Source organism: Candoia aspera, chromosome 4 (assembly GCF_035149785.1).
Source record: "Candoia aspera isolate rCanAsp1 chromosome 4, rCanAsp1.hap2, whole genome shotgun sequence".
NCBI lineage: Eukaryota > Metazoa > Chordata > Lepidosauria > Squamata > Boidae > Candoia > Candoia aspera.
In genome coordinates, this window is record NC_086156.1 from 33735955 (window position 1) to 33808043 (window position 72089).

Genomic DNA, 72089 nt, shown 5'->3' on the forward strand with positions numbered 1-72089 from the left:
ATGCATCTTCTTGAATCCCGAAATGCAGTTGTGAGCAGCTGGGACAGACCAGTCTGTCCACTTGACGTTCTCCCCACCCACGTTTTTAAAATTCGGAGGGACAAATCTGCTGGAACACCCAAGGAGGGAAATTTGGGGGGGGGGATTGGTAAACCAATACCAGCTAATCCCTCCCCCCACTGAAATCCAGGGGAAAACCCACAAATATGTCATAATGAGGTCTGTGTGTCTATACTGGAAATTAAAAAGGATGAAGTTGTTGTTTATTCATTTAGTCGCTTCTGACTCTCCGTGACTTCATGGACCAGCCCACGCCAGAACTTCCTGTCGGTTGTCAACACCCCCAGCTCCCCCAGGGACGAGTCCCTCACCTCTAGAATATCATCCATCCACCTTGCCCTTGGTTGGCCCCTCTTCCTTTTGCCCTCCACTCTTCCTAGCATCAGCATCTTCTCCAAGGTGTCCTGTCTTCTCATTATGTGGCCAAAGTATTTCAGTTTTGCCTTGAATATCATTCCCTCAAGTGAGCAGTCTGGCTTAATTTCCTGGAGGATGGACTGGTTTGATCTTCTTGCAGTCCAAGGCACTCTTGGAATTTTCCTCCAACACCACAGTTCAAAAGCATCGATCTTCCTTCTCTCAGCCTTCCTTACGGTCCAGCTCTCGCAGCCATATGTTACTACGGGGAACACCATTGCTTTAACAATGCGGACCTTTGTTGTCAGTGTGATGTCTCTGCTCTTAACTATTTTATCGAGATTTGTCATTGCTCTTCTCCCAAGGATTAAGCGTCTTCTGATTTCCTGACTGCAGTCAGCATCTGCAGTAATCTTCGCACCTAGAAATACAAAGTCTTTCACTGCTTCTACATTTTCTCCCTCTATTTGCCAGTTATCAATCAAGCTGGTTGCCATAATCTTGGTTTTTTTGAGGTTTAGCTGCAAGCCAGCTTTTGCACTTTCTTCTTTCACCTTCATCATAAGGCTCCTCAGTTCCTCTTTGCTTTCAGACATCAAAGTGGTATCATCTGCATATCTGAGATTGTTAATGTATCCTCCAGCGATTTTAACTCCAGCCTTGGATTCCTCAAGCCCAGCATGTCGCATGATGTGTTCTGCGTACAAGTTGAATAGGTAGGGTGAGAGTATACAGCCCTGCCGTACTCCTTTCCCAATCTTAAACTAGTCCATTGTTCCATGGTCTGTTCTTACTGTTGCTACTTGGTTGTTATACAGATTCTTCAGGAGGCAGACAAGATGACTTGGTATTCCCATACCGCTAAGAACTTGCCACAATTTGTTATGGTCCACACAGTCAAAGGCTTTAGAATAGTCAATAAAACAGAAATAGATGTTTTTCTGAAACTCCCTGGCTTTTTCCATTATCCAGCAGATACTGGCAATTTGGTCCTAGTTCCTCTGCCTTTTCTAAACCCAGCTTGTACATCTGGCAATTCTCGCTCCATGAATTGCTGAAGTCTACCTTGCAGGATCTTGAGCATTACCTTACTGGTATGTGAAATGAGTGCCACTGTTCGATAGTTTGAACATTCTTTAGTGTTTCCCTTTTTTGGTATGGGGATATAAGTTGATTTTTTCCAGTCTGATGGCCATTCTTGTGTTTTCCAAATTTGCTGGCATATAGCATGCATTACCTTGACAGCATCATCTTGCAAGATTTTGAACAGTTCAGCTGGGATGCCGTCATCTCCTGCTGCCTTGTTATTAGCACTGCTTCTTAAGGCCCATTCAACCTCACTCTTCAGGATGTCTGGCTCTAGCTCACTGACCACACTGTCAAAGCTATCCCCGATATTGTTATCCTTCCTATACAGGTCTTCTATATATTCGTGCCACCTTTTCTTGATCTCTTCTTCTTCTGTTAGGTCCTTGCCATCTTTGTTTTTGATCATACCCATTTTGGCCTGGAATTTACCTCCAATGTTTCTAATTTTCTGGAAGAGGTCTCTTGTCCTTCCTATTCTATTGTCTTCTTCCACTTCTGCGCATTGCTTGTTTAAAAATAATTCCTTATCTCTTCTGGCTAGCCTCTGGAATTTTGCATTTAATTGGGCATATCTCCCCTATCACTGTTGCCTTTTGCTTTCCTTCTTTCTTGGTCTACTTCTAGCGTCTCAGCAGACAGCCATTTTGCCTTCTTGGTTTTCTCTTTCTTTGGATGTATTTTGTTGCCGCCTCCTGAACAATGTTGCAAACTTCTGTCCATAGTTCTTCCGGGACCCTATCTACTAAGTCCAGTCCCTTAAATCGATTCTTTACCTCCACTGCATATTCCTGAGGGATATTAGTGAGCTCGTATCTAGCTGATCTGTGGGTCTTCCCTAATCTCTTTAGTCTGATCCTAAATTGTGCAATAAGAAGTTCATGATCTGAACTACAGTCAGCTCCAGGTCTTGTTTTTACCGACTGTATAGATGTCCACCACCTTTGGCTGCAAAGGATGTAGTCAATCTGATTTCAGTGTTGTCCATCTGGTGAAGTCCATGTATAAAGCTATCTCTTAGGTTGTTGGAAGAGAGTGTTTGTTATGCAGAGTGAGTTGTCTTGGCAAAATTCTATCAGCCTATGTCCTGCTTCATTTTGTTCTCCCAGGCCATACTTACCTGCAATTCCAGGTGTCATTTGACTGCCCACCTTAGCATTCCAGTCTCCCGTGATGAAAATAACATCTCTTTTAGGCGTGTTGTCCAGTAGGTGCTGCAGATCCTCATAGAACTGCTCTACTTCAGCTTCTTCAGCATCTGTGGTTGGGGCGTATATTTGGATCACTGTGATGTTAGATGGCTTGCCCTGAATTCGAATTGACATCATTCTATCATTTTTTGGATTGTATCCAAGCACCGGTTTCGCCACTTTACTATTAATTATGAAGGCTACTCCATTTCTTCTGTGGTCCTCTTGTCCACAGTAGTAGATCTGGTGGTCATTTGATGTGAAGTGGCCCATTCCAGTCCATTTCAGTTCACTGACACCCAAAATGTCTATGTTTAATCTTGACATCTCACCAATAACCACGTCCAATTAGATCTTACATTCCAGGTTCCAATGGTGTGTTGATCCTTAGAACATCAGATTCGCCGTTCACCACCAGCACCGTCGGCCGCTAGCCATCCTTTCAGCTTTGAGCTAGCTGCGTCATCACATCTGGGGCTAGTTGAACTCATCCTCTGTTCCTCCCCAGTAGCATTTAGACCATCTTCCGACCTGGGGGTCTCATCTTCCGATGGTATACCGACATATCTCTGGTTGTACTGATCCATTTAGTTTTCACGGCAAGAATACTGGGGTGGGTTGCCATTACCTTCCCCAGGGATCGCATTTAGTCTGACCTCTCTGTCATGACCTTCCCGTCCTGGGTGGCCCTTCACGGTTTAGCTCATGGCATCATTGAGGTGCTCAAGCTCCAGTACCACGACAAGGTAACGATCCTTTGCTGAAGAAAAAGGATGAAGAGACCATGGTAAATCCCTTCTGTTTTTCTTTTTCCTTTTAGGTATGGCTTTTGATCTGGCCAAGTTCTGATCCACTTTTTAATTAAAAAGCTGACTGGAAATTCTGTGGCTTAGACCCAAGGGCAGGGGAAGGAGCTTTTACATTAGAAATTAAACAAGTAATCAAGAGGCTTTTTCTTTTCTTTCTTTTACTTTGAAAAACTCTGAAAAAAATATGGCATGTCTGAAGTTGCACAAAGGTCTCTAAAGAGTTCTTTACTGTTAAATGTTTTTAGGTCCCTCACACAGGGTTTTTTTGGTCGCAGAGTAATGGGGGGAAAAGATAAGTCATTCTGGCTCATTTTATTCATCCCAATAAGAATCCAGTGGTGGTATAACAGTGTATGTTTTAGGAAGATTTCTTCTGGAGTAAAAGCCTCAAATTCAGTCCTGCAGAAAATGCTTCTTTTCTGGACTACCTCACAAGGCTGATGTCAATATTGCAAGTCTGAAAGTAGATTAGGCTGCAGAATCCCCATCCCTGTTGTCTTTTTTTGTGTTATGCACCCAAAGTGGAATAAAATGCCATTCTCACGAGCATAGGAATCGGTCCACAGAGTCTACTGAGTAGACATGACATTAGGCTGAAACCCACTTACTCCTGCTGAATACACTGCCACAAAACCTCTGGAAAACTGTAATGCTCAATTGTCATCGTGGAGTCCCTGGTGGTCTCTGAGCTTGGCTCTTTGCTTGAAGATGTTTCATTACCTGACTAGGTAACATCATCAGTGCTGGTGAGTGAGGGGTTTGCTCCCTATTTATATACAGTGGCTTGCCCTGCCTGTGTTGGTGGGGGTGTGGTTTTCTCCTTGGGAGTTCCTTGATTAGGTATTGTGTTCTGCTTGATTGTTTGCCTGGTGTTAATCCCTGCTTATCTGGGTGTTTTCTCCTAGAAAGGATGCGTTTTGGTCTTTTTGTTTCCTTCTTAGCTTTTTTATTGTCTCTTTTGAATGGTGTGTAACTGTGGTTTATCTCTATGTGTCTGTTGATGGCTGATTTATCTTAATGCTACAGTAATGCCATGTGGTTGTAATAGTTTGTTGGTTGTTTCTGAGATGTTTTTGATATATGGTAGTGTTAACCTTTACACTGTAATTCCATTGTCATCCTAATCCAATCCAAGCTATGTTGTGTCATCTAGTGACTAGCTAAGAATTGCTCTAACATTTTAAACATCTTTCTTTTGCTTTAATGGTTCCGGACACCTCAGTTCCAAGACCTTTTGTGAATCTCTGTAATAAAAGTCTGTTTCCAGATTCTCTTAAGGGACTGAACAGGAGTAGACGTGAACATTTGGTGTGTGTTCCTACTATCTAGTGGAGTCTGCCTCATTGTCATGTTTCATCTCTTGCCTGGCTGCACCTTAGAAGAAAAAGAAGGATGCTACTGTGTTCTGATGGCCCTCTTAAGGCCACCATCCTCCAGCCCTTCAGAGGGCATCAGTTTCAAAAGGCTGATTTGATACGTGTTAATTATTCTGCTCTTCATTTTATGTGTATAACCCTCTGAGAGGTTCAGTTGATTGTTTTCCTGGGCATGAAGAAGTTGATAGGACATGGATATACTTCTCTGTGCTATATTAATTAAAACAAAATCAGAGGAAGGAAAGAAAAAAATGTTGCTCATGTTAAATGCATATTTCCCCCTATTTTCCATGACAGACTTTTCACTTCTAAACTAATCTTGCTAAAAAGAAGTGAAATTGCTAGATGTTGCCAAGATAATCATCTGGTTATATCTATTTTTTATTTTGACTGTGTTCCAGAGCTTATCTTTTCCTACAGACAACTGCTACCTGATAGAGACCTGAAAAAAATGTTTCTTGTGGGTCCAGGTTTTTCAGCTGCTGATGTCTGCTTGTGATACAGAAGGTTTCCTGGTCTTCAATCACTCTTGCTGCTAATCCATTTGTCCCTCTTACAGGACCTGGACATGATTGTGAGCACCAAGGAGCTGAAGCTTAAAGGCAAGAGAACTTTGCACTTCATTCTTCTTTGCCATCAGAGCAGCCCTACTGGAAAAGCTGCTGTATTACGGGGTACTGATAAATGGTGGCTTGGGATGACACAGTGGCTGTACTGAAGCCATAACAGTTCAGTGGTAGATGATGCAGTTGTTTCAGAATGCAATTACAATAATTCTTGCTTTAAATCGTGGTGGTGACAATTCTTGGAACTTTGTTTTGTTGGACTGCTGTGTTTCTTCTCAGTAATATTCAGGACTGGATTTAGGGTGTACTGAAAGTGTGTGTGTGTGAGAGAGAGAGAGAGAGAGAGAGAGCTGCTTCTGTCTTAGATGTGCCCTCCAAATCTCCTAAAGCTGCTGCCAGTTGTAATTCTTATTGTGATGGAAATGAGATATAATTAAATAAATGGACAATAACCAAATTGACCATATTGTATGGTCAATTGTATGCCCGTATTGTTCCTGGCCACCTTGGGAAGTTAAGTCTGTGATGTGCTGTTCCAACATCAAGTCCATATCTTGGCCCAGAAATGATTGCACACTCCTTCTGTAGAATGTTCAAGGCCATCAGTCAATATAGTATGTAAATTTCTTTTGTAAGAAATGGGCAGAAGCACCCAGGGTTCTCTATCCAGATGATTTATCCATGCAAGCCATACAGTAGCATTGAAATGATGGGAAAAGTCCTAGAGAAAAAAGTTCTTAATGAAATCCACAAATCCCATTTCCTATTTCCACTCCAATTTTAATATCACCATTAACCTTGTAGATTTCTAAAAACCATAGCTAGGGTGGAACACCACATAGAGTAAGGAGACTATCTTTCCATTGGACCCACTATAATTCAAACACTTGTCAACAGGTATATGATAACGTTGATGTACAAATTAACATCTGTCAGCTGAGGGAAATAGTAAGACACATTAAGACAAAGAGAAATCAGAAGCAACCTCTTGGTGCTTTAGAACATCTTGTCCAGTTTTCTCAGCCATTGTCTATGAGCATTTCTTGGCTATGGAGATGTAGCAGGTCCTTGTTGGGAAAAGACTGTGGTTTAGTAGTAATATAAATAGTCTCAGTTTCAGTAATAGATATCTTCAGATACAGCTGAATAGAACCCTCTTCAGAATATGTCACCAGTCACTGTAGACAATACTATAGACAAATGTTCCAATTTGATATACAGTAAAAAGCCATATAGAAGAACATCTTCTAGAGGTAGAAGGCCATGTCCAACAAGTTTATATTCAGACAAAAAGTAAAGACTGAAAGTTAAAAGGAGAAGGTCAAAAAGCAGAACTTCAGTTCTGAGTCATTTAAAAAAGAAGATTAATGATTAATCAGATATCAGATGACATGAAACTTTATAGATAAATGAAAAACAAAAAATGGGAACAAAACAAGCTGGAAGAAAACAATTGATGGCTTTGCTGTTCCACCAAGCTTTCAATAATTAATGCAGTGTTTTCAGTTTTAGATGCATCCCCTGGCTTACTTTAATGCATGTATTTTAGCAGTTTTGTTTTTAGCTTTTAAAAATTGTTTTATGTGTAGTTCTATTTTAAAAGTGGAAGGGTGCTTTAAAATATGGTTCAAAGAATGAGCGGACTGTGCTGAAAAAATAGCAATTGTTGTTGTTCATTCGTTTAGTCGCTTCCGACTCTTCGTGACTTCATGGACCAGCCCACGCCAGAGCTTCCTGTCGGTCGTCAACACCCCCAGCTCCCCCAGGGACGAGTCCGTCACCTCTAGAATATCATCCATCCATCTTGCCCTTGGTTGGCCCCTCTTCCTTTTGCCCTCCACTCTCCCCAGCATCAGCATCTTCTCCAGGGTGTCCTGTCTTCTCATTATGTGGCCAAAGCATTTCAGTTTTGCCTTTAATATCATTCCCTCAAGTGAGCAGTCTGGCTTTATTTCCTGGAGGATGGACTGGTTTGATCTTCTTCTCTCCAGTAGCATTTTGACCATCTTCCGACCTGGGGGTCTCATCTTCCGATGGTGCTGAAAAAATAGCAATTAGTAAAACAGAAAAATGGAAACTTAATAGAAAGAAAAAACGCTGAAGGTACATAGACTTGATTATTAATACCAACAAGAATGAGAAAACGTAAGCATAAGCAGAAGGAATATATGATTCAGAGATTATTACATCATAATTACAGTTAGCCCTCATAATTTTCCATGCTGGTTGGTTGGTCATAATAGAGTCTTATTATCTAAACAGCCATCGTTTATCTACCTTGGTCCGAAACAATAAAAAAATCAGGTGCCTCAAACTGAACCTTATTCAGTTAGGTTATTATTAGGTCCATTCTAATAAAAAGTGATGTCCAACAGTAATTTTTTTATTCTTTTCATTTTTCATGAAGCAGCAAACTACCTTTGTTTCTAACTTTATTCCCATGTCCCTGGGGTTCCCAGCTTCATGCCATTCAAAGCCCTTTGACATTTTGCTCCAGCATCTTGATTATCCCCTTTGGTTTGCTCCTCTTTGCCCTGTTGTCCAATTGCAGAGTCCAAGAATGCAAAACTGGAAGTCATGGTGCCATATGTGACCTCCACAAGCCATAGTGCCCCTCCAGAAGTGGTCACCAAACTGAGATGTTTAAATGAGACAAAGGGAAAATGATGGAAATATATGGGTATAAATAAATAGTATTTATAAGTAAGTAAGCAAGTAAATAAATAAATAATCATGTTAGCTCTATTGCATTAATTAACTGCAAGTTTAATTCAACCCAATGTAGTTCTTTTTGGAATGAAATGTCATTGCCACTCAAGGACCAAATCATAGTATCTGCAGGGTGTGGTAAAAAAAAAATAAGATGGTGGCCATGACAGTACGATTGAAGCTCTGCTTGTTTTTTATGTTTGGTAGCCTCAAAAGATGAGCAGAGCTTTGTTCACACCAGGATGCCATCTTGGTTTTTGTGACCATACCCTGTGGACAACCCTGGACCAAGTGGATGCCATCAGCCTGAAGTTTTTGATCCTGCTGTATGATTCTGGAACCTGGCTTGCAAACTGATTCCGAATGAGCAGCTGACTCCCTTTCACTGCTTTGGCTGTGAAGTTGTGTGTCTCTTAAACTCCAGCTTCCTGCTGTTTTGTTTTATTTTTGCTGAGGAGCAATTGACCATGGACAATATTATTTTGGATGTACACCGAATTGGTATTTTCTTTGCAAATGGGAGCTAGAGTATTCATTATTTATAAAATGGTAGCTAAATTTCACAGCTGTTTCTCAGTCTGCTTCTGATCTATATCAATTCTGCATGTGTTTATTCATACATTCTTTCCCATCTGTCATTTATGTGGGAAGTGAGTTGGAAGAAAGAATAGGAAAATTCACATTATTTTTACATGTATATCCAAGATATAAATTTCAGCCCAAGAGGGATTTTTTTTTTAAAAAAGGAGGATTAAGGCCAAAATGAGTGCTTTAAGCCTTGGAAAGGGTTTAGAAACCAATTTCACCATTACAAATCTTACTCTCTTCAAAAATTACAGACTGAATTTCCTGTTTTTGAAGGGGCAGTGGCAAAATGGGTACATTAAGTCTCTGTAAGATTAAAAAAAAAAAATCAGAGGGAAAAGGTTGACCCCATCCACTCTGGTGATGTTTGGACATCACTTTGCAGTGCATCCTTTACAGTGGCCAGGCAAGGCACGATCCGGTGAAAAAGTTATTGTCTTATGTTAGTGGTCTGAATTAGCAAGTGCTTGTTTAGTATTTTTTATCCACACCAGAGAGAATAAGTAAAAGGTCTTCTGTATTAAATAATGCAAAGTAGACATTGTTATATTTGGATTGTCTTAGTTATTTGGTTACATTATTTCAGACTTGTACATTAGTCCACTTCAGAGGTGAACGGGGTGAGAGGTGGTAGAGATATTTCAAAGCCATTTTTATTATAATATATGCAAATCTAGTATTTTTTTCTCTCTTTAAGTGAAGAATCAGGTTTTCCAGGATACTAACTTCTGTGTCACACAGCATTGGAATGTGAATTTCTGCAACAAAAAACTGAACATCTAGTTGATAATTACTCGCAGTTAATGGGTGGAAAAGGGGGAAAAATGTGCAGATGGTACAAAAATGAAGAGGAAAATTATGTATCCAATCCTGGCTTTTGTTAAAAATGAGCAGTTTAAGTCGAGTTTTATTTTTGTTTTTCACACTGTTTTGTTTGTCATTTGGCTTTACCACAAAATCAAGCCTGGAATGAAATACTCTCTAAAGCCAAGTTTCTGTTCTGTTCTGATTTTAAAAAGGAACAGTTTCTGGCTATTGATCAGACACCTGTGGAAATCTGATTTTCTTTCCAAGAAGGAGAAATAAATTGCACAGATGCCGACAATGAAATGTTTGCCTCAGTAAAGAAAATGGAAGCTTCCCGTAACTCCTTTATTTTTTAATTCTTTCCACAGATATGACTGGTGGGAGCGGGGGTGGGTGGGAGTATTTGCTTTCACCCTCTCTGTGTCATTGCTTCATTCTGGTTTATAGGCAGACTAATTCTATGGAGATACAGATTAAGACACATGCTTTCTGGACATCAGCACCAGTCTGGCATGGTTTGTTTTTCATGGATAGACCTGGCTGAGATAAGAGAGAACAGGACAGTCCCAGTGTGGTTCTGAAGGGCAGGTTGAAGCATTCATAAAGAGAAATGTATTACAGTGTGTTGTTTTTTAATCTGGAAATGAAATATGTGGGGAATAGAATGAAGTGACAGGTTTACATGGAATTTACATACTTCAGAGGTGTCATGTTTAGTTTGTAGTTAAATGGAAATCTGCCTAATGTTTGAAGCGATATACAAATACAGCCACCAGAGTTTGTCTAAGCCTGGCTTGGAAATGAATTCCAGGGGCTCTTAAAAGACCATCTCAAAGAAAAAATAGTTTTTATGGCAACCCCTTGAAACTCTGACTTTCTTTAATACTGAGGTTAAATCTCAGTTATAAATTTAATGGACTTCCTTCCATCAGTTTAGAATGCCTTCTCCTATATTTAGTAAGACCATAAACATGGGCAGGAGACTCTGTGTGGGATGAAAAAAGTCAAGAGAGTGGTCATGACCATACATTTGAAACCTCACCTCTTTTTATGTGTGTCATATCACACAACTAAAGAGGAGCACAGCCTCAATTGTACATTCACAACTACCATCTTGACTTTTTTGTTCCTTTCTGCAAATGCCCCTGTATATGGGTTAAAATTAGGACACTCAACTCACTCTGAAAATGTCAGATAGGATGCTTGCCAAGAATAGCTAGGCCAAGTAATGTGAGAAGGAGTATTATTCAGTTCAGACCACCACATCAGTGTTGGTCTCTGTATATTCTATCAGTGTAAAAATAGAATGAAACAGACGTGGTAGAATTCTTCCCCAGCTCCCCCTGCCCCCCCCCCGACACCGCCCATAGTCCTCTTTCTTATACATGACCCATGATTAGCAAAAATATTTGGGGCAACTTGTGTTTCTTTCCCTGAGGAAGCTTTTTCCAAGACTATCTGATATCAGATGATCCTGTTTGTCTGGGTAATAGACAGAAAAGAATTTTGGTAGATCCAGATTTGTCAATGTATTAAACTATAGATCTGCCTGAAAGAATTCTAAAAGCAGTTGGAGAACATAACCATTATATCTCACAGTTTCTGTTTTATTATTTACTTATTTACTTGCTTACTCCCAGAGACTCTGGGCATTTCACAAAGTAAAAGTACAAATAAAATGTCAATACAACAATAACACAGGAACAAAGGATGGCAAAAAAAGAGCAACAACAAGAAGCAAACCCACACTACACAAAAGGGGGCTCCAATCGCCCTCATCAAAGGCTTGGGCCAGTTCTTCAAGGCTCTCTGAAGTACCTGCAGGGTCTGGGGTGTAAGAAAGGAACCGTATCTCAGGAGGAACCTTATTCCAAAGGGCAACTCTATGGCAGAGAAGACACACTTCTGGATTCCTGATAAATTGAAGGAACCAGGAGTGTGCCAACCCTGCTGGATCAAGTCACCCTTGTTTAGATACTGTTGACACTAATGTTTAGCAATTATAAGAAATGTATAAAGCTTCTTATAAAGGTAGTAGTTATTTTTAAAGTCTGTTAAGACTTCAGGCAATATCCTCAAGAGCAATCAGTGATCCCTAGATGACAGGCTGGGAAGCATGGCACTCTTATAGCATTTAGCATAATTTTGAGGCCATCTTAGACTCTGGCCCTTCAACCCAATCTATTATATAAAACTTAGATAACATGAGGCATTTTTGATTATGGCACCTTAATCTAAACTCTTGGTATTATTTCTTTGTTTATTTATTATCTCAGATATTTGAGATGTAATTGCTAACAGAAGTACATTTTGCCCTTAATAACTAAGGAGACTTTCTAATAAGTAGAACGTTCTAAGACAGCAGAGATCATATTCTTGTTCTTCAGTATATGCATATACGTGTGTGTGTGTTTGTGTGTGTGTATATTCTTTTTTTTTTCTTCTGTTCCAGAACGAGTTGTTAAGTTGTCCTCTCAGCAGTTTCCAAACGTGAACTTGCATTACAAGTTTACCAAATAATAAACAGCCTTGGGCTATAAAATCTTTCAGATTGTCGACCACAGACTGGATTTGTATGCTGACTCATACCCTCGATATTTATAAGCTATTGCCAAATGAAGGCAACTGCAGGATTTCTAATAATGCTATGGAAATTGCTCAATTGCAATGGGAGTAGAATAAATTTACATTTCTAGGATTTTGCTGTCTCAAAATTTATGGTAGATTACCTTGTTTGTGCATGTCTTGGTTTTAATGGTTATTTTTATAGCAAAAATAGTAGTTTATGGTACTATTCCCTGTAGAGATTGATGTGAATCCGCCATATGGAATTTTATAATAACCCCTTTCCTGCAACACACAATTTGCATCAGTGATTCTTTCACAGTGAGATAACGTTTACTGTACATAATTTCCACAAAGAGATTTCAGGTATATTTTAAAATCCTTTCTAATATTAATACACTTATGGTTTTTGTTTAACAAGAAGCCCAACTTACATTATCATAGGGAGAAAAAAGGTGTGCATTCACTTGTTATCATGGACAAGAACAAACTGTCAGTTCCTAACAGGGGTGGTTTGAGCCAGTCTGTCAGCCAGCCTTGCCTTCTTTGAGGAATGTACATATAAGCTGCAAAGACATAAAATGGGTTGTTAATTAATTATGTCCAAGCTATCATTCAAACTGGCATTCACAGAACTCCCATCCTTCTATTTTTTACCATTCCCACAATCCTGTGAAGTCACTTGGGTTATGGCAGCCCCATCATGTAGAAGGTGAAATCAATTCCACAGGATGGCTAAAGCTACTTTTATTGAGGTTGGCTATAATAACAGAATCTTGGAAGTCTGATTGGGTTATACCTCATCCTCCTTCTTATAGTTTGGTGGGTTAAGGAGGCATCTGTCTGAGCCACTTCTCAACATTTTCTGGATCTTCTGTTCTTAAAAAATGGTTTAGTCCCTGCATATCTCCATCAAGGCCATCTTCCTTATCCTCCGTAGGTTGAGAGACAGTAAGTGACCTAAAATTACCCTGTGAGTTTCCATGTCAGACCTAATCCAACCTAATCCAATATATAGCACTGACTCTCTTAATTTCTCCTTAGAGTTTTCCATTTTTTAAAAGAAATATTTTAAATGGACAAACTTTGATGACAGCCTGCCATTTGGTATTTTGATTTTCTTTACCCCATTATTTAAATTGGGTTAGAGCAGGCAATCTTAGATTTCTTTGAGCTTTCAAATACCCCCCATTTGTTTAGTTTGCTTTACTCTTGTCATCATGAGTGTCCTAATTTAGCTATTAGTGGTAGAGTCTAGACTTTGATATGATCTAGTAAAGCTTGAGCTTGGTAGAAATTGTGCTGAAGGTCACTTGGACCATCCTGAATTTTAAATATTTAAAACTACACTTGGCTATGTTGCCCAGATATTTTGAGAACAGTCTTCCAATATACATGGAAGATACCAGGTTTAAGACATCATCCTTATGTACATTTCAGAAAAGGTAGTTCTGTAGTAGGGATGAGTACTTTTCAGATTCCATTGCCAGTCATTCAGAATCTTGAAGACTAATGCATCTTGGAGGACTCTGGCAATCGGAACCTGAGAATCTTCTGTGAGAATATCAAAATCTAATGCAAGATTTCAGAATTCTAGCATGAGCTCATGAAATTTCACAAGTTTGGTGAAATCTTGTGAGAATTCAGAGAACTTGTGTGATTTTGACATTTTTAAATAAAAAAAAAAGTAGGGAGATTGTGGGTAACGTTTCTGAGGATGCCCTGACATCATGTTGTAGTTCCTTGCCCTACAGAATTAGAGGAATTGCATTATGGCATTTTTGTACGTTTTAGACGCCTGATCCCATTAGAATTCTGGGTCAAATTACCTATTACTTTTTAAAATGTATAAAGCAGCCATGGTCTTTTTGTCTTTCCTTTCTCAAAAGTATAAAGGCCATGATCTGGACTGGGACTTTATTGGGATGTAGAGGCATTAACTTTTTGCTCCCACGTTATGGTCTCAATTCACATTTACCCTCCTCCCTTTGGCTGTCCCCCAACCCACCTATTTGTTTTAATGGATCATATTTTTGCAACATGTCTGTGTGTGTGTGTGTGTGTGTGTGTGAAGTTTCATCTAATATTCCCACAGGAACACAAATAGGAGCTGGTCACCTGTACTTCCATTTAAGTGACCCAAAAGTAGGCGGTAGACATGTTGGAAGTGTGACCATCTCACCATCCATGTGAAAGAATGTATATCTGGCCTTGGGAAAGATGATGAGAACAATCAAATAAGGGAGGAGAAACAGCAACTCAGTGCTGAGCAAGTGGAAAGGATGAGAAAGAAACTCAGAATAACCCTGCTTTGATATTGTTTAGTATAAGATAGGACAGAAAGAAACTTCGATGGGCTTTCAAGGTTCTGTTATCCTACTTTGCAAAAATAATGAACATACCTGGAATCTGTGCTTCTTCTGGTTCTTGACCTTGCTCACCTTGAAGAGCTGACATCTACCGACCATAAGGGGCAGTGGGGTGCAGACCATTAGACATTTCCTTTGTGGTCCTTCTTTCTCTCCTCTCCCCTCTGCCTGCTTTTTGTATGTGAAATTGTTAATCTCAAGGGGCTTCCTTTGTCTTCCCAGTACACTTGCTCTCTGACTCTGCCAGTCTGATAGGGTGCAGCTTGCTGAACCCTAGGCTTTGACTATCTATGTCACTCACCCCACATGGGAGTGATAAATCTTTCTGCTAAAGTTGCATAGGCCTGCTTCCTCTCCCAAGACACAGAGGTAGCTATGTCCTTGAAGTAACATATAGTTTGACCTTGAGGTGAATAGGAAATTTGCAGGCCAGCATAAGTTGAGTTAGCAAGCTTGCAATTCAACTGTACAATCCACCCCATATAGTCCTGTTAGCACTATTTATTTATTTATTCAGGCTAGTGTCATTGCACTATATATACTATTTAATAAAATTTTATATTATTTTGATTAAAATGTCAAGGAATGAAGATTTAGGATTAATCAAAGCAGTTTGCTTGCCTTGTGCCAATGCTTTAATCAACCAGTTTCAACCCTTGTTATGCTAGAGATTAAAGATACATACCAATCAGACATAACACTCAGACATGGAAAAAGTTTAATTTTATGGAGGTAAAAAGTGACAACATGCAAAGGCTTTGCCCGATATTCTCACTCACTTTGGTGTAAATATGGTCCAACTTTAACAATGAATGTAGTGGAAGGGAAAATCAGGAACACACCTTATTTTATTTTTTTTATGGGGAGGCACCATTGCTCAATTAAGTCATTCATGTTTTAGTTGGAGAAGGTCCCAGATTCAAATCCTCTAAAGGCATTTTTATAATTAGTTTTGATTTTAAAAGCTCATGTTATATTGAGACAGTGGCTTTTTAATATTTTTAATCTCATCCTTTTCTTCTGTGTTAACATATTCTGTTGTTTTCATATGAGAATATATACAGTGTGTGTGTATGTATATATATATATATATACACATACATACATACATACATACACACACACACGTGCGCACACACACACACACACACTGTATATATATATATACTGTATACACACACACACACACATTTATATATTCTCTCTCAAATCTAAAAAAGATCAAAAAGTCAAGTGGAGCAAGGGGCCTGATGAGTATCCAAAGGTGTATTAATGACCTTGATGGGCACCATTCTTGGGACTCCAGCCTGAGATTTATGCTCTTTTTCCATGGAATACTTACAGAACATTAATCCTCAGAAAGTATACAGATGCAGTGTGATCCATTAATAATACAGTACCTTAGGCTGTGGTGCTGCTAAGCCATTATCAACCTTGGTCTTCATGGGCTTATGAGTTGTGGGGACCTTTAAAAAGTAATATGTGGTATATATAATTATGTACAATCACTCCTAACAATAAAATGTTCTTTACAATAAGATGAAAAGAAAGGAAGTAGTGGTGAATAATGACAACCCTGTTGTGGTTGGCTTATGCATTAACACCAAGCTGGAGCTGCCTTCATTTCCTGGTGATCCCTGGATAGATTTTGGAGTGGGGGGAATTGATTGTGGGACTCTGTATTGCTGCCTGAAATCTAGCCCCACCTGCAACATTGGCTACAGGTTGAGCAGTCGGTGTTAAACTCACCAGTTTGGTTTTGCATAACTCACTAATAAAAAATATAATTTAGCTTTGGCTTAGCATGATGCATTTAATTGGTTTTGGTTAATGTGAATGTGAACCCATGATAGTCATTTGTTAACTATGGGTTATGGTTTAGCATGAGGTGTGAACCCAACCAATTGTGGCTTAGTGATAAACCAGGGTTAAAATATAGTAGTGCAATGTGAGTACTCAGTCACAATAAATAGTCACTGTTTCACCAGGATAATTTTTTTTCTTACCATGTCAATTTATTGCAGCAATAGTGTGATGGGTCTGATCTGAAGCTAATACAATCACACACATATCTGGTCCAGAAATGGCAGATTCTAGCTAAAAGTAAGGTAAGACTCACCGTTCTGTCTTCATCCTCTCATTCAGATCTCATCAGCTCTGTGTGATCTTGTTATTTATATCATAAATATGTAATCATAAAACCAAACATGTAATAAATTGTGATTTATGCTAAGGAAATGGATTTAAAGCATCTGTTACAGCTCCTGCTTATTTTTTCTGTTATTTTAAGAGTTTGTGCTGGACTGGGAAATAAAGTAGGGATTATATAATTTATTATATTAATTTGAACATATTTGATCAATCTGAAAACAAGCTATAAATTCTAAAATTCTAATATTATTTAAATATTAGAGTGGTGAATAGTTTGAAATTTGTGCCTAAACAAATCATTCCTCAGTTATTCATTAAAATAGTTAGTGGTTTTTATACTTCTGTATGAGCCTAGAAAAAAAAGTTAGAGTTGCTTTATGAGTCATATTAACCTTTATGAAACAACTCCTTAAAGCATTGCCACCTATTTTTCAGCCTTGCATGAAGCTCTAAAAAAGATAGGTGATTTTAAAGAATAACGGAAAGATGCTGTACTTGTGCATGACCCAGAGCAATTTTTAAAATAATTTCTGAACCATATATAACCCTCCTAAATATATGTCAGTTGTCTGAAAACATTGGAAATCAGGCATGCTACGTAATAATTTTAGGAATTTAATAAATGAGTAGGATTATTATTAGCTATAATTATTAGCTATAATTCAGAATGCAGGCAAATTCCCTCCTCATAAAAATCCCCAGGGCCCTTGTAAACAGTATGAAATCAGGCAGTAAAATTGACAAATTCTATCAAACCAATCCTTTGCCTTTTTATTCCACCAAATATTCTGATGGTGAGCCATTCCAGCTGAAGCGCTGCACACCCAAGTTACATTTATTCCACAAATCGTAACCTTCATGCCCCTTGGTTCTGAGTGCAGCATTTCCCTGAAAAGGCCCCAGTTTCAGATAATTTCCATATCAATTCATATGAAAACCACTTTGACTATTTTCTCTGCATTCCCTCCCATGCTGAGTTTTCCATTTCTCAGTCTTGTATGAGAATAAAGAACTAGTCACACAGCTCTTCATGGATTACTCTCAGCATCCAGATCAGGTGGGATCTCCAAAGACTATCAATCAGTTTCTAGCAGAATTAAGCGAACTCAGTGGGCACTAACCATCGTCCTGATCATTGTTCACATCACTCGACCAGAACTATACTTGCAGTAATAACTAAAAGAAGAACGTTCGATGTACTATTAGGAAGGTATTTCTAAAAATGTATGTAAGAAATAGAAAACAACAAAATCTGTAAGACTTAGAAAGAAAAACAAATTATGGACTAAAAGAAAAAAAACGGGTGTGTGTATGCACACAAGTGTGCTAAAGAAGAAATACAAACATTTAAAACATCTACTGTATATTCAATTATTGTATCCAGAATTATATTTATACAGATGAGGATAATCTAATTGGAAAACTATTTCCAAAATAGCTGATAAGTGGTAGTCAGGTTTGAACACATGTATTTCTCATTTTAGGGATTTTGAAAGCTGTTTGTTATTGTGTTAATTTTCAGCCAGACCAATCTTCCACACTTTTAAATACCACTGATCCAACTAACTGTGTATTTTAGTTTTCCAGTAATTTATGAAAACAAATTTGGCAGCTATCCAGAAGAATTGAGTCCCTGTTGCTTCAGTTAATATGCCTTAGAAAAGGTGGACAATGAATCACCAACAAAATTCACCAAGAAAGACTGTTGGGTAATTTCGCCAATATCTTCAGAAACTTTCCATCTCCTCCATCATATTTTTTAGATAATAATTATAGGAATATGATGCTGTAGTACTATGAAGTTACTTTTCATCGTAGGCAGATCATTTCTCCTGCATTTTCTTCCTAGCAATTTTCCTCTGATTAGAATTTTGTTTCAGATATTTTTTTTTCCAAAGGAAGAGGAAAACATCAATGAAATTCTTATGGGTGGAATGTAGTATTCTCTCACTTACTTAATTCAGTGTAGTCAAGGAGTGTGTGTGATTGCCCTGACTTTTATTTTATCCCTTCGTCGGCCTGCATTTTCCAAGATTTCTGCATTTTGTGGGAACTCATTCCATATGGAGGTGCTACTGCCACTGCTAGGAGAGAACCCTCTCCTTGAGGAATAGTAGGAAAATCTCTTTCTCATGGAGAAACAAGGCAAAACCTATGTTCTCTACTCACTGTTTTGATTGAGAATATTGAAAACGCATCATGCCCAGTTGCTTTTTTAAAAAGTACATGTGTTGCAATGTAGCAGAGGGTTAGCGTGTTGGATCATAGGGGTTCTCTGAGCTTGTTTTTTTGGCAGACATTTAATCAACTTAGGTACCATCTCCAGTGTTAAGGTCTTTGAGGTGTGTTGGTTAGTTGTAGAATATATGGTTGCCGTTATACCACGCTTATATGTGATTGGATGGGCAGCACTATTGAGTTGTGTATTTTGATGGACACATTGTTATCTGGTTCTTGTTATGCTGATGCAGTGCCCTCTCTCACTTATCTGGGGGTAGGTTAATAGTTGTGGGATAATGTGATTTAATTTTCTGTTCTGTACTGTAGTACCCTTTGTTTAGGTATTTCTTTTGAATGTTGGGGCTAAGCCTATGTTGATTGCTAATCTGTTAGAAAGCTATGCTTCTGGGAATTTGTATGTATTCTTTGACTTGGAGGTTGTCTGTGAAATTAAGGAGGTTTAATCTGCCAACTGGTGCTTATGGATGCATTCTGCTAACCTTCTACCTGTTTGTCATTTGTAGTGGTGTTCCCTCTCCATGCATTTTATTTTGTAAATGACTCCAGCTTTATCTTCTTTGGATACGTGGACCTTGGATTTTATTTAATATGCTTTGGAAGGATTTTATTTGCATATATGCTACAGTTATTCCACATATTGGTAATAGCCTCTGATGGGTTCTGAGATGTGCTTGATGTAAGGGAGAGCTATTCTTCTTGTGGGCTGAGGTGGTTGTGCTGCTTTTACAGGTGTTTCAGCACCTCTTAAAAGCTCAATTTAAAAAATGAACTGGTGACAAACATGGCACCCACTTCTAGAGGCATCATGAATTTGTGCTGAACTGTGATAGATTCAGCTACCTAATAGGTTTGCTACCAATATCAAAATTATGTCCCTTAAAAGAATAGCAATAAGGTCACTGATGTGGAAGAACATGATGGGCTATATAGAATGTCCTCTGATAGTGTAGATAATCAATTGTAATTCCACCTGCACTTTTCAGGGGAAGAGCAATGATTTATTAGTCCTAGGAGCCATCTGTCTGAAAGCAGTCTGAATTTATTTTATTTCTGCACTCTCAATTGATACCTACATTGAATGTGTAGGCTAGACATCACATCAAGCTATAATTATTTTTAATCCACACTGGATAGGAATTGTGACTGCAGTGAATTCTAAATGTCAGGTGATGCGACTTTTAGTGTTTGGCCAAATGAGATAGCCTCCGAGAATGTAGTTACACCAGCCAAGGAGCTATTTCATAGTGATAGGCCAAAGTAGACCATGTAGTACTGCTTACCCCTCAGAAACATCCAGACTAGGCTTCCTTATGGAATAAGATGCTTTCACTCCTGTTTTTAAATCCACCACTCATTATTTTGTCTGGATCATGTCCTACACCTCAACACCTTAGAGTGATATTCTATATACCATGGATCCACAATCTTTTTTGTACTAAAGGCTCAATTGGCTTTTGAGGCTTGGGGGGAAATACAGTCCCCCAAAGAAGAGAGCATTAGGAAAAAAAAGTTGGTAGAACCAGAACAAAAAGTGAATTGATTTGAACTTAAATTCATGCCATTCAGCTCATAGGATTGCTCTCATGTTTTCATTCAGTTATTCCTTCTGTTGCGGGACTTGATGCAAAACTTTTGGGACATATATTGTGAGTCTGAGGTTTTCGACTGTGCACCCTTGATATATACAGTAATTACAGCATTCTGAGCTCTTTGAGAGTGGACACTTTCATAGTCAGATCAATGTGATTCAAGCACAAGACAGACAGACACATTACTAGATTCTGGGAATTCTAAGATCTGCAGAGCAGTAACATCATATGTTTGGAGATGAACCCTCTCAAAAGGAGAGTTAAACTGTTCAGTGAAAAGCTGACTCTACCGACTGGCCACACAATGATAGCTAGTTGTTAAGGGTAGAAGGGGAAATGACAGAAAGCAAGAGGCAATATGAAGATAATGACATATCTAATTATTAGCCAATAGCTGGCTGGTTTTACCCTTAACTAGAGAGTTAAGCACTTCCAAGGAATATTTTGTTGCAGGTCCTGCTTATTGTTGCAGTAAGCTCTGAAGGAGAAGAGCTCCAAAGAAACTCCATAAAAATATATTAGGATGTGCTATTATGAATGAATAACATTTAGACAAATAAAAGGCCATAGCATTTGTTTGAATTTGCTTAAAATATTTTTTAAGCCCTGAAGTTGTTCATATAATGCAAAAGATAGATGTTTGTTTTTAGAACAGCAGCTAAAGAAGGTGAAATCTTCTCTGCCCAGGACAGCATTATATGTACCTAAAACAAAACAAAACACATTAAAAAGTATTTCTCATCACTGGTGCTTTTTAAATTGTATTTCAAAGAGAAGCAACCACTGTGTTGACCTATATATTAGCAACCACAGTTCTGCTTAGATGTGACATTGATTGTAATGGTGGCTGTTAAGGGGTTTTTACTGACAAAACTGTAAAATGTTCATTTAATATTGATTTAGTGTTATTACTGAGTGAAGAGAGAGCCTGGCAACTTTTTAATGTTTTTTTTAAATGTTTCATTTTAAAGTAATAAGTGGTGAATGATATGGGCAAACTCATCAAAAAGAGATCCTGGAAAACTAAAACAAGCACAAAGACAAAATACAAAGTAACAAGATATTGCTGAAAATGATCTCAAGAATTTAATGTTGAACTTTGCAAAATGACATGGGCATTTTGCAAAGACAAATACAATTCTGTATTCAGCTGAAGGCCATTATAGGTTATTTGATAAACAGGTCTGGGTTAGGGCAGTAGCCCAAACCAGTCTTTGTATTATTAGGCCAGGTTAGGTCTCAGCCCTCAAGTTGTCTAGGTAAATAACTACCTTTAATGCTAGTTATAAAAAAACATTGGTTTTATGCACACACACACACACACACACACACACACATGGAACTGGGTAAGTAAAGATACCAACACATTGCTAATCATTCTGTACAGTAGGCTGTTGACATCTCTTGATTTATATATAATAATATAGTTCTCTGGGCAGGTGAAAATGAAGGTTTAATGACTGAATTTCTATAGCCTCTTTCTCTGATTGAAAATAATATAAGACAACTGGCTTGGCGTCCAGACAGATTACATAAGGACAAGTTAAGTGGTCAAATAAAAATGAATGATATCCCTTCTTGACTTAAATACAGCACTAAGTAGTGTGTCCTTCAATTCAACATAAAGCAATTTTCTCTTGCTCAGGAACAGCTAGGGGGCATTCCACATGCAAATAGAACCAGCTTTGCATTTTTAATATTTCATGTATACATAATTCACTGCCTTGGTTTAGAAACGTTATTGCTGCTTCTTTGGAACATTTAAATTATTCCCCACCTCTGAACTTTCATATTAACTTTAATGCCAGCTCCTAAAATGTATTTTTTCCCCTTAACAAGCAAACCTCTGCCTATAGGTTTTTTGAAAATTCATGAACTGGGTAAATGCATATTCACGCTCAGATTGAGTGTACTGTTTAACCTGCATCATCCCACTGAGACAAAAAAAAAAGTTGTCTTCCATGGAAGGAGTATTTATTAACACTGACCATAGTTATGCCAAAGTCATTCAAATCAATAGGCAACACAATAGATTCCATCAGTGTTAGAACACCCCATTTAGGAACAGTGAATAGTTTATGTCATACCACTGGGGGTGTTGTGAAAGTTCAGACTGATCAATACGAGACATTTCTGTTTCACAAACTGCTCTGGTGGCAGCCTGAATTTGGGGAGGGACGAGAAAAGTCATTGTGAGAAAATAAAACCTGACTTTTGTTAAAGCAAGACTCATCTCTGACAGGAGAGTGATAATATGTGTAGGTTTACAAGGTGGGCAACAGGCAGGAAAGACTGCTTTTAAGTACCTTTCTTGTCAGAAGTGAGCTATGAAGCCCTCCTTCTTCTCTTTGCTAGTCATTAACAACCCAAACTGTTCTGTGGAAGAACAAGAGTTTTGCCACTTCCTTAGATGACTTTGGCCAGCTCATATATGTAATTATCAAATGTTGCTTTAGGGCTGGGGAAAAACAGTGTTTCAATTAAAAAATTGTGAACTTGGCTCAGTAATTCAAGGAGGAATGGTTTCATGTTATGGCGTCTCTGTCAGTTAAATTTCTCTGGACCATCTGTAGATTCATCAGCAACTTTCCTTGTGAATAAATCCAAATGAATGCAGTGAGGTTTACTTCTGATTCAGCAGGTAGAGTATTGCATTGTGGATCACTGACTCCCTTCCCCTCCCTCCCCCTCAAAATTGCTCATGGGATGTCTTTAAAACCAAAGATGACGCTCCAAATAGGTGGGCTTCAATTACCAGAGTGCTCAGTGTTAGCAATGCTGGCTGGGGAATTCCGAGGTAGCACCAGGCAGTGCATCTGCAGGTGGAGTCAAGGCAAATGATGCAACACATCATACCATTGCAACGCAAGCTCCATTCCTTTTCCATGTGTGTTGTGATGCTGCATGCATGTAGAAAAGGGGCAGAGCTTACAACAAAAGCATCAGAATATGCAGATGCCTCTGATGCCAAGGGGGGGAAAAGTGTTTTAAATGTATGAACCTGGTTTTTTAATGTAAAAACATTTCAAGAATTTGCAGTTTAATATTCTTTAAAAACAAAAACACAAAACAAATGTCCTCTTCCATGCCATCAAAGTTTTCACTCTGCAATCCCTCCAAAACACTTTGAAACTACTCCTAGCTTCAAAATATATCAGCCAGTCTGGGTTCCCTCCAGCTGACCTACAGAGAGTGCAGATATGTCATCCAATCAGTGCGCTGCCCTGAGCTACATCCAGTCCTGGAACAACAAAAATCCTACCTCTCTCACTGCATCCTCCAAAAGGAAATAAAGAAAGTTGCTCTTTCTCTTACATGTGTGCAATTTTGTAGCTTCCTTCCTTCCTGCCTCCACACCAGGGCATAGAGTCCCAGGAATCCCACTTTAAAACATGAAAAGGGTGCTTTGGACTGTTTTGACTGCACATCCTTCCAAATCTTCCTCTCCTGATAAAGAAAGCAGAGGTGAAATTGACAGGTGTTCTGTTTCTCCTTTCTGCAGAGTTAAGCTGCCATTTTTTAAGACAAGTGGCTGCTTTGAAATGGAATAGCATGTTTGAATCCTGGAGAGAAGAAGCTCGGGGAGGCAAGAGTTTCTGCAAATGGAAGAATGGCCCACTCACAAGTTCTACAGTTGCAGAACATCTTGTCTAGAAGAATCATAGCCTCTTGGCCTGCACAAGAATTGTGGTGCTTCTGTAGCGCGTCTCATTCTTGTAAAGACAAGCCGCCACATGCCCATGTCAGGGGCACATATCCTGAGGCTCCAGGGTTGAATGGCAGTTCCCAAAGTCTTCTCTGTGTCCTCAAGCAACCTCTTAACTTGTTGTTATTAAATGCTAGACCTCTATGCAGGACCGCTAAATTGCCTCATAGAGGCACTTCATGATACAGAGGCACAGCTATTCCTCTGACTGAGGCATAGAGGCAATATTAATTGCTTCATCAAGGCACCTCGTCTCTGACTGCATCCTCCAGCTCATCCAGTAGTCAAAAGAAGCATCCATGCAGCACATATCAGAAGCTACTTCTGGAGCAACTCAAAGGGAAGTAATCTGGTAGTTTTCCTTTGCTTTTGGAAAGCAGGAGGCCTCACAAAGAAGTGTTGAAAAGGTGTTTCTCTCAGGACATAATTGAAACTAAGTACATGTTCAAAGCTTTGCTGCACTATCAAATACTAAGACTGTGGAAGGCTTTTGAAAGGGCAAAGCATCCTTCCTTGAAGTGCTGAGGCAGCCATCTCCTCTAGAAGGCTTGATGAAGCTGCTCTGAGGGCTTCTCCAGATTATCTCAGTGAGTGCATGCTTGCTCTATGCTTCTCTGTGCTGGCACTCCCAGGGGAAGGGTTGCCTCTTCATGTATACTCATGCCAGACCATCTGGGAAAACCCTCAAAACAGCTATACTGAGCCTTCCAGAGGAGGTGGATGCCTCAATACTTTGATTGAGGGTCATGCCAGCATGTTTTATGAAATGCCCCTTCAAATGCTTTCATAGCCCTATTTATGTATGTATGTATGTATGTATGTATGTATGTATGTATGTATGTATCTATCCCGCCTTTATTATTTTTATAAATAACTCAAGGCAGGGAACATACCTAATACTCCTTCATCCTCCTCCTTTCCCCACCACAGCAACCCTGTGAGGTGGGTTGGGCTGAGAGGGAGTGACTGGCCCAAGGTCACTCAGCTGGCTTTCATGCCTAAGGCGGGACTAGAACTCACAGTCTCCTGGTTTCCAGCACTTTAACCACTAGAGCAAACTGGCTCATATTAATTTTCATGAAATTCACATCTAAGATAAATTTAAAATGAGTTTTCTGACTTGATCCCTCCTCCTCCTTTTTTAAATGCACCCCATCCCCAGCCTGATCCTCCAATGTTGAGTTGGAAAAAATTGTTCAGCGCTGAGCTACTTGTCTCACTGTCTATGCATATCCTTACATTCAATTTGTAATACTGTGGAGTGATTTTGGTTTGGTTTGGACAATAGTTTTAAGATCAGCAGAGTTGGTCATAATAGCTATGAGTTATTGCAAATGCAATTCTATGCCCTTTGGGATTGTTTTCCAGTGGCTACAGGATAGGCAGAAGTTATTCTCTGAGATTAGAGGAAAACTTCTTCCCCAGAAGGAGATCTGATCTCAGACCTCCCCCTTCTTCCCCTGTGATACATTCTACATGCAGCTCTAGTTCTCCTGTGTTGGATCTTGGGGACATACACTGAGAAGGTAATAAGAGGGTTCCATGGGAGGTTCTGGTTCTGTGGGATTTAATGCCCTTCAAAACAGCCAACCATAAGTCTATGAAGTGTAGAGCTGGAGTTGGTGTCACGTGAGCAATGGGAAGGAATCTTTTTTTTTTTTCCCTTAATGGTAGGAATGTCAGTGAACAACATTCTTTTATCCCTTCTCTCCTGCCAGTTTGTGGTCAACAGGATTTCAGACAGTTCTGAATTGGCAAAAAAATGCCCTATAATTATTGCTTGCAGTTATTTGAAACATCCTTCTAATTAGAGTAACATTTTCCTGAACAGATCTCCATGGATTAAAAACTGTTCTGGTATTTTTACTTCGTTACATAATGGCACCATCCTGTTAATTGCATCCATTCACAAGTAAAGGGTGTGCGCGTGGGAGAGAGAAACATACATTTAGACAATGTACAGGATAGTGTTACTGACTAGGCTGGTGCCACACAAGTTTCATTCGCCTCAACCAGGTGACATGATTTGCATCAACAAAGGACTTTGTGTTGCATAGATGTCTCTACTGGCACTGATACAAGCTGGATGAGGCTACTCTGCAGGCTCTTGCCTTGCTTTCTATAGCTGTGTGAGAACTGTTTTCTGGGTAGACACAATGAATATAAAAATGCCTCTTCCAGCTCTTGCCAGTGCCGTTTCAGGAAACAGAGGCTTTGGAACACTATGCAGAGATGCAATAGAGCTGCTCTGCTCCTTGCTATTAAATTAAAGGGGCCCCAAGTTGTTGTGCAAAGTTGCTTTGCAGAAGTCCTCTGCTCATGACCAGACTTCAGCAGAACACCATCTGAAAGATTGCACAGCCTTATTGACACTGATTTCCACCTGAACCTTGAGCAAACCAAAAATAGATGATAATGTGGTATGTTATTTGCCACTTGAGTTGCATATTGCAATTTTAAAAGGTTGTAAGTTGTGAGACAATGGATGGTTTTATGAAAATGGAAGCCCTAGAAGTAAATCATCCTTCAGTAATGAAATGAAGGAGAATGCTATAATTTCGATTTGTCAAGGTATAATGATGTCACCATCCATTTATCCTGTGCACTTAAAGGTTGAAACTATTCAACAAATCTCTCCTAAGCAGCTTACATCGGTGACTTTAATCGTGGGCTGCAGCCAAATATTCTGATTAGTTCACACATCATTCATCAATTAAACCAGAAGGTGAAAGTTATTCCTTTTTCCTGCAACGCTTCATTAAAATAAAATATTTCTCCTTTTTTGGAAGAGTAGAGCTGATGAAGTACTGTTGAATCTTTGTCCAATTTATCCAGTTCTTGTACAAAACTGTATGGAAACAAGATATCGGAAGGATTGCTTCTCTTACATGAACTACAATCTGCCTTAGAAGAAAGTTTGAATATCCAAAGAAGTTATGTTTTTAGACACCTATGGCATCTGTGGAACTCTCTCTGTCTTTCTTGCTTTGCTTGGTCCTTCTCTTCTTTCTTCACTGTTATATAGGCTTTTGAAACCTGGCTTTGAATAATTTGAAATCATTCCACTCTCTGGTTTACCCTTTTTTCCCATTCTTTTTGCTGGCTGTGTATAATCAAGGTCAGCTGGTGCAACTTTGAAACATTTTAGAAATATAATATGAAAACATGTGGAAAGCCATCATGAAGGTATCTGTGAATCCTTGTCAGATGGCTCACTGAACAGAACTCAGTGAATGAGGGAGAGAAAAGGATATTGTGGCAGAAGACCTTCCCCCCAAATTTTGTCTGTTGATTAGAATATGATTAGATCCTCCACATGAGTGGCTGTTTGTGCATATAATTTGAGAAAGTAGCCTGTGTCATGATCCCTCACTTCATTAATATACTTAGAGTAAGCAATGTGGTTCTGTGAGAATCCATGTACTGTGGACATCTCCCTGGCTCCTGCCCCACCTGGCCACAGAAGATACCCTCTGGGGATTCTCAATAATTCTCAAAAATGATGGGTGGGAAGCTGGAGCTCAATCCTCTTATGAGATTTGTCTCACCTGCCTCTCTAAAGATAAGCTATGTCCCCAAAGGCAAATTATGCCAATTTCACTTTCTTTCCAACAGTATAGAAGTAGTTTGACTGCAGTTCTGGGATTTCCTGCTGGTTTCCTATCCAAGCACAACCCACAAACCTACTTAGCTTAGACCAGTCAAGGTCAATGACAAAGTTGAAAAGAAAAGTAGTTTTAGGACACTTTTCCCCAACATGGTACCATCCACTATATTGGGAAAAGAACCCTGCTGTCTGAGAATTATTAAATTTATACTCCCAATATCCCTGGGGGTGGAGTACCAGACTGAGGAAGGGGGTCCTGAGACTAATTCCTCAAATCTTAGGCTTCTTGTGGATAGCTTGTATTAAGATTGCTGGTTTGATTACAGTAGAAATACGTGCTTTCAAATAGCAAACCAAACTTATTGATTGGATACCCAGTTCCTGCTGTGGAAATAAACTTTGCTTGGACTTTGTTTGGGAATAAAGACATTTGTTTAATCCCTGCTGGTCTATCAGAATGCACCCCATGGGGGAATCAGCACATATGGCTGAGATGTGGTATTTGCTGATGTTGGGTGGGGGGAGAGGAGCAGGCATTTCATAAGCCCCTCCTCACCTACTCAATCCCAATCATTGCATCAATTTTTTTTTCCTTTAAGAGGTGGGGTTTTTACTCAAAGCTGTTTCTCACCCATTCTACATTCTTTTCTAGGTGTGCTTTAAGAGCTGGGAGGAAATGGAATACTCTGATTTTTTTTCTTTTTTACTGCTTCCTGTAACTCCACCTGATCTGCGTATGTTTGAATCTTGCTTTTTCCCGTTTTATTATGCTTTTACCAAATGAAATGCCTTTGAAAAGCTATCGTCTGGATATTTTATTAACCATTACACAATAGAACCCACTTTGCAACAGTTAAACCCTCTTGGCAAATGTCATCTGACCAGTAGATGGAGGATGATGGTACTTAATAATAAGAATGCAATAGGATCAGTGAATCTGGGCCAGCTCTGGCCTTGCATTATTTGAATCAGGCAAGAGGGTGAATATCTGAGTATAGTTCATATGGACCGTTGTAAATGAAATATGTTGACCAAATTTTGAGTCTAATCAACACTTGACAATAAAGATTAGGAAATGCAGTCAGTATGGTAAGTAGGAATGGTTCCTGGAGTTTAAAAACTGATGGTGAAATCTCATCTCTGCTCTGACCTAACTATATGAAATTTAGCAAAATGCTGACATCTAGCCTCATTATTGCTAACCTACAATGCATATCTATAATGGTTCTTGGATTTCTGCCTTCAAATTTTTGCCTGTGGTTGCAAATCTATGAATACTTATATGAGAGGTGGCCATACTCACCTTAGCAACAGTTATTATAGAATTCCTTTATTAAAGCTTTCCTCGGTTTCAACCTCATTCTGCAAGACTATCTGACTCAGTAGGCCTTCAGAATGTCAACTGTATACAGATGTGTCTCCGAATCTCAGTGTTAAAGCACATTGTCAACTTGCTTTGTCTGTTGGTGCCCTTATTGGACTTCTATCAATTAGTGAAGTACCAGGCACATGACTGATGTACTTCATGTATTAAGTATACATGGTCAACTCTTTTATTATAGATGTGTGAATCTAATGAGAAGTCATAAACTTCTATCCAAACTTCCCATAATCAGACTGTTTATATACTGTATGATGTCTCTCACTTCTTTGAAAATTGTAAAAAACTGTATTGACTTAACACAAAAAATGACATATAGAACTATGCATCAGGCTGAATGATACATAATGTAATTTGATTATGAATTGCATATTTGATGCAGAACATTGATCATTTGCCAGTCTGTTTCTATGTGATCTGCAGTTTTATTAAAGACTATTTATTATTATGTGTCTTTGTGATTAAAAGGTACAAAGTCAAAGAAGAATGGTATACTTTAGAAGTTGGGAAACTCTGTCCTTGGACTCCATCCATTGCACTGTTGATGACAGATTGTTCATTACCTGGTAGAATTCTCAGCCATCTACCAGGCTGATGATACATCTATTGAAATACTGATTTATACCATATATCCCACTTTTTTACCCAAGGCAATTCACCTTTGCAAAGTGATATATTTATTTTAACAAAAGATAGATCCCCAACAGAAATTATATTTGTATTGTTAATGTTAAGCTAGATTCCTGAATGGATTTAGGAGCCACCGTCCCAAGGAATTTGTAGTAATTTGTGGCTCATCCAATTGAATGTATGCATAGAACATAAAAAACTTGATTTCATCCTTCACTACTGCTCACTAACTTATTTCGGCATCTGCTGAATGAGGCAGTAATTTTACTTTGCTTAAAAGAAGAATTGGCCTGACCGACAGCATTCCCAACTGATTATTTCAAATATAAATAATGAGGAAATGCTTTGTATCTTGGGAAAAGATAGGAAAAGCTAAACCCTTACCTAGCATTTCACTGAAAAATTCCAAAATGTAAGTTGTTACTTCTCAAATAGACTGAGAATTAAAAATACAGAAGTTGGAAACAAGAATTTAATAGGAATAAGTTAGAATTAATATACACTAAATGAATTTCCATGAAGATTGATAGTGATTAATCTTCAAAGCAAAAACAATTCTGATAGTTCTAGAAAACAGGGCCCTAATATTTTTAGAACACTGGCCTTAAGTTGGCCCCTGCAACAAAAATTGATTTCTAGTATGACTATACAGTAAAACAAGAGGGAGAAAGTTATATTTGTGATCTTTTGGTGGCCTCTAAACATATTCGGGTACAACTTCATCAGACAATGGCTATACTGTTTGGGACTCATGGGAATTGTAGTCTGGCATACCTGGAATGTGGATAACTTTGGCCAACAGGGAAAGGTTGAACTAAACTAGAATTCTTCAACATTAAAAAAAATGATGAGCACAGAACCAATACACTGTGTTGCTTCCCTTCTCTCCTTCTTTCTCTCACTATCAGGACCAAATTAGAATAAGGAAGCATAGTTCTATTTCCCACCGCTTATTACAGTGAAGTTGAAAAGTTCTGAGTAGAAAGATGATCTATCAAAGGGATGGTTGGATAGACATTTTGAGTAAAATGTGTCTGAGCTGAAGGTTAGAGTAATAGAGTGTCAGTCTATTTCCCATCACACTTCTCGTCTGGGAGTCACTCAGCTCATGACGAATGATGAATGGAGAGAAAGAGTCCCATTCATCGTGTTTTCCAATTTGTCCTGAAACAAATATCCCCCCCTCAAAAATGCAACGCTTCTGCCAAGTGAAAGGGCCTAGTGGAGAAGCAATCTAGGATTTAAAATGTGAAAACCATATGCTTGCAGCTAATCTTTTTAGGTCAATGGCATACCACCACTAAATAAAAGAGATTGACTTCTGAAAATATGAAGACAGTGTTTGAACTTAGTATCATGCAGGTAAATATGGGTGGTATTAATTGATCAACAAACTGAGATCTGGTGTCTCTCTTGCAAAAACCTCACAATAAACCATGAAAATGGAGGCAATTATTAATACTATTTAAAAACAGATGTAATTTGGGAGATCTGTTCTCCCTATGTCTTTTCATAGTACATTTTTATAACAAAAATGGGAATAAATTATTAGAAATGTAAAAGTTGATGTCCAAAAAGCTTTCCTGGAAAGTTTTACCTTGCTTTTCCAGGGGCAAGGGGGGTGTCAAAAAAGTCAAGATGGAGGCCATGTGCACACAATTGAATCCCTGACCTTTTCTACACGTGATGCTTATAAAAAAGGGGCAGGGCTTCAGTCACATGGTCCCAGGGCATCTTTTGAACCCCCCCCCCCGATATCTTCCTTGCGATGTCCAAAGGAATAAGTTAAGTTCTATGAAGCAACAGTAAAAACTCTGCTTATCATGCTAGCATTTTCACTGAATGATTTCTGCATTGTGATCAATTGGATGAACTTACCTTGCAAATATATATATATATATATATATATATATATATATATTTATTTATTTATTTATTTATTTATATATATAGTATGTGTGTGTGTATACACACACTCACACACATACATACCAGCTGAAACTGCTGTAGCATACAAACATAAATACTCACCTAAAGATATTTCTACAAATGAATGCAAGTGATCATAACAGCCACTATGATCATTCCATATGCATTCCAAATGTTGATAAATTCCATCTCCCTGAATTTCTAAACTTTTCCTACATTGGCTAGGGCTTCTGGGATTTGCAATTCAGCAGCATGTGAAGAGCCACTGTCCCTGCTCTCAATTATAACAAACATCTCTCTAAAATAATTTTATGAAATGGAAGACCACAGTTGAGATATGATACTCTGATCTGTTATGAGTATTAAACTTCGAAATCTTCTTGATATTATGACTTGCCTAAAATAAGGTAATTATTAGGCTATTTTCTTATTTTAGGCAGCAATATGACTAGCATGAACTTTCTGCAAGGCAATTAGTTATTCTATGACCTTGCCATATGTACAGAACATCTTGCCTTGTTTCAAGTAATTTTGTTTCATCCTACTTGTGTCAATATAAATGAATATATGGGAGATAAGTTCATTTAATAAATTTCACTGCATGTACCTGATCAGAAAATTCTTGGGTCAAATGAGCTTATTTCTGAAATAAACAGAATTTTAATTTATGACACATGCCTGCTTTAAGTTATTGCTTAAATTTGCACAAGTAAAAAAGGTTTAATCTTCAAAACTTCTTGTTTTGATCAATGTAAGAAAATAGTATATAAGAAGCCATTGTGTTCCATAATTCCCTGTCAATAAGAGAATTCCATCTGGCGGGGTCCAGGAGGCAGGCCTTCTCTGCAGTAGTGCCTGCCCTTTGGAACATCTTGCCCCCGGAGGTAAGATTAGCCCCATTGCTCCTAGCCTTCCAGAGGAAGTTGAAGACCTGGCTCTGCCACTGGGCTTGGGGCAGGGAAGAGAATAGTCATACCTGGGGTTGGCTAGTGCCTTGAAATGCCCCTCCTACATAATGACTGAATGAGATCACAGCCATCTGGATTTTATGATATTTGGTAGTTGAGAAATTGTTTTAGAGTGTATTTTATTGGAATTTTATTATATATTTATTGTTTTATATTGTAAAGAGGAGATGGGCAGTGACAAATTTGATAAATAAATAAATAAAAATAATGTATTCTGTAATCTCAACATAATTACTTATTGAACATACAGGGATTTTATAGTAAAAATGCAAAGAAATTAGCAGTTATGTAATAACAGTTATAAAATATCTTCTTTTTGAAAACAAAATGCCATTTTAACAATTTTAAAGACGTTGCATCAAAACTCAGTTTCTCTGACACAATATTCCAGCTTTTTCAACATCTAAAGTTAATTTTGCACATGTCTTGCTTTTATGGTTTTGCTTTGAAACATGCGCTCCAGGAAAAAAGATTTATTCCTGAAGAAATGTAAAATTCCAGATACATTCTGGTTAAAATTTTCATATCCTGCAGATAAAATACAACCAAAATTTGGGCTGATGAATTCCAGTGGATAAAACCCAACTGTCCTCACCCAGTATGAAAATACTGTACGTACTGTATGTTTAAATTATTTTCAGCCAAAAATTTAACAGACAATAGGGCACCATCATCATTTCATTCATGCATCCCCTTATTTACGATAACATTATTCATGATTCACAGGCTAAAAAGCTCTATCAAGTAAAAATGTAAGATATAGACAGTAAAAGATTAGAAAAATGATTACAGAAGTATGAAAAAGAATAGAAACACTTCTTCAAAAAAAATATTTGGCCTCAATCTGCAACAGTAACTTTTGCAATTAAAATTTAATGCTTCACAATTAAGCTTATCATGGTAACAGTTGCAAAAACTCGAAAAGAACTTCATATGTAGTTTATGCTTATGCTGCATAAAGTGTTGGTCCCCCATCATGCAAGAGAAAGAAGTTCTTTACACTGCCTTTCCTCTAGGTTACTCCCTTGCAATAATTCCCACAAATTCAAGGCTTTCTCCATAAAGGTCTGCTTTGGGTGGGCTAAAATGGTTGTCTCTGAATTGCTTGGATGCTGTTTAAGTAAAACAAAATCATACTGCCCATTATAGTGAATTATAAAACCTTTGTCGATGAGTTGTCAATTGTTTGTAGACTCATAAGAAAGAGTAGATAAGAGGGTTAATGAAGTTTCATTTTTATGTTAGGGATAACAGAATCTGAAGCCTGCTGAGAAGGACTGCTTTGAAAAGAATGTGGAAATTAGGGGTCAGGTCTGTCAGTTTTCTGAACGTTAAAATACTCTGTAAAATAGAACATTTGTGTTTTGTTTAGTGCCTGGGACATATACTCAAATTAATACTGTACACTGAAACTAGATGGTTAAATACCAGCACTGGTGTCAAGAGTAGCTGTGATTGCCATGGCCTAGACTTCTCCAAGGGATCCAAAGCCCATTTTCTGAAGCCTCCTAATTCCTGCTCATCTTTACTGTTGCTGCCTACACACTTTGCTGACTGCCCTTTTTGAGCCTACGAGACATGTGTTTGGAAAGACTTTGGTTTAGATCAGTGTTTCTCAAACTTGGCAATTTTAAGATGTGTGGACTTCAACTCCCAGAATACCCCAGCCAGCCATGTGTGGAGTTGAAGTCCACACATCTTAAAGCTGCCATGTTTGAGAAACACCGGTTTAGATGCTGCTTTCATCACTTGTCCTCTCTCGACCCTTTGGCAAGGTGGACACGTCTGAACAAAAAACTGCATATAAAAATAAGCATGTTAAGGGAAATATAAATAGATATTAAAGAAAATATATGCATAGTCACATATAGACAAAATTCCCTATAAAATATGTACATTAAGATATATATATATTTTAAAGAGTGTAGATCAATGTGAGTTTGTGATGGAAGCTCCAAAATACCACCAAAAGAAATTCCAAAAGAAGGAGAAGGAGAAGGAGGGGAAAGAGAAGGAGGGGAAGGAGAAGGGGAAAGGGAAGGAAGGAGAAGGAGAACCTTCTTTTATAGAAGAGAACTTTCAGGAAATTGGGAGACAGATTTTGGCATCCAGTTAAAATCCACAAAGATTTTCACATCTGCATCCAATTCAGGTCCAGATGATCAGTGTAGCTCATGTTCCCTAGTGCCAATCAGGTATTAGATGCCTCTGCAGAAGCCAGGAGTCTGGTGTGTCCCACAGCCCAAGCCAAAAATGTCAGGGAGGGCAGTTCCCACTGATGGGAGGGGAGGAAGCATGACCTTCTCAACCACTGTCACCCTTTTCCGGAATAGCATCCCTCAGAGATTTGACTCGTCCCAATACAATAACATTCTAACTCTTGGCTGCCATCTTACTCTCCAGATTTTGCAGGCAAAGAGCCTTGTTCTGATTGACTGTTTCCTATGGGTAGAACCCCTGAACTTACTCCATTTTTCTGCTCATCTACACTCAGAACAGGTAAACTCTGATGAATGCAGTGGATTTTCATCTGAGTAAACAAACAGTAGTGTTTCAAAATATCTCCAAGATACACACTGGGTTTTTTTTAAAAGTGCAAGACAAAATTAACGTTATCACCTGCAGAAGAATTCAAAATGAACAAATATTCAGCTTCCTGCTTCATTGCTTTTGCTTTCAGGCTCACACATTCTTCTATTTTGCATCTTTTGGTCCACAGAAGGTGTTTCCATGGTGACAAATAGATGTTACATTTATTTACTGGGCAGCCGGGAATGACAATGTCAGCAAATGACATTTTCTGTTCTTTTCTCTCTTTTTCAGCTGAGATTTGTTTTAGTTAATGAAACTGGCAACAGAATGGGCAGCTATTTTTTTTCTCTTTCCTTCTTGGTTGGGTAAAAATAAGCAGCAGTTAATCTGACTGTAATTCTCAGAACAATACTTTGGAACCGCTGGCTCCATTCGTTATGCAAATAGCTATTGGGATATGCAGATGTCGGCTGCAAAGTGAAAAGTAAATTTCCGATTTTACTCAAGGGAAATGATGGGAATACTTTTTGCCTTCATGTCTGCTCCTTAACTTTCACAGGGTTGACATTGTAAAGAGTTATATTGTCCATTTGAAAGATTGGTTAAGAATCTGCTGTGGCTTTACTTACATGCATGTATGTTGCGGGGAAGGTACTGTCAACACATTGTATTCTTTGGGATGAAGGGCATTTCAGAACCTCTCAGTAGCTTAAATAATTAAAAAAAAGAGTTATTTGGGGAATTTGAAGAAGTGTTTTGGCAAAGTGATTTTTTTTTTCTGGGCCTTAATCTCCTTCAAATTTGTTTCAGAAATATTTCTGGAGTCAATAGGCTTACAGAGAGGAAAGCTAAAGATTTATGGCAATGATGCTCATAGGAATCTGCCTTATATCCAGGGCCCCCTCCCCAGAGAGAGGGAGTCAAAAAAGTCAAGAGGGTAGCGGCAATGGTCCACCAAAAGCCTGCTCCTTTTTGTGTGTGTTGTGCATGTGATGTATGTTAAAAGAGGGGTGGGGCTTTGGTGGTGGTCAAAGCCACCATCTTGACTTTTTGACCTTTCTGTGGATGCCCCTGTTTACATGAACTCACATTGGTATCTCACATTGGTATCTTACTCTGTCTGGCATTTGCCCTGCAGCATAGAGAGCAACCTGGGCCCTGAACCTTCAAGTGTGGAAGATACTTGCTGAACCCACAACTACAGCCTTTTGACCTATAGCTTGTTTCTGTAATATTTATCTTTTAAAAATTGATTGTACTTTTAGTTCGCCCAATTACAAAAGTTTTCTGGGGGAATTACATAAAATAAAGAATAAAAACACAGTGCCCAATAAACCAACAATGGCAATCATTACCACAATGGATAAAATAGCTATGCCAGTGATTATCAGTCAAAAATATAAAGTGTTCTGTGGGAAAGGCATGTCTTTGCCTGACACCAATATCAGTGTGAGTATTAAGTGTGTTTCTCTGGTGAGAGCATTTCCCTAGATATGGTATCAAAACTGAAAAGGCTCTCTTTTAAGATTACTGGCCTAAGAAAAGGTATTATGTATGCCTCAGTGAACTGTACAAAATACAGATAGTCCTCGTTTAGCAACCACAATTGGGATCAGCAACTTGGTCATTTAGCGAAGCAGTTGCTAAGTGAAACCATGACTGTGTTTATGATCTTATTTCAGCTTTCCCTTGCTTTACAGAACTGCGAAGGTCGTAAATGCGAGGATTGTTCATAAAGTTATTTTTTCATCACTGTTGTAACTGCAAATGGTTGCTAAATGAGGCAGTTGCTAAATGAGGACTACCTGTAAAGGTAGGATATCATCATTGTCGTCATCATCATCATCATCATCATCATCATCATCATCATCATCCTTGTAATACCAACAGCTTTGACAGTGACTGGATAAGCTAGTGAGATAACATGAAACTTTCCAATGGATCAGACAACAGCAACAATTAACAATTAAATCTTTAAAATTCTGCTTCTGTGGGAAAGGACAATTTTCAGTTTGGCTGGGACTGAAACATCTTACATGTTTTCCAGAAGGAAGACTCGGATTAAAATCTGACAGGGAGAAGGCTTCAAGGAAACTCATGGGCAGGCTTCAAAGCAATGAGGCAGAGATAGCAGTGGACATACATGAATGTAACAGGAGATTAAATTCTGATGAAAAGTTTTGGAACTGTGGAGTGAGACTTATTCTCTTAAAATGTTGAGATAACAGATTATTAATGTTGGTTTAAATCCCATAATAACAAAGTACATGTGCAAACTCCTCCTGGGAGAGGAAATAGCACTTTTTCCTTAGAGTCTTAAATTCAAATTTTCATTAAGTGAAAACTCAGCAGATCATCTTCCCATCCCAGTAATCTGAGTTCTAAATATGTTGTAAAACCTCCCACTTTAATCTGTTGCAAGATTGCAAAGAGCAGCCCTCCAATGAGAACCAGGACCATAAATATCAAATGAAATGCATCTCCAGGCAACAGAGACCATTATTAAGCCTGTAACTTAGGCAAAAAGCCAAAATAGTTAGGTGATGCAATTCGGCATAAAATAATACATTCTAGTCACCCTCTGGTCTTCATCTCTGTTTCATTCTTGTTTGGCAGCAACTTGATTTTAAATGGTAACCAGTTCACAATTTCCTCTTCATACCATGAGTCCTGGTATCCTTAGTGTAATTACTAGCATGCCAAAGGTTTTTACATGCTGGAATTCCATGTATATCCTTTGTTTTCTTTTCATATTTCAATAGAAGCTTTGACATCTTAAACGTCCTGGAGCCATGGGGGTAGCAAAAAGGCCAGTGGCTGTGAAAAGGGGGTTGGAAAATGAACTACCACAGCATTTCTTCATGTATCCCTGATTCTCTCTCCGGTTCTTTTGACCTGCTTCTAAATCCTTGCTGTTTAATCATGACCAGTTCTTGTCTCCATAATATTTCCATTCTCCACTGGAGGAAGACTTTATAGAACCAAATTTAGCTCCTTAAAAACCAGTGATTTTTTAGGATTAGATCAGCCTTTCTCAATCTTTTGACCCTGGAGGAACCCTTGAAATATTTTTCAGGCCTTGGGGAATGGAGGCTGTCAGGTGAGGCATCCTCTGGACCATAGGTGGTAGCAGCAGAAACTACAAAGCTATTACCCCAAAGCAGGAGGCAGAGACAGGATGTGAATACCCAGAAGGCTTCTGGGAGAGGGGATTGAGATGTTGGGCTTTCCACCTTACAGGCTCAGCCAACATCTACATATAAGTTAGACAAAAATTGTTTGATTTCAAGAAACTTTTTTCCCATCTCTAGCCCAATATATATTGAGGAGGGCTAGTTTATGGGATAGATGGGCTCCAAACTATTGGGAGGATTTTAAAGCATTTGTAGGAAATATTCTATATAACTCAAACTGTTAGGATACGTGGACTCCACAGATACTTCTTTATTTATTTATGTAAAATACTTGTATGACTGGCTATCTCAAAACCAGAACTCTGGGTGGCTCACAATCACAATATCAAGACAGCAACATACAAAATTAAAACAAAAAGCAACAACAACAAAAGAAACAGAAACAGAAACAACAATGTCCAGCACCACATTCAAACTCCCTTGATGCCACCCACAATACTCTAACTTCACCCTATCCCAAAGCTTAGGGGAAACACCATCTCATGGCTGTCCAGAAGGTTAAAAGGGTAGGAGCATGCTGGATCTCAAAGAGAAGGGTGTTCCATAGGGTAGGGGCTGCCATGTAAGTAATCTGGCCTTGTACCATGTAGGGCTTTACAGGTGATACCCAGCTCCTTGAATTGCACCTGGAAGAAAATTGGGAGCCAATGCAGCTCATGGAGCAGAAGTACATCATGGGCAAACCTAGGGGTGCAGTGTTGCGTTCTACAGCATTCTGAACTAGTTGCAACTTCTGAATGGTCTTCAAGGGCAGCCTCATGTAGAGTTCACTGCAGTAGTTCAATTGGGAAGTGACCAAGGTGTGAGTGACAGTGAGCAGGGCCTCCCAGTCCATGAAAGAGTGCAATTGGCACACAAAATGAATCTGTGCAAAGGCCTCCTTAGCCACGGTTGCCACCTGCTCCTCAAGCAGGAGCCATGAGTCCAGGAGGACCCCCAAGTTGTACACCAGCTCAGGCTGGGCGAGTGCCACCCTTTCTAGAGTCAAAAATGACACATCACCAAAGTCTGGGGAGACAAAAACCCAAAGCCACTCCATCTTGCCAGGGTATAATATAATTAAAAACTCAAGATGGCAGTATTTTTAGTGGAGGGCTGTGCATACTTTGAATATGGTTCAGAAGCATGTCCTCTGTTACTCATTAAAATAATCATGCCTTTTTTCCAGCATGCATGCATAAAATGAGTAGCAGAGATCTGACTCTACCATGGCACATAACCATAGTAATCTGCTTTTTGTTTCAGGAAAAAGGGTGGCTTGTTCACAAATTTCTGGAATGTGATTTTATTTGATTTACCCTGGGTACCCTATTAGTAGAAAGATATGGTAAATTCAAATGATGATAATAGTTGTAGAGCACATGACCAACGCCAAACTTGCAACTGCAGCCTCTGTGATATGAAGCAAGTCTTTACATTTCTGCTAAGAAAAGGAAGGTTGTAACATCTTGTCTGGTTTTGAAGAGTTCATTCTCATTCATCAGTATATTATGGTGTCATCCTGTTTTGCTCTCAAGTTGCTCAATTTTTCACTTGCTTGCTGACATTTGGAACCCAAGTTTCTCATGCTGCAAAGATGCCAAGAGCCCAAGCAACACCATAACTGAGTTGCACCGCTGTGATAATTGGAACTGGGACTAGCACATGGTATTTTCTATTTCAGACGTTTTAAAGGAAAGGCATCTCAGCTGTATCTGGCAGCATCAACTTATTTAAGATTAGGAACCTTCACAAGAAACCAAGGAGGGTATGTCTTCAACAGCTTCATAATTTCTAAATTCAATTTGTAGGCCGTCTATGTAGGAACATAGCTACAAATGTCTACTAAATCATGTGGTGACTCAACAATACTTGTTGCTTTCATGCTAGCTAATTTTGTTCATATATTAAGTCCTGCACTACTTTCAGTAGCTATATTTTGTAAATCATTTGTCAATATTTAATTTAGTAACATCTGTTGCTTCCAGGGAGTTAATCATCTACAGCTTCTTCATGTAGAGCTGAGATACTCAAAATAAAACCCAACAACAAACTACAAAAAGAGGATAGATTTTACTTTAAAGGGGAGGAAATCCAGAGATGCTCCTAAGCTGTAGAAACTGATGACATTTTTCATTATTTCTTTTCTTCTTTGCTTAATGCATTACAGAATTGCATTGCTAAAAACAAGAACAAAGGAAGACACAGATTTAAATAAAAATGGAATATACTCTTTTAGTTAATTAGCTGTAAGTGTAGAAAATTAATGTAATGTGTCATATATTAATATAGTTATATTTATAGTTGCCAGTAAGAATCAATTTCGAAAAGCTGATTTATTTCTTAATTTACATGATTACTAAAAATAAGAACAGCTTGAACAAGATAGTAAATAAGTGGTGTGGATTATTAAATATTGTGGATTTACTTACAATACTAATATTGTCCAAGTTGTAATTTAGTGATACTTTCTATTTACATTTATTAGCATGATGGAATTATGGAACTACCCCAGGGCACCTTTGCAAGTTCTCTCAGAATATCATTGCAATATAACTGGCATATACAGGCCTGAATGAGCAGGTCCTTGCTGATTTTACCATAAGATTCTTAGCCTCACAAGGCTACAGTAGTGGGAGATGACAAGATTATTCCAATGACCTTTCTGAAATACCAGTTTAACTGGCTTATCATTAAGCTGACTTGTTTCCATTCTACCTCCCCATTATATTAATAATTGCTTAATTTTGCAAATGTCCCCCCCCCCGCTTCCTTTCCTTTTCTCTTTCTCTATATGCATTTTTAGATCCATTTGGCAAATTATATATTTCTTTTATTCCATTACAGCAGGTGGAAAAACTTGGCAGCTTTTTCTGGGTTTAAAAGCTAAGTAGAGTCAGATCTGCTTGAAGAGGACCAGCATGGAACCATCCCAGAAGAAAGTAGTAAAAAACCATTTCCAAATTGCTACCCATATCACAACATGGACATGTCTGTGAAGTCACCAGGAGTCAAGCTTGACATGAAAGCTGCTTACTAAGCCGTTCTTGATGCTCTTTCAGTTGAAAAAAAAAGGATACAAATTTCCTAAAGAGATTATTAATGGTATAAACTGAATTTGCATGCCAAATTAAAATAATGATACCTGAGCAAAATCACAGAGCAGTATACCAAATAAAAATTAAAAAATATATGAAAAGTACTTGATCAATATATGATTTGAGAAGGGTTGTTTAAGGCTGCTGAAGGTAGACAATCTGGCAAATCAGTATCTGCCAACATGTGAGGGAGGGGCTTAATGTATGCAGCCTTGCCCTTCAAGATATATGTTTAGTATAAATAGACTGAATATTAATAAGTGATGATGCAGGAACTACAAATTGATACATTGCTCGTAAAAGCGATATGTTATTTGATTCATAAGGTTTCTGTAAAAAGGCAAACGAAATTGACTTCGAATCAGGCAATTAAAATTGACTGATTTTTGTCATTCAGAAGGATTTAACTAACTTGGAAAAAGTTGCTTTGGAACAATTCAAAGCCAAACCAGCTAACATAAAGTCCCTTGTGATAACAGCTTAGGCATTTTCCATGACAAATGTATACACAGTAATTAAGAGAAAAATGCTCTATATTTTTATTATGTATGGTATCATTACGTGTATATTGTATTATTGTATTTTAAAATGCTTAGGACGTCTAGAGAATCCATTTCCTAGGTGATACATAAAAATAAATACAATATCATTTTTATAAATCAGATGTTCCTACATTTGAGTAATAGCATGCTAGTCATTGTTCTTTGGAAAATGCTTTTGTATTGATTCAGCAAGAGAAGATGTGTACTTTCAAAGTTACATCTGGAAAACCAATTTTCAGCTTGTTGCCAGTTAAGGTAAAATATTGATGTGGTGATTTAATTATTGGCTTAATATCCCAAGTCAAAATTACCAACCATTACATATTTTACAATAAGATTATTTCCACAAACCCTAATAAGGACTTGCCAAATTACAAACAAACACATTTTTATGGCCTATTGATTTATTCTTATTGAATTGTATTGCTTGTTTAAAAAGTCTCCTCAAATGTAGAAGGAAGCACTCAGAAAGAATTAAAGATATTTTTCAAACTTATGTGTTGTTACTAAACTGTTTGTAACTGCAACCTGGGGTGGAGAAATAAAGAAGTAGGATTTCCTTTAGCTGTTTGGCAATTAATGTTTTCGATTCGATTCTGGAATGAAGGCCATTAACCTCTTTTATGGGCTGGGACCCATCTTGTGTTTAAGTAGGTAGATAAGGTTTTGTAGAGTGTGGATCAATTTCAGGTTTGAACTGAAGGAGGCTATGCAATATTGTTTTGTATACTGCATCCTTCCTTACTGCGCCCTGCTCCAAATATAAGCCTTCTTCAACATTTCTCAGAGAATATATCTGAACCTTGTGATGGTTCATAATCTTAGCAGCAGATAGTAATAGACCGACATATGTAGTCAATGCAGATTGAGAGATTTTCTTAACCATGGTTTGTTGAATTAATCCTGATCAGATATGGGGACATGGGCAGCTAGGAACAATGGCATGGAAAGAATAGATTCCAGTTACTACTCATCAAGTGGATTGGCATAACGTGCTAAGCCATAGTTTCCATCCTCATGGCTTCTATAAGCCACAGCTGGCTAGGGAATCAGATTGTGCTATGTAAGAAATGTGGTTTACATATTTTGGGTTCCCTTGACACACTAAACCAAAACAAACAAACCATTTTTGGGGCTTACTGGTTATTTGATTAATTTTTAAAAGCAACATCCATTTCCAAAAGCAACACTTACAGCTTTCAATGCCTAGCAAGCAGCAGTCTCCTTTCAAAGTAAATTGTGTAAATTAATTTATATACACACACACCTCTAAGTACATTAATATGATAGATAGATAGATAGAGATAGATCAATCAATCAATCTCATATCAGAGCAACTAAAGTAGGTGCAAACAAAACCATTTTGCTTTCAAATATTAATGTTTCTCTTTTGATTATTTATATTTTCCCAATTTGGTTCCCACCATATATTGGGCATCAGTATCAGGAATAGATAACTGATAATGCATAAGGAAACAAGATCACTTTTGTAATTTTCAAATTATGGTTTCAAAATACAGAGGAAGAGAGAAAGAGATGGATAGCTGTACACACACTCACACACACAAATCCCACAATCTCCCAATCAACAGAACTGTTCGGCTGGCTGGGGATTATGGGAATTAAAGTCCAACACATCTGAAAGGCAATACATTTTTCAGATATCACAAAAGTTGCTGGTTATGCAATACTGTACTCTGTGTGCGGGCCTTCGAGTCAGTTTTTGACCTCTGGCGACTGCCTGGACTAGTCCCTGCAGTTTTCTTGGCAAGATTTCAGAAGTAGTTTGCCATTGCCTGCTTCCTAGGTTGAGAGAGTGACTGGCGCAAGGTCCCCCAGATAGTTTACTCACTGTCTCCCAGTTTCCAGCCTGGTACCTTAACCACTACACCAAACTGGCTCTCTTATGCAATACTAGTAAACCTGTATCTTACTCTTCATGCAGAAGCTGGACACATTCATGAAGACTTCTCCTAACCTAATTTAGGAACCAAGCAAGTCACTGCAGAAACATTTATTCTTGAACTCACTATAGGTTTCCATTTGGTCACAGAATAATAATGCCAGACAGAGAATGAAAGAAGCAGTTGCTATTCAGGTTCTCTTGCCAACCCCTGAACTCTGTGGTAAGTTTTTAATATTATCATTAATTATGAACATGCAGAAGATTGCAAGGACAAGGTTGATTCATGGGCAAATTGACAAACATATTGCCCACTTTGCAAACTGTGAGGTTTCTGATCAGCAAAGGATAAGGAAGACATTTTTGGGGAATCATTTCCACCAAGATAAAGATAGCCACAAGAGGCCATAATTGGATGTTTTTCCTGACAAGCTTTGATCATCCTGAAATTGGAGTCATAAACTAGAACCTGTATGTAGACTTTTGACAAACAGCATGATAAAGCAGATGAGCACACTGAGGTGTCCGACAGTTTGGCTTCTTTTTGGAAGATCAGTATGGCTTATACATTATTTATACACAGTTGGAAGCTGGTTTCCAAAATCTGTTTCATGCTATTCTTGGCAGTCTATCAGTCCTGCTCTTAGTCTTTAGTTGTCAGCTTGGCATTTGAAATTAATGCTAAGTTGAGATGGGGTATAAAACAAGGGATGGTGTGAAGCATTTTCTGTACTTTTTTGCTCATCTATAAAACGTATCCTTCCATTATGATGTTCTCATGCCCCTTTGCAGAAGATTGTAACATTTTCAAATCAGAGTTCATGTGTCAAAGTAAGAGGGGACATACCATTTGTTGGAAGTCCTGGCAAATCCAGCATGCATCGTTAGCATGTGCATTAGCATGTAAATTGAGTTGTCCCACAATGCAACTCTGAGGAAGCTGTTTGTTGCCACTCCCACTTCCTGTCTCTCTCTTCCTTCTTCTTCCACCCAGGGAGAAGCAAGCATGCTGCTCTGCTCTCCATTCATCAGGGCCATGTGCTCAGGCCTTGATGAAGGATTCTGCCCCTTGGCAGCAAAATAGGGCTGAGGGTTTAGGGCAAAACTAAGTATTTAGAAAGAAAAGAAGAACAAAGGAACTTCATCTTTTCCACCAAGATGGATGTAACAGAAGCAACAATAAAGTCAGTAAGAAACTCTTTTTTATTTATCTTAACCTAATCTGTCTAAGCGTGTGATTCTTTATGCTTGGGAGGGCTGAATGTGTAAGATCAATAACCTGTGTTTCTCTGACATGCTCACTGAAGCTATCTAAGATAATTTTCTTTTTCTGTGCCAGCTTCTCAGCTGTGTTATAAGCTCTGTTCCATTTCAGTAGTTCTAGCAGGCCACTAAACTGCCTTCACCATTCACATACATACATACATACTTACATACATACATATCTCTTAGAGAGCTGCTATTGGTTATCATGGATCACTGTGGCCTCTATAAATTGTCTCAAATTTTTAGATTCATCTCAATATATTGTTATAAACTCTCAGCATGATATTTTGCATTTCTGAGTAAGCAGAATGTGAATTGATATGGATGTGTACTAAAAAGGTTAACATTAAGCACGTGCTAAATGAGTAGAGTCATCGATGCACTGCTGAACTCGCAAACTGATACGCAGATTTTGAGAATCTGATCACGCTTAGTCTTCACATGAAAATGCAGTTCCTCAAAACAACCCCCCGTCATGGTTCCCTTATGCTATTTAATGGCCACCAATGTACTAACCAGCTCCTTCTGGCCAGATGGACTCCTGCTTTCTCTTAAGAATTACTGACTACTAACCCATGTAGTGAGTAGCAGAACTGCAACTTTTGACTACAGTAACAGAAGCTATTGATTGTTGCCTTGTTTGGTGCACCAATAAGTGAATCTTCTCAGTGAAGCCAAGTTCTCATCTGGTCTAACTGTTCCTATCCATGCTAGCCACTGGCTTCTCCTGGGTGGGACAATTATAAAAAAACTTGTTTTCCAGGTAGAACTTTGTTCAATATAGCTTACCTGAGGCTGTTTGTTTGTGTTTCTGGCTTCTTTCTTGGTCTTCCTCCCCAGCTCCTGGCCTTAGCCAGGCTGCTGTCCGTGGTCTATCATTGATAATCCTCAAAAGAAATAGGACATAGACTTTTTCTTCAGGTAGTGGTGCAAAAAAGCATTTGAATTTGGCTGCAAAATCCACCAGCCCAAATGTAAGCTTTCTTTCTGGGTGAAATCCTGACACCTTACAGAAACCAGGGCAGGCCTAAGAGGAGTCATCAGTCTAGAAAATAAAACCAGGAAATGGATATATCTCAATGGCAGAGCACAGGCTATGCATATAAAAGTCCCAGCCTCAGTGAACAGTATTTCCAAGGAGAAGGATTGAAACATGCATATGAGGCAGTGCAAGCAATCCTGTCTATGGCCTGACTTGGTATAAGGCAACTTCCAGGCTTAGAGTTAGGGTAAGGCTGGACTCTTAGGTGCAAGTCTGGGCCGGCAAACAAAAGGTTCCCTAAATTTAACATTACAATCATTATACAGACATATACACAATCATGCATGAACACATAAACATGGTCAGAGTTCTTCTTTTCCCTCTACTAGAAGCCTTCTGGAAGAAAGAATGAAAGAAAATTTTGCTAAGGCCACTTCCTAAAACGGAAGAGAGGAATAACAGTGAGAGAAACCCCTAGAAATGAGACCTGGAAGAGGGGAAAGAGGAGATGTACCAACAGAATGTGTGCTAGCATCAGGTTAGGTCTCATTCAGCCCTAGCAGCACCACTGGGTACTGTCAGAGGTTGCAGTGGGGTACTATATGAGGCTAATATTACTTTTCTGCCAGCAGGGAGCAAGGCCTTGGGACTAAGTAGGCATCCTCTACTCCTCCTTTTTTTCTTTCTATGCTCTATTTTTATGCACGTTTAACATAAAGTTTAGCCTCAGAACACTTGTAAAATCCTAGGTCATTGAAATGATAGTGCTCATTTGCTGCACTCAATTTAGCACTAATAATCAGAAATTGTTGAAGAGGGATGCTTTTACACGGAACATAAACTTTGCTCCCCCTCTCCTGTCACAACAATAATTTTCTACAAAATTATCTTGGCCTCATTTTTGTGACCAAGTGCCTGTACACTGAGCTCTTTCCCCAAACAGCTTTAATACATACTGTATGCATATAGCGCACAATGGAAAACTGATGGCACTTATAAGATTCCAGGGGGTTTACATTGATTTCTATCAATCAATGTTCTCCTCAATTCCTGGAATTAATACTTGAGCATGACTATAGAGACAGCCCCTTTTTGATTACCTCTATTCTAGTCTTATAGAACTGGAAGGTGACTTGGGCTTAAGACTACTTTTGTCAGGATTTAGAGTGAAGGACCACGCTGAGAGAAGCTGAAGCTCTAGTGTTTATTGTTCTACTCTACTAGACAGAATCCTGCTAAACTGAAAGGCATTAGCAAAATCTACTAGAAAAATCCTAGAAACTAAGGCAGGACTTTTCTGATCTTCTTGGCTGGATGCCCAAGAGATTCTAAACTGCGCATGCGCTTTTCCCCCTGGAGAGGGCCTCCCTCTTCACCAGCAATCTCCATAACAACTTTTCATCCTAAAACAACCACCTTATTGTGTTGCTATAGAGCAAAGGGGGCAATTATTATTCATATCACCCAAAACTCTTTGGAATAAAGTTGTGGAAAACATAAAAGAATAACCTGTGCTATGTGATGGAAGCTAAAAAGTTAAAAAACATACATACACCAGATAAACTATTTTATATGTGTCAAAGGCAATTGTCTGTTGAACATTTTGTTCCTTTAGGAGTAAACTGGTAGGGCCCTTATCTTGGGGGGAGGTAGAGTCAGAGTGGGAGTAACTAGTACAAGAAATAGCTATAGCTTGGCCTGTGATGCCAAAGCCCAAATATAACCAGCTCTGGAGCCCAGTGTGGCTATTTGAAAAATGTGTGTAGGGTTTAAAACTAGGTGAAGGTCCCCTAGTTGTGGCCCTCATAGGATTCCCACTAACCCATCCCAGTCTAAACTATCAGGAGTAGCACTGTGAGATGAAATATGTAGAATTGCTTGTCAGAAGGCAGCCTGTGGAGAAATGGTTATTTCGAAGCCATTTTGCTCACAGCAAAATAGGTTGCTTTGATTGAACAATTTTTTTACTAAATGGTGAAATAGAAAAGACTGTTCTTTTGCAAAAAGCCTACTGTAATGTGTTTTATTCAAAAGCATCTTGAGCAGTTTAAGGGATATCTAGTGCAATACGTCTGGGGAGGAGAGGGGAGAATCAGAGGCTCACAGTGGAACCCAGCAGAACTTTCCGCCAAGAAAATATCTGAAGAATCAGCAAAGCAACCGAGAGGGAAAACCATTTCATGAAAACGTTTTTCTTCATATTACATTACACACATTTTCAATTTGCCCATTGTTTCTCATTAGTATTTGCACAGCAACTACATATTCTGTGGTAAAAAAAAAATTGGTAACATGCCGTTGCCATTTGGATCATGCAGGTGACTTTGATATGCTATATTCTGGAAGCCTGAAATAGAACAGAAAACACCTCACTCCTTTAATCTGACAGTGCTTTGTATCGTTAGTCATTTTTAATTATTATAAACACTGTCTTATTTTATGTTAAGTTTACCTTTTCTTATAACAGTAATATCATTGGTCTGTCTTATTCCCTAGCAGTAATTAGATTTCTTCATTGTGATAAACTACTCAGCCTTCAGTCTCATAACTTATTCACTTGGGAATTGAGTTACAGCCTCATGAAACGGAGGATTGGTTTATTTAATTACTTAATTAAATGTTCTAACTTGGTCATTGCTGAAATGCATTTGGATTCACTAGTGACATTTGGAAATGTGTGACTATTTTCTCTAAGCCCTTGTGCTTAATAATCTCTCCCTCCACCCTGTTTTTAATTGTGTCATGCTTCTAAGTTTAAAAGGCTATCTGTGTGGTCCTAGATAATGTGCAAATAACTAGGCAAATTGTTTTCAATCATTCACTTTATTTATTACATGCATTTGTTTCCTTTAGCTCTAACCAATCTATCTGGTGCAAACCTCAAAAAGGCTCTGAGAAAAGAACAGAAATTCTAGGACCATATAAGATCCATAAAAATAACAGATATATTCAACTTATCAAAAAGACTTCTGAAAATAATAACTATCAAGATCATATTAAAAATTAAAATTACTCTCTACAGCTGCAGAGAGTATTGTGAGCGAAGCTTATTGAAATTTCCAGGTATCAAAACAACCACATTTGTACATTCCCGTTAGCTACCAGTCTTTTCATATAACGGCAACATCCCCCAGTTGGCTTAAATTTCTTCAGATTTCTGAGAACCTGACTTTTGTGAAATCTTTAACTCAGTTTCCTAATTCTCACACCCCACTGCAACTAAGTCAGTTAGTAAGCTCTGAAGTAACTTCATATTCTCCACCTGTTCACTCCTGCCTTTACTTCCTGCTTCCTCTATTTTCTTTCCTCATGTCAAACTTTAGTTTATAAGTTCCTTGGGGGTCAGGATTTTGCACAGTCCGATGCACACTCCTGTGAGACGTCTAATATCCCAGAATGGACATACACTGCTATTGACATTTGACACAAATGTGTCCTAACAGTCAGAAATCACGCTGAGACAAGGAGTAGGTCTCTAGTGTTTATTACTGCTACATTAAACAGAATCCTAACAAACTGAAGAAGCGTGGGAAAAACCCAGACAGATAAACCCCGAAAGTTAAGGCGGGTCTGATCTGTGTCTCTTTGAATGGCTGCTTAATTCCTCAGTACTCCGCATGCGTTTTCCCCCCTGGATAGGGGCCCCCTCCTGCTCACCATCAGTACTCATGACAAAATGTCCACTAAACAGTGATGTATAGAAATAATATTTTTTTCCAAACTGCTTCTTTGGGCAGTTGGAGAGTGGAAACCTGGAGTGTTTACTGGGGAGTTGTCAAGCAATTCAAGGTGCTGACTGCAGCCACATGACTGAAACCCTGCTATTTTTTATATGTGTTGCACATGGAAAGCACATTAAAAAGGGGCAGGGGTTTAGCAATGTGGCCACCATCTCTCTCTCTCCCTCTCTTCCTCCCCCCACCCCCACGTGGGTGCCTCTGGGGGAAACACTCATAATATGGAAGTATCCTTGTTCTAAAGAGTAAGTTTATAGGGATCATTAAATTGATTTTTCATCAGTTTGGTATTAACTTACATTTTCCAGTTTGATTCCAGAAGTTTGAATGCAGAACCAGATTAAATATGGTTTTAAAGAATAAAAAATATGGTTTTAAAGTTTAAATCTAATGGAAAGTTCAGGCAAGACTGTTAAAACCCAGGCTGCCAATTTCAGTGCTGCTAAATGCCATTTTTACTTGTAATATCATACGTTTGTTTTACATTATGAATAGTGAAAATGCTGAAATAGAAGGATGAGAATGAAATGGGTGTAATCTGATACTGCTTTCTCTTATTGTTTCCATCTACATGTGTTGACTGCAACTCTCTTAATTTCTAGTTAGCAGGAGTTAATGGCCAGAATGGCTGAGGGTTTTTAGGAGCTGAAATCCACCACATCTGAAGGTTTCAGATTGAGGAAAAATTGTTCAATCAGGAAATGAATATTATAGGGTATTATCATTATATACTTTATGATCTTTCATTGTTGCTTTGTATCAGAGAAGGGAGGGAGGGAGGACATTCACAGTTTTCAAAAATGTCAAATGGTGGAGCTATCACATAGCTTTTGAACAGTTGAAAACCTTGTAGGAAAAGCTGCATTGGAAAGGAACTGTGAAAATGAATTCAGTCCTTAGGAAATCGTACAGAAAATAACTGTGTAACATACACACACACACTTTTTTATTATTCCCCATTACTTTGTTCCTCAAAGGTTAAATAGTACATTCTTTTCCCTTTCAGCTAAGAGTGCTTAAAAAAATCATTGCACTGTTACTCTGAGGCCAGCTGTATGTGGTACAAGAATATTAGGTTTTCCATATTATTACCAATGTCACACCTGACACCTTTTATTAGTCAAAGTGCTTACTGAACACAAAGAAAACAGATTTCATGGGAAAGCTTATACATGTTACAAAATATCACTGTTACATTGGGAATCAATAAAATAAGAGAAAAGAATATACGCTCATGCATATATATGTGTGGGTATACCTGTACATTGTACAGTGTGTTGATGCAACATTTTAGGTAAAATACAAAATCATAACCCAATCCACCACAGTTTCTGTAAGACAAAAGTTTGGAGGTGAATAGATAAATTTCTATTCTCAGTAGCCCATAGTTCGTATGTAACTTTTTGTTGATAAGGACATTTAGAGCCCTTTTATATGTACTCATGTCTTTCCGATCCTATATTTGTGATTTGATTTTTTCTACCCATGCAGAACTTTACATTTCTTCTCATTAAATTTCGCTGTATTAATCTCAGCCGTCTGCTCAGGCCTGTCTTCATGCTTTCAAATCTTGTCTTGATCATTTTCTGAAATATTCCTGCTCATCTGGCATTCCTCTCTCCACATATGACTGTTCTTCTTTATACACATTTAAGCAAAACTTGTTGATGTATGGAACTAGTACAATGGTCTGGTGATTTGCTCATGTTCTTGTAGTTTTCTGATTTGCTATAAATATATGCACCAATCTTTTCAGATCACCAGCCCACACATTCCATTTTTGTTGACACTGCGCTGTTAGCACCTTAACTGCCTCTTACCTCAGGGCTAAACATGTTAACTCACTGCAGGGCAAAGACATTGTGGTAGATTGTGATCTAATGCAAAGAGAAGGAATTCTGTGTCTGCTTATTAATATCAGCTGAAAACTTGACTGGTAATGCCTAACTGAATGCAAATAGTTGGTATCCCATTCCAGTAGTCTTGGTGAGTTGGCTGAGTTAAATGTAAGTATGGGAGTGGGGGTGTTGTTTGTCCTTCAAAGTATTGTACACAATTTTACATTATTATATAGTGGATTGGGTTCTGATAGCAAAGAAAGCCATTTCAAGTATTCTTTCCACCTCACTGTAAGCAAGATCACCAGCAAACGCCCAGCCATCTGTTTGGCTTACACCAGCAATGCTAATGTTTCCCAAAGCAGAATGCTGCTGACTCTCTCCCCAGAGGCCTGTCCTCTGTTGCAGACTGGGGGCAGAGGCAGCCACCATATCATAGGATTTCCACAACACCAGCTGAGATAGCTCATCCCAGTGGCTGCTCTCTGGAGGCAGCCAAGAAGGCTGCCATGCCGCTTTACAATGTGTTCAGCTGTTATCAGGATTTATAGAGTAATTGAGGGGAAGGTGATGGTATGGCTCCTGGGATTGGTTACAGGGGAGAAGCCTTTCATCTTCAGGTCATCTAACAGCTGTTGGGTGGCTTGTGCCGGGTGACATGAGTGATGGTTGAGGCCCTGGTGATTGAAAGACATCACACAACCAAACATGAGGCACACAATGCCTATAACAATAAACACTAATTGGCAATTTGGCCAGACATCATCAGAACAGGATGCTGAACTCCAAGAGAAGGAAAGGGAAAGAGGAAGAGGAAGGGGAAGGGGAAGGGGAAGGGGAAGGGGAAGGGGAAGGGGAAGGGAAAGGGGAAGGGGAAGGGGAAGGGAAGGGGAAGGGAAGGACCTAGAAAATCATCCAGAGTCCCCTTTTTGGGAGAGATGGGTGGTGATAGAAATTTGAAACACGAACAAACAAACAAATAAATAAAAATAGGCTTTAGGTAGTCAGTTGGTAAAACTGCAGCTGACAAAACAAAAAAGTTTAGGCAAATTTTTCAGCATGTGAAACTGCCCCTTGCAATAACTTAGTACTGTTGCTATTACAACTATTACAATTGCTATTCTTTTAAAAACCTGGAAATAAACTCCACTAAAGGAGTTCAAGATGTGCACAGCATCAACCCAAATCTATAGTGTGATTTGAGCACAAGATCCTGCCATTGCTTCAAAGTCAAAACAGCAACTCATACAGTAGCCTGCCTCTCCCTAACCCTAATCCTTGGAGTGACTATAGAGATAAAGGAATATACTGCATATTCATTACAAGAAAGTAAAAATTTCTTAGTTGAAAGCATTCCACAGTAACCAGTTTTAGCCAATTACTTAGAGTTAAAGGTCAGAATCTGAGCAACACAACTGCAAGGCCATCCCATGGCTGAGCCTCAATTTTAATAATGTATTTTGTGTTTTATTTGTTTTATTGTAAGCTGCCTAGAGTCACATAAAAGTGAGATGGGCAGCTATATAAATTGAGCAAATAAAGAAATACATAAATAAATCCTTGCCTTGTATTAGTATCCAATGGGCTTAGAAGCTGGACTGATAGTCTTCAGATGATGAGCCCTATTATCACCTGTGGATGGCAGCAGTTCCCCAACTTTTAAACAGCTTGTAAGAAATGCTTTTCAATGGCTGGGAACAGAAATGTTCTCTATGCAAAGCATGCGTTCTATTACTAAGCCATTATGGTGCCTCTTTGAAAAAGAAAATTACAGGTTTCTGACCAATTTAATACACAGTAAATACATACATGCACACTATTTCTTTCCAGGTTAAGTAATATTATGCAAACTGCAAACTGCAAAAAAAAAAGTAGTAATAAAAAAAAATTAAAGATACAAGATAGGAAAAAAGAAAGAAAAGAAACTCTAATTAAATCTAGTTTATGCCAACACAACTTTATACCTCTTCATATCTTTTTATCCAGGCTTGCACTATGTCCATACACTGATTCAGACATTGCTTTATGTATTTCAAACTTCTCATCTCTCTCTTTTTGGGATTTTCATCAATTCCATCCAACCATGACTTTCTCAGTGTTCCCCTTCCTCTCAACCCATCTATTCTTCTTTCCTGTATTCGTTTTGTGATCCCATCCTCATTCACTCTCTTCATATGACCAAACCACTTCAGTGTACAGTACTTGCTTTGTACTGGTAACTGACTTTCATATTTAATCCACAATCGTTAAGCACCCATTCATTCTTGACCCCCACACCCACTTCTTAAGTAATGCATGCCCATTGCATTCAACTTACTTGTATGTTTTCCTGATAGACCCTAACTTCTGCATGACAAACATGCTCTTATACAGAGCAATTTTTGTTTCTTTCAACAAACATACATTCCTTACAATAGACCAGATGCTATTCACTGTCTACCTGCATTTGCACATCTTAATAGATCTACACCCATTTTCCCATCTTTGGAAAACATTTTACCAAATTTATCTAACAAATTCAATTACTTGCTTTAAATTGTTCGCCTATTATGTATAACTTGCAATCATTCACTCCGTTTTCCCTGTCAAACACAATTATCTTGGTCTTCGATACATTAATCTTCAGATCCATACTCTTTGTGGCATCATATAATCTCTCTAATATTTAATATTCAGTGCTAGTCATTTGGGTTTTCAGTTAACAATGTGGCATCATTCATGTTTCTAGCCGATATGCCTCTGCCACTACAGTAATTCCTTATATATGTCTGATATGTTCCAAAGTTCCACTGAAATGCTATTGGGGGAAACAACGATTTTCTCTGTGAATATTATATGTAAACTGACACCAGTAACTCTGCCCACTCACTTGACAGTGTATTCACTCTATAATCTTCATCTGAACTGTGGTCTTTTGCAACATCCAATTAAGAGTTCTGGAAAATCCAACATGTGCTACCCAGTGCCAAGGATACATGGCCTCCCTAGACTACATTGACTGATGGTGCCTTCTGTCAGTGCAAAGTTTTGCATTTTTAGAATAATTTGGAAGGTGGGGTATCATTGACACCTCCTAAGCTTTGATGCCTGGACCAGTGCCTACTTGGCCCTAGCCTAAAGCCAGCCCTGATGCTACCATTTGTGCCATTTTGTTTGGTTCTATTAAAGGTTTTATCCAAATATGATCCTAAATAGTTTAATCTGCCCAGCACCAAAGAACATTTCATTTGCCCTAATTTATACAGAAAAAAAGTTATTCTAATCAATTTCAGTGATTAGATATATGGAATCACACAGATGATGGTTAGGTTAGGGTTGAATTATTAAAAACAGCACAGTTTTTGCATTCTCAGGAAACAGATTATAAATCTTAACCCATTGATACTATAAAATACATTTTTGCTTAATGAAATTACAGGAAAAATGCCAATGTCATAGGCAGGAATTCTGGAATTATGAAAAAGGAGGACCTCCCTTTGAGTAAGGGGGCACTTGCATGTTCCCAGAATGCTATGCAGCTTCTGGCAGACTTCCCACATTGATGTATTTCATTGGTTTATTGCTGCTCTGGAGGAAGCAGCTTAAAGGTGACATTCAAAGGGTTACATTTTCCTGAAATAGGGCAATGAAGAAATGTGCTACAAAGATACATACAACCAAATTTTTCTATAGTATTTCATCAAGCCCCAATGCATCTTTTCATCAGTAACCTGGATTTTAAAAAATGCATCGAGGAACCATTTGTTGTAGAAAATTATTCATGTACCTGCTCTATGAAACTAGATTAGCTGATCAAAACATGGGGCAGACTCAGTCATGGGATGTATATGGAAGGCTACTGCTCAGTCCTTCAGCAAAGGATCGTTACCTTGTCGTGGTGCTGGGGCTTGAGCACCTCAATGATGCCATGAGCTAAACCGTGAAGGGCCACCCAAGACGGGAAGGTCGTGACAGAGAGGTCAGACTAAATGCGATCCCTGGGGAAGGTAATGGCAACCCACCCCAGTATTCTTGCCATGAAAACTAAATGGATCAGTACAACCAGAGATACGTCGGTATACCATCGGAAGATGAGACCCCCAGGTCGGAAGATGGTCAAAATGCTACTGGGGAGGAACAGAGGATGAGTTCAACTAGCCCCAGACGTGATGACGCAGCTAGCTCAAAGCCGAAAGGACGGCTAGCGGCCGACGGTGCTGGTGGTGAACGGCGAATCCGATGTTCTAAGGATCAACACGCCATTGGAACCTGGAATGTAAGATCTATGAGCCAGGGCAAATTGGATGTGGTTATTGGTGAGATGTCAAGATTAAAGATAGACATTTTGGGCATCAGCGAACTGAAATGGACTGGAATGGGCCACTTCACATCAAATGACCACCAGATCTACTACTGTGGACAAGAGGACCACAGAAGAAATGGAGTAGCCTTCATAATTAATAGTAAAGTGGCTAAAGCAGTGCTTGGATAAAATCCAAAAAACGATAGAATGATCTCAATTCGAATTCAGGGCAAGCCATCTAACATCACAGTGATCCAAATATACACCCCAACCACAGATGCTGAAGAAGCTGAGGTAGAGCAGTTCTATGAGGATCTGCAGCACCTACTGGACAACATGCCTAAAAGAGATGTTATGTTCATCACAGGAGACTGGAATGCTAAGGTGGGCAGTCAAATGACACCTGGAATTACAGGTAAGCATGGCCTGGGAGAACAAAACGAAGCAGGACATAGGCTGATAGAATTTTGCCAAGACAACTCACTCTGCATAACGAACACTCTCTTCCAACAACCTAAGAGACGGCTTTATACATGGACTTCACCAGATGGACAACACCGAAATCAGATTGACTACATCCTTTGCAGCCAAAGGTGGCGGTCATCTATACAGTCGGTAAAAACAAGACCTGGAGCTGACTGTAGTTCTGATCACGAACTTCTTCTTGCACAATTTAGGATCAGACTAAAGAGATTAGGGAAGACCCACAGATCAGCTAGATATGAGCTCACTAATATCCCTCAGGAATATGCAGTGGAGGTAAAGAATCGATTTAAGGGACTGGACTTAGTAGATAGGGTCCCGGAAGAACTCTGGACAGAAGTGCGCAACATTGTTCAGGAGGCAGCAACAAAATACATCCCAAAGAAAGAGAAAACCAAGAAGGCAAAGTGGCTGTCTGCTGAGACACTAGAAGTAGCCCAAGAAAGAAGGAAAGCAAAAGGCAACAGTGATAGGGGGAGATATGCCCAATTACATGCAAAATTCCAGAGGTTAGCCAGAAGAGATAAGGAATTATTTTTAAACAAGCAATGCGCGGAAGTGGAAGAAGACAATAGAATAGGAAGGACAAGAGACCTCTTCCAGAAAATTAGAAACATTGGAGGTAAATTCCAGGCAAAAATGGGTATGATCAAAAACAAAGATGGCAAGGACCTAACAGAAGAAGAAGAGATCAAGAAAAGGTGGCAAGAATATACAGAAGATCTGTATAGGAAGGATAACAATATTGGGGATAGCTTTGACGGTGTGGTCAGTGAGCTAGAGCCAGGCATCCTGAAGAGTGAGGTTGAGTGGGCCTTAAGAAGCATTGCTAATAACAAGGCAGCAGGAGATGACGGCATCCCAGCTGAACTGTTCAAAATCTTGCGAGATGATGCAGTGAAGGTAATGCATGCTATATGCCAGCAAATTTGGAAAACACAGGAATGGCCATCAGATTGGAAAAAATCAACTTACATCCCCATACCAAAAAAGGGAAACACTAAAGAATGTTCAAACTATCGAACAGTGGGACTCATTTCACATGCCAGTAAGGTAATGCTCAAGACCCTGCAAGGTAGACTTCAGCAATTCATGGAGCGAGAATTGCCAGATGTACAAGCTGGGTTTAGAAAAGGCAGAGGAACTAGGGACCAAATTGCCAATATCCGCTGGATAATGGAAAAAGCCAGGGAGTTTCAGAAAAACATCTATTTCTGTTTTATTGACTATTCTAAAGCCTTTGACTGTGTGGACCATAACAAATTGTGGCAAGTTCTTAGTGGTATGGGGATACCAAGTCATCTTGTCTGCCTCCTGAAGAATCTGTATAACGACCAAGTAGCAACAGTAAGAACAGACCACGGAACAACGGACTGGTTTAAGATTGGGAAAGGAGTACGGCAGGGCTGTATACTCTCACCCTACCTATTCAACTTGTACGCAGAACACATCATGCAACATGCTGGGCTTGAGGAATCCAAGGCTGGAGTTAAAATCTCTGGAAGAAACATTAACAATCTCAGATATGCAGATGATACCACTTTGATGGCTGAAAGCGAAGAGGAACTGAGGAGCCTTATGATGAAGGTGAAAGAAGAAAGTGCAAAAGCTGGCTTGCAACTAAACCTCAAAAAAACCAAGATTATGGCAACCAGCTTGATCGATAACTGGCAAATAGAGGGAGAAAATGTAGAAGCAGTGAAAGACTTTGTATTTCTAGGTGCGAAGATTACTGCAGATGCTGACTGCAGTCAGGAAATCAGAAGACACTTAATCCTTGGGAGAAGAGCAATGACAAATCTCGATAAAATAGTTAAGAGCAGAGACATCACACTGACAACAAAGGTCCGCATTGTTAAAGCAATGGTGTTCCCCATAGTAACATATGGCTGCGAGAGCTGGACCATAAGGAAGGCTGAGAGAAGGAAGATCGATGCTTTTGAACTGTGGTGTTGGAGGAAAATTCTGAGAGTGCCTTGGACTGCAAGAAGATCAAACCAGTCCATCCTCCAGGAAATCAAGCCAGACTGCTCACTTGAGGGAATGATATTCAAGGCAAAACTGAAATACTTTGGTCACACAATGAGAAGACAGGACACCCTGGAGAATATGCTGATGCTAGGAAGAGTGGAGGGCAAAAGGAAGAGGGGCCGACCAAGGTCAAGGTGGATGGATGATATTCTAGAGGTGACGGACTTGTCCCTGGGGGAGCTGGGGGTGTTGACGACCGACAGGAAGCTCTGGCGTGGGCTGGTCCATGAAGTCACGAAGAGTCGGAAACGACTGAATGAATAAACAACAAACTGCTCAGTCATGCCTGCTTCTTCTGAATGACTGGCTGTTGTTTCCACTTTAAATATCCAGCTTATCCTTCAATACTTCTTACTGGAGATTAATTTCAAGGCCTTCTAAAAGGTAACTGATAAAAATATCAGAATCTTATGGATGCTTCAAAGCAACTTTCATCATTTTTCATGCACAATTTTAAGAGATCCTCATTCTTCTCCTAAACACAGATTCTTTCAAAGATTATTGTGCAATATGCCCCTTTAAAGAACATTATGATATTACTTTTCTGATTTGTACACATTTAGCAGGCTAGCAAAGGTTAAGTACAATTGTATTCACTTATATTTCTTTTAAAAATATTAGGCTGCTATGATTGTTTTCTTTGTAGAAGAATGACTGGATGCTACTCTCAGAATTCCTTAAAAGATTCATTTTCAAATTGTCTAATACTAGGATTATTTTATCAGGATACTGCAGATACCTTTGAATCTCGGTGGTAATATCCAGGGCCTTATAGCCTGGAGTGCCCTCCAATAGACATCAAACAGGGTCACTGTTAATGCTGGGCATGCCAGGGCCCACTAGAGTTTTAATGCTGCTCACATAATTTCCTTCAATGAAATTCCATGAAATGGACATCATAAACAATTGTAATCTTGGGTACTTCATATTGTTGACATTATTCAGTCCACTAAACCACAGTTTTAGAAATAAGGATGGACTGTCTGTCCATTTTGTTTTCTCATGTTTGCATATAAATCAAGTTTGGTTAATTGAGATTTTTTTAAAAAAAATTCATTAAAATGCATTTTGGTTTGTACTTCAAACATATCCCCTTTTCTGTGCAACTGTGCCTAATGTACACAGAAATTGCTAAAAAAATCCCTTAATGTGATAAATATCTTATGGTATTTTCATGTCTGCATTCTTCCCCAATACATTTTTATTGCTGGCATTAATCCATGTATTGGTCAGAACATGCAACATTCAGTAAATAAGCATTCAAATGTGTATTAATTTTTTCCCCATCTCTAGATGGACATTTGTGTGAATATGACTAATTTTAAAAGGAAGCCTTTTTCCCATAAGGACTGTTCTTTTTCTGAGGAGTTAGGAAGATTGTATCAATGAAGAGAAACATATTATGCACAGGTCCCCCTCTAAACCTCTGATTCTTGGCAAATTCCTTGTTTCTTGTTCTTCCTTCCATTCCACTGACATGTGCTCATTTCTGGGAATGGGAAGAATCAAATGCTGGTAAAATGTATATAAATAACTCATTTATAGGTTAATTAGTTTATACATTTTACATGTTAAGTAGATTGTTGTAAATATATGCCTCTTCCCCCCCACCCCCTCCACCAGCCTTTCCACCAAGGACATCTTTTGCAGTGAATGGTGCAACTTCTCATGCATGTTTGAACTAATGATAAGGAACATTACTGTCACACAGGTAAATTTATAACATCATTGCATCTGAGATGTAATGTGAATTATTCTAGGATACTCTAGCACACCCAGGCAGGTAGCCTGTGGCATCCATTCTAACTGCTAGAGCCTGTAGCCTAAGGCTGGGTGTGATTGCATGGGAAAATGAACTCTTCTTCAATTTCTCAAGATACAAACCAAGTGCTTCACAAATTGGTCATGTTCCATTTAACTCATATTAATCTGCATTGTATCTCCTGAGGGCAGGAAATGCTACGTTTTCTTTCTTTCTTTTTAGTTTATATAATTTGTTTTGCTTTGCTTTATTTTTGATAAAATAAAATCAAATATAAAATATATTTGAAAGTGGGTATGAAATTATAACAAAAGGGAAGATCACCCCACCCCCAGAGAGATGTTATTCATTTAATCAGCAACTCTAGCTACTAGCTTAACTGAAACAACTTTTTTTTTCTCACCATATCCAACATAGTATATATCTGTACAGTAATATTTTTACCTAACATGGAATATATTTCTTAAATGCCAAGCAGATTTATCTTCCATGTAGAGCCAGTGTAAGGATTTCTGAAAGTTTAGTTTGGGGGTGTGGGGTTTTTTTTAATCAAATGGTGAATACCCCTCTAAAATAAAAGATTAATGAGAAACTTATTATTTTCCTCAGCTGGTATTCAGATTCTTGGATTATCAGAGATAAGAAGCTATGGTAGACATTGAGTTCTGTTTCCTATATTGCCATATAGTTGAAAACCTATTATACTCTTGCAAGAGTTATCTTGGATCACCCACTCCAAAGGATAAGAATGAGGACCACCTGGAGGAGGGTGTATGTGTTCTGTTGCCATGGAAACCTTCCAAGGCCATTTCTTGACCAGTGTTGGAACTCCAAAACTGGGGGACTTTGCTCTGCCAAGTGTGTGTAGGGAAAAGTTGTGGATCTCTGTAATTCTAGAAACGCAATACCCTTGGTCTTTAGCACACCCCAACAGAATAGCTTGCTCTATTAATGTAGAAGAAAAAGGAAGCTGATATGCTTGCCTAAGTGGTATGTAAGATTCTCTTGGACAAATTCACCAGCATGCCTCTAAGAAAGGCCTAGGATTCTTTGGTGTTGAGGAAGAAAACTGACAATAAACACATATTAATTTGTGATGTACCACCAGGAGGAACAAACATTTTGACAATTCCTCGTAAAGTTGAGAAGCTGTAATGGTTCTTGTCCATGATGTCTGATAAAATTCCCATTTATTCCACATGATCCAAGAGCCAGTCATGAGTACATAATTGACTATCATTTATTGATCATGGCAGCCTATCAACCTATTGAGCATTTTAAAATCTGAAATTTAAGGTAATGACTCACAAATAGAGTCAGGGTGGGGACAATTTCCAGAGGGCAAGGAGCTACAGTTCATGCTTATGATCTTTTAGAGAAATGGAACGGCCTTCTGGTGATGTGGATATGTCCTCAGAAAGAATACAGCTGATTTTTTTTCAGTTAGTTTCTAGGTGATAATAGAAAGGACAGTACTGGGAAGTAAACTACCACTATTCCCACCTTTAAAACCCTCCAAATGCTGAAAAATACTGCCAAACTGCATCAGAATCAAGCCATTCTGCCACTAACTTTCAGCAAAGCTTGCAGCAGGGGGTTGTGGGGGGGGGGGGAGAAATGGCAGGCTGCAGCCACATATTCACACTGCAGTGGAGACAATACTATTTGCCACATAGAGGCTTGGTGGTGGCAGAATTCACTTTGTTGAGATGTTTTACTACACTCAGAAACCTTTTCTGGCTACTAAAAGTGCTAGAGGATGTGTATTAAAGCAACATAAAGCAAAGCACCACAGAGACTTTGCTTGATTCTTTAGATGTTGGAGCTATAGGTATGCTGCATCATGAAGCAGCTTCAAAGGGGTAATTTGCTCAAAGTGTTGTCAAAACAAAATTCCCTTCAGAATTTTCCATGGCCTTAAGAGTTGGTGTTATTCAGAAAACAGGAGGGGAAAAAAGGGGTTTTAGAGCTCTCAAATAGCCTTCTTCTAGACTAAGAGCCCCATAAAATATTTGAGTAGAAAACCAGGAAACACACTACAAAGACTAGGGGTGGCAACCAAGATGAAAGCTACATTTGTTTGAATTAATTTACATATGTATTTAAATAAAGGAGATTTAGTTGATTCGCCAGTCATGTATTGTATAATTTTACTTTCAAACACATTAAACATTACAATTTGGTAACAGCTTTCGAGGGTTTCTGGTGGCTGCATCCAAGGTTTTCAAGGAGGATGTGTTTATTAGATGATGTTGTTTATTTGTTCAGTCACTTCCAACTCTTTGTGACTTCATGGACCAGCCCATGCCAGAGCTTCCTGTCGGTTGTCAGCACCCCCAGCTCCCCCAGGGACGAGTCCATCACCTCTAGAATATCATCCATCCACCTTGCCCTTGGTCGGCCTCCTCTTCTTTTTGCCTTCCACTCTCCCTAGCAGCAGCATCTTCTCCAGAGTATCCTGTCTTTATGTGGCCAAAGTACTTCAGTTTTGCCTTTTATGTCATTCCCTCAAGTGAGCAGTCTGGCTTTATTTCCTGGAGGATGGACTGGTTTGATATTCTTGCAGTCCAAGGCACTCTCAGAATTTTCCTCCAACACTACAGTTCAAAAGCATCTATCTTCCTTCGCTCAGCCTTCCCTATGGTCCAGCGCTCACAGCCATATATTACTATGGGGAACACCATTGCTTTAACTATGTGGACCTTTGTTGTCAGTGCTCTTAACTATTTTATCGAGATTTGTCATTGCTCTCCTCCCAAGAATTAAACGTCTTCTGCTTTCCTGGCTGCAGTCAGTGTCTGCAGTAATCTTTGCGCCTAGAAATACAAAGTCTGTCACTGCCTCTATGTTTTCTCCCTCTATTTGCCAGTTATCAAGCTGGTTGCCATAATCTTGGTTTTTCTGAGGTTTAACTGCAACCCAGCTTTTGCACTTTCTTCTTTCACCTTCATCATGAGGCTCCTCAGTTCCTCTTCGCTTTCAGCCATCAAAGTGGTATCATCTGCATATCTGAGATTGTTAATGTTTCTTCCAGTGATTTTAACCCCAGCCTTGAATTCATCAAGCCCAGCATGTTGCATGATGTGTTCTGCGTACAAAAGCTATAGATAACAGCTTGAATAAAAACAGCTTTTGCTCTCAATGATATATTATTCTCTAACTAATCTTAATGGCAAGCTAGGACAGATGTGATATCACAGATTCTAAAAGAATGATTTCACCAATCATTCTTTGGAGATCATCTAGAGGTCTTCCTTGTCAATGAGACAGACACTAAGCACAACAGACTTCTAAGTAAGCAGTGCTGTTCTCCTTGAACTCTGTTCATGATACAACCCAGCCTCATCTGTGTTTTTGAAGTGAAATACTGTATGATTGCTAATCAATATGAAGAGTGACAGGATCATTTGTCAAAGATGTCAGCATGGCAGCTGTTGTTGTCAGTCTCCCTTTTTCTGTTTGGCAGAAAGCTGGGTAGAGGCCTGATTATTGGCCTTAGGCATGGCAATTCAAGCATTCTAGCTAGGCAATCCACTGTTCCATGAGAAAATAACTACTATCCCTCTGATTTTGCTAATGTTCTTTGTGGCTTAGCAGCAGTTGAAGGGAGTAAGCTGTCAGGAAAGTGGCGGGAAGTATAGAGTTTCAAACACTGGGATGTCAAAGACATCAGACACCCTGCAAAGGACCAGATGATCTTTCAGAGATGAGAAACCTATTGACCTATAAACAGTAGATCACTGCTGTGTATCTGTTCCCACTGGGTGGCAGATACTCTTGGCTGGTCTTCTTGCTATAAAATCAAAGGGTCTCCAAAAGCTCCAGCAGATTGTAATGAACACCTTCCTTCTGCTCTAGTTACAAACCAGGCAAGCAGCAGATCATTCTTGAAAAAAAAATCTCCCACAAATGATAAATAAATATGATCATGAACACTTCTACCCACCTCACTTGTTTATAATAAGAGTTCTCCAACATCTGGGACTGGGTTCTGGAAGCATAGCAGCTTATTTCTAAAGGGATCAGAAGCCTTTGAGGAAATGAATGCAAGTAGCCACTGTAGTTCTGTATTTAGTGCAAATGAGCAGACAAGATAGTCATAAACAAAAGAAAAAAGGAGACCAGAAGTGGGAGGTGAAGCCCAGGAAGCAGGACCAAGGATGAAAGAGGATAAGACCCAGAGAAGTTAATGAGTGGGATTGGGGAAAAGTAACAGCCACACAATAGGGAGTATAAAAAGGTAGCAGATATGAAATGACAGGAGGAACATAAAGAAGGAACATCAGAGGAGGTATATGGAGGTTCCCCTTAATTCAAGATACTTTGAAGAATGTTAAAGTTATATATGAAATTGTTCAGTGTTGTTCAGTTCTTACCACTTTTACAATATGCATGCTTCCTCTGATATTTAAATGCTTGGGACATGACATTTTTTGAATAAAATTGGGGCTACCCCTTAACAGTGGTGCAGCAGACATTTGTGCTATCATGTTTCTTATGATTAGACCACTGAGCTTCTTCCAGCTTAAAGAAGCCCAGTAAAAATGCATTCTTCAAATTCCTATATAATTCATTAATTATAAATGATGGGAACTGCCTGTTTTTCTTTCTTCTTTTTCCATTTAGAGTGGTGGATACAGATTTTGCTCAAGTTCTTCCATTGTATCATACCTACAGAAGACCCGCTTCCATTTTCGCTTCCATTTAAGACCTAAAGAAAGCCTGGGAAGTCTTTATAAACAGATTAATCTTACATATGATGACCTCTGCTCAGAATGTGGTCATTTGGTATTAGTATATAAATTTAAAGTTTTAAAACTCACTTGCCCAAAACGCAAGCAATAGTGGCAGGAACAACTGTAAAAATTGGATTGGAAAGATTTGAGCAAAAAGCATTAAAACCCTTAAAAAAAGAAAACCTTTCCAAGCTTATTGATCTATAGTCTTATAACTATTATTACACAATGTTCTCTTTGCAAAAAAGCTTTTCTTTTAAGACTCCTGCTAATCATTGTCTTTCATGTTTAATGAAGACATGACCAAAGTACAATTAAAAACTATGAATTAGATTTTTTCTTTTTTTCTTTTTCTGTTCTCATTTTATTCTTTAGCAGTGAATAGTACCTTTATGATCACTCTTTCGATTTCTTCATTTTTTAAAATAAGCTGGTACAATACATTCCATCTGAGGCTTGCCAATAGTTTCTTAATTAGTCAGGGGGAGATAACAATACTTGCAATATCATTTAATTTCGATTTATGAAGAGAATCCTCATGTCTTTTGATCACAGAGGCTACAAAATGAAGAAAATGGAAATATGGAATGCACAGCAGGAATGGATAACCCATAGACCACCTGCATCCCCGACCCCTTTTTATATCCCCAATAACACACATACAATGATTGCTGATATTCAAAAACAAAAATGCTAGTTTCTGGTGGCATATTTTCCTACTTTGTGGCTATTACACTCTAAAAATCCCTCAAAGTTCTACAAACCGAACAAAACATTTTGGCACAGCCCTTTGCAATGTTATCATGGTGTCACTCTCTGGCTCTTGAAGGCCAGATAAAAACTAGCTGCAGACATTGTTCACTCACCTCAATTTACAGAAGAAAACAGGACAAAGACCTGTAAGAGATCTCCTCCTCACCAAAAATAGCTTATAATTCAGAATTTAGCACGTGGAATATGGTAGAAGTAGGGAAGTGAGAGGAAGACATTGACAGGAAGAGGTTAACTAAGTGGAGCAGTTGTGCTATAGGCTTCAGAGAAAAGGTGGTTTACACTGTGCACGATTACAATGGATAATGATGATGATCTCCAGTAACCAGTTGCCCAACATAATATACCCATTCTTTCCTTTAAAGGAGCCAGAATAAAAAGAAATGACTTACACTGAAGAAACCAGAGCAGGGGTAAGGACTCAACCTTGCATCCAGCCTCGGGCCTGGAATATCAAAGAGAATTTGGTCAGATTTGGGCCTGCAGTATCATTAGAGAATCTGGCCAGACTTGTTTGAAGCACTGCAGACCAGAATGGTCCACTTGATGTTGAGGTTACACCTGTGAGTCAGGGATTCCTCGTCCCTGACAGCGTTCATTTTGGCACCTGCCAGTGCAGTGCTGGGGCACATGCCCTGCTTGCTGTCCCCTAGTTGTGGCCCTCCCCCCCCCACCAGCACTCCTCTTTCTCTCAGAACTTTAAATAGGGCAAAACACACTACAGCCACTTATCCTCTTACAGTATCTCGCCTCTATCCTTGCTCCTTCTCTTGCCAGGAGAGAACGGACCGATATGGTTTTCTTCTGCTGCATGTGTGTCTCTTTGTTTCTCCTGAAGAATGATGTAGTGGAATTGCTGGTGGGCTTAGTGGTAGATCTAATAACAGCACTGCACCCTCTTTAACCCAGGCTAACAATGATCAAGGAATCACTATTCAGAGACAACTCCCTGAAATCTTTAGCCAACTTTTCCTGCAATCTGTTCAATAGGAATATTGGTATAATGAGAACACTGACCCCATGGAAGATCAGGATTTGGTCTTCTGTGAGGTTGATATTCCTCTCCAGCCAACTAGAACTCATTGAGCTCTAAAGATTCCTGCAACATGCAATGTAGGATGTTTGCATAAGTAGTTTTCTTCCATTTTTCCATGGAGAACATCATTTTCTTGCTGGATCATCTTGATCTGGTTTCAGCCTGCCCCAGTAGCGGCTTTGCTATGAGGTTATGTCCTCTGCAAAAGTGGAGAGTCTTCAAGCCATGGCAAGGAGGGTGAGTAGATGCGTCTTAATACTCTACAGAGTCCTACCAGAAAGTATTTCCAAATAATATTATTTGGATACAGCAATTTTTGAATGGGAAGTTTTCCTTCACCAAAACCTACTTTCTTTTGTCCAGCAGAATATACTGATTCTTTTCCTTCAAGAATATACCAGCTCTTTCTTTTGAATGATGATCCTGCACCCCCCACCCCTTGTAGGGTAAAGTTAAACAGTTCATGGGAGTCATGACTAAGTTCCACAAAGACGTATGTGCATAAGCCCACCAAAATATGCTACCCTAAACAGACCAAGAATGATGGTGTTGATTGTCAAAAAAGTAGCATTGTTTTAACCTTCTATAAGCTTCCCTATATTCCTTTTCAAATCATGAGATGTGAAAATGGAGAGAAGAAGCTTCCAGCAATTCCTTTTAAATATGGAAATCTTGGCTTTTAAGAGTATTCTTAGAAGAAACAAGAACATTTTGGTCTTACAATAATGTGCAGTAAAATAAATGATTTTTGGTACTAAAGTCTCTCTGATCCATAGCTGCAACATTGCAAGGAGAGAATTTACAGTGGATCACTCTGTGTTTAACCAATGTTTATTCCCGACTCAATTCCAAGTAGCAGCTTGAGACATTATTGAAAAGGGTAATCTAAGATTTGAAGAAAATACTCAACATTATTCATGGAATGAATCTCAGATATATTCTTAACCTTGTGTTTTTATTTTATTTGCTTTTGAAATAATATAAAATGATATCTTCCCTGTTCATTGTGCCTTATTTGTGTCTTCAGGAGCAAAAGGATCCACTCCTAACAGCAGTTACTACATCACAGTAGGTATCATTAGACAAGACTGTAATGGGCAAGTACAGGAGCGGGTGTCACGGATACAATTTTATAGCTACTTAGCAGCAAACTAATGCCCCAACATAAGGTGGGAGTGAACATTAACACTGATCTTCAATCTCAATTCCCTCTTTGTTTTACATTTTAGTATAATAAACTGCAGCAGCAGAAGAAATCCTGAGAGCCAAATATTTAAATTGGGTACTGTTACAGCCATAAAATGCCCAATATATTTTTTGACAAGAATGGCCTTGAGATAATGCGTATTATAAAACATTTATAAAGAATTAGATAATAGATTTTGAACTCTAATGTCATCTAATACTCAAGTGAAGTCATCATTTCATCATCTAATTTTAAATCTACTTCTAAAAATAAGGAATAACCTGCCTATATATTGGCAAGCATATTTTGTATTCCGCTTGTTAATGTGGTCATATATTAACTGCTTACCAATATATGAAAAATGGTAGCTGATAGGGATGCAGTTAAACATGTGCAAAAATCATTGCAGAGGTTATGGGAAGTAGACCTACAAGGCTCTGTCTGAATCTGAGGCCTACATCAAACATCACAAGCAATAGAATGTTCTCTTATGTTTATTTCCCCTGTAACTAGTGGGCCACTTCCTCAAGTGCTCCATATTACATTTTAATCCAGAGGTAGAACATTCTCACTGTTTAAATTGATGATCAATCAGAATGGCCATTCATGGGTTCATTTACCTCCACATTAACCATGGCCTGCCATTCAGGACCTTTGACTTGACCTTTGCAGAGTTGGACAGAGAGAAAGCAAGTGCAGAATGATGTAGGAATAAAAGTATATGACAAAAAGCCCAGTGAAACATTTTCATAACAATAGGAATAGTTGAATAAAAATCTGGGCTCTAAATGAATGAAAATAGATGGATTTAACTATGGACTCAATTCAAGAAGGGAAAAATGTCTCTAAAACTCTCACTGGCAGATATAAAAAGCTAACTCCTTACTTTTGGTTAGACTTGAAGAAACAGAAATGCATATTCCTGCAATGACAGCATGCAGTGTTGCTGGCTTCTTTAAACTCAGTTCTAAGTAGTGACTTCAGGGAGAGCTGAAAGAGGATATTCTTGAAATGAAATTGCAGAAGTACAGGGACATGATGCACATGAAATCAGGAGGAAATTCAGCCATGATGAATGTCAGCAAACAGTGGTGTCCACTGGGAAGGGTGTCAAATGATAAAAGCAGATTGTGCTGATAGAAGGCAAGTTCTGCCCCTTTTGTACAGTCTTCATGATGTTGCAAACATTTATGAAAGGGACAGAGTTTGGATTGCTATAGTGTGACACTGCTTCATCATTTTGATGAAAGCATTGATTCCTGCACATGCTTCTAACAGCAATGAAAGGTGAAAGGTCCCCTGTGCAAGCACTGAGTCATGTCTGACCCTTTTGGAGGGACACCAATTTCGCGGTGTTTTCTTGGCAGACTGTAGCGGGGTGGTTTGCCATTGCCTTCCCCAGTCGTCACCTTCCCCAGAAAGCTGGGGACTCATTTTACTGACATTGGAAGGATGGAAGGCTACCTAAGTTGGCTATCCGAGAATCCAGCTTCCGCTGGGATCAGACTCAGGTCGTGGGGAGAGTTTCAGTTGCAACGCTGCTGCCTATCACTCTGTGCCACACGAGGCTCTTTTCTAACAGCAAACCTTACAAAATTAAAGCACCTTCTAGATCTGACATCTAGTTATTATTTGGATGCTTCTTCAAGTAGCAATATTATTAAAAATGCCTTATGCCAACTGTTTTATGTATCTTGGCTGATCACAATGCAGCCTAACATTAGAGGACTTGAACATTTATTTATTTATCCATCCATCCATCCATCCATCCATCCATCCAATTTGTCCCCGCCCATCTCCTCCCATTGGGGGACTCTGGGCAGTTTCCATTAATGGTTGGCAGAAGGTAGGTCAAGTAAATCTCTGCATGGTTTTATAGTAGATTACTTTGGACACCTGACTTCAGAAAGAACAGATTCCTCCACAGAATTACTATAGGTGATAGGGATTCATTCACTGACCAAAAAGTTCATTTTTTAAAAATAAGAATTTTATTAAGTTTCAAGCAAAGTTAAAAGTTACAGAAAAACAAAAAAATACAAAGAAAAAAAAAAGAAAAAAACTAAAAAAAGTGTAGAAACAAAAGAGAAAATTTTTCAAAATTACAAAAAGAGGTGATTTCTGACTTTTGACAGCAAGGATATACAACATTTTTTCATAATCAATCACTTACTCTATATTAGTTTTTTAATTTTTTTAAATAAGAATTTCACTGACCAAAAAGTTCAGTGTGATCTTCAGTTGGAAACATTATTCAGATGGGTATTCTGATCATGACAAAGTGATAAAAGTTTGGACAGTGCAATAACTATGGGCTAGTATAATTGGTCCTAGAACCAGCCACTAGAGAGATGACTCTGGACTTAATCAGAAACATAATTTGTATTTGCTGGCAGACAGTGCTTAATATTGTGATCTGCCAAGAATCTGTGTTGGGACTGGTTCTTTATATCTTCTTCATAAATGGTCTGGGGCTGGGTGAGTGTTAGTTGGTCAAAGTTCCTGATGAACTGAATTGTTAGTAGGCCTTTGAGGGGTGACTGCAATTTTCACAGAGGCATTCTGTACCAAGGACACTTGGTATAATGCTATTTGCCTTGCTGAGGTACAGAAGAAGAAATCTGCCACATCAAGGTGCTTTGCATTGCTTCAGTGACCTCCTCTGGTATGTCCAGTAGCTATTGGGTAGGCTAGAAAAAGCAATCTGAAGGATGTGAATCTATGTGGCAACTCACTTTGTTTTTTAAGAGGTAGGGGCTGTGTTGCTTTGTGACAATGGTTAAAAGAACTGGATATGTTATCCGTAAGAAGAGAAGGCTAAGGGGAAACATAATAGCAGCTTTCCAATACTTGAAGGGCTGTCACAAAGAAGAGGATGTGGATTTATTCTCCATATTGCCTCAGGGTAGGACAAGAACCAGTAGTAGGTAGAAGCTTTACAGAGAGAGGTCCAAATTCAAAATAAGAAGGAATTTCCTCACCATGAGAGCTGTTAAGCAGTGAAACATCCTACCTCCCCAAATCATGGATGCTCCGTCACTGGGTATTTTCAAACAAAGGTTGGACAGTCATTTGTCTGGGATGGTGTGAGGATTCTTGCCCCAGACAAGGAGTTGGAATAGTAGGTCCTTTCCAACCCTATGATTCTGTGACTCTGTGATTTTAATTTCAAGGGGAAGTCTATTGAAGCTTTGAACATTATTTATTTATTTATTCATTCATTCATTCAATTTCTATAGCCGCCCATCTCAACCAATGATTCTGGGCAGCTCACAACAATAAAAACAATAAAACAATAAAACAATTACAATTAAAACAATTACAATAAAAAATAAATATACATGGCTGCCAAGTAAACAATGTAAGATGTCAATACAACCAAGAAACGGGACCGTCGCCACACTCGGGGCCCCAGGCCCGGGCACATAACCAGGTTTTCATGGCCTTACGAAAGGCCAACAGGGTTGGGGACATCCTGATCTCTGAGGGGAGAGTGCTTTTTGTTTAGAGTTAAAACAAAAACTACAGCAAATAAGGTTTCCAGACTATGGGAATGAATAATTAAATGGCAAATGCTATATACAAGTGTAAAGGGAAGTGCACTGGGGGAGAGACAAATGTTAACTTTACATATATGCTGATGGGATCTCCAATAGAAGTGATTAACCAAGAAAACTACAGATGGTGGCAAACTCAGTTAAATTGTTGACTTGTTGATTCTGTTTGGACAACATGACTGAAGGCTTATCCACACTGCCTAATTGCTCCATCCCCCTAATTGCATCTCTTTTGAAGTCTTCCTAGCTGCTGTAAAGGTGACTAGGAAGCTATTATATCATGACTTTTTGTTGCTGTTGTTAAATAAACAAATACATAAAACTGTAGTGGTCCAATCAGAGTAGGTAGTACTACAGATGAAGTTGCAGGGCTTATCCATCCCCACCTCTTTCTGCTCTTTTTTCATCTCCTCATCCTCATTTCATATGGTTGTTGTGGGAAGGTTAAAAATAAAAGGAAGATAGAGATGGAGTGTCTAAAGCACCCTATTTT

At 38.8% G+C, this 72089-nt stretch overlaps 1 long non-coding RNA gene across 1 annotated transcript; it reads left to right on the forward strand.

Annotated features, from left to right (window-relative positions):
- The first annotated feature begins 5347 nt into the window (after positions 1-5347).
- On the forward strand, positions 5348-42488 carry LOC134496194 (uncharacterized). Its single transcript, XR_010067874.1, has 3 exons — positions 5348-5552; positions 40071-40154; positions 41237-42488. It is a non-coding gene; the product is annotated as an uncharacterized LOC134496194 (long non-coding RNA).
- The last annotated feature ends 29601 nt before the right edge of the window (positions 42489-72089 follow it).